At 48.1% G+C, this 70,774-nt stretch overlaps 4 protein-coding genes across 4 annotated transcripts; all 4 read right to left on the bottom strand.

Annotated features, from left to right (window-relative positions):
• Positions 1 to 8,283: 8,283 nt before the first annotated feature.
• Positions 8,284 to 11,661, bottom strand: LOC129380076 (uncharacterized). Its single transcript, XM_050175470.3, has 2 exons — positions 10,735 to 11,661; positions 8,284 to 9,675 (listed from the first exon to the last, which is right to left on the bottom strand). Exons 1-2 carry the CDS (start codon positions 11,026 to 11,028, stop codon positions 8,557 to 8,559), a joined length of 1,413 nt encoding a protein of 470 aa, XP_050031427.1. The 5' UTR covers positions 11,029 to 11,661; the 3' UTR covers positions 8,284 to 8,556.
• A 16,160-nt stretch (positions 11,662 to 27,821) lies between these two features.
• LOC126527604 (uncharacterized) lies at positions 27,822 to 30,887 on the bottom strand. Its single transcript, XM_050175407.3, has 2 exons — positions 30,229 to 30,887; positions 27,822 to 29,169 (listed from the first exon to the last, which is right to left on the bottom strand). The coding sequence occupies exons 1-2, from the start codon at positions 30,520 to 30,522 to the stop codon at positions 28,045 to 28,047; spliced, it is 1,419 nt and encodes a 472-aa protein (XP_050031364.2). The 5' UTR covers positions 30,523 to 30,887; the 3' UTR covers positions 27,822 to 28,044.
• Positions 30,888 to 36,925: 6,038 nt separating this feature from the next.
• LOC129380193 (uncharacterized) lies at positions 36,926 to 41,555 on the bottom strand. The gene is made up of 2 exons (XM_055068854.2): positions 40,006 to 41,555; positions 36,926 to 38,282 (listed from the first exon to the last, which is right to left on the bottom strand). The coding sequence occupies exons 1-2, from the start codon at positions 40,297 to 40,299 to the stop codon at positions 37,161 to 37,163; spliced, it is 1,416 nt and encodes a 471-aa protein (XP_054924829.1). The 5' UTR covers positions 40,300 to 41,555; the 3' UTR covers positions 36,926 to 37,160.
• Positions 41,556 to 41,726: 171 nt separating this feature from the next.
• LOC129383827 (uncharacterized) lies at positions 41,727 to 46,298 on the bottom strand. The gene is made up of 2 exons (XM_055068738.2): positions 45,843 to 46,298; positions 41,727 to 43,055 (listed from the first exon to the last, which is right to left on the bottom strand). Exons 1-2 carry the CDS (start codon positions 46,134 to 46,136, stop codon positions 41,952 to 41,954), a joined length of 1,398 nt encoding a protein of 465 aa, XP_054924713.2. The 5' UTR covers positions 46,137 to 46,298; the 3' UTR covers positions 41,727 to 41,951.
• Between the last annotated feature and the right edge of the window lie 24,476 nt (positions 46,299 to 70,774).

The following is a 70,774-nucleotide window of genomic DNA, read 5'->3' as shown; positions in this document are numbered from 1 at the left end:
GCGCAGCAGTTTCGATCTAGAACCATATATGACAATTCCAGAGACATAGTTTCAGAATGGTGAACCGTTGGTCTTATTTTGGCACCGCTATTTTTTACAAGGTTTGATCGAAACAAGAACCTCATCTTGCCCAAAGCCCGAACTAACTGCGGCAATGTAAACCATTCATTTCATCGCTTTTTCATTGTGGAACTGGGTGCGATTTGTTTTGAACTTAGTGACACGTACTACACTCCTTAATCACGGAATTGAGGTTTATCTTGCGTAAGACGAATCGCAACATAGTTTATTTCTTTTGTGCATGTATTATATGCATCCGTTTGCATTTTCATTGTTAATTAAAATAATTACGACTTGTTACGTTCGATTAGGAGACTTGGATGTGCTGGCTGGTTGCTGGCTTTATGGACATTATATTCGATTTACCTGCGGAATAGTTAAAACATTGTCTCGTTTATGTCTAAGTTGTCTTTGCTATTGCGTTGTGTTTTTACGTCTAAAAAATAGATTAAGTTTTCTGTTTACTCGTTGATTACGAACCTCTTTGTATAAATGCGTTTTTTTCGTGATGCCTTGGCATGTTCTGATAATTGCTGCCATTCTGATTTGTTTGCTACTTAACATATTTTTTTACTGCGGCTACTATTGCTTCGTTACTTCTCTTTCCCTGTCTACCATAGACAATTCGGTCGCTGACTCCGAAACGCGCACCTTTCCTCTATATTCCGTTCTCTAATTAACCACAACCGTTTGTGTATAGTAATAAAATCTTATTCTGAACTTGCCTAGTTCGTATATGTGCATGGCGTTAAAGCTTCAACAGAGACACACGGACGGAGAGCGAGATGGGAAAAACGCCTACTGAAGCCTGTTTAGGCTCCTGGCACTGCCCAGGTGGCGCGTCGGAGTAACAACAACCAACGCCTCTGGCGTGTTATCATAATGTAGTGCAATGCTATAATAGCAAGTCAGCGACATGAATCACGCTCGAACCAAAAAGCTTTAGCCACCAGGTATTCGTATGCGAGAGTGTTTGGCACGCTTTTGTTTTTGCATTATGCTTTATACGTATGGCGCGACTGCATAGAAGGGGAGTCGAACACGTGACCGCGTACACGTCATGTCGTCGTGGGCAATGGAATGCCGTTGGGTCATCGTAGATGTGTGTCAAATATGGCGGCTTTTGCATTGGCATGTGCATCTCCTGAACGTATGATGACATAAATACGAATAATCCGGAAAATGCCAATTGGCCTGACAGCAGCCGGGTCGATCAAATGCGTCGTTGTGTACATTCCATTTACTCTTAGCTTCCGTTCACGGGAGCTCTGGCATACTTTCGTTCGGAGGTTCGTCGGGGCCTCGGCGCGTATTTACTTACCGTCGCAAAATAGCCGCATTTGTACGTCGACACGTTTGCGGAGGGCAAAACGAGAAGCAATTCCCGGACGTTGTTCCAGGCGTTCGCGGCGAAAGCCATTGTTTCCATCAATCCACTTGCGCCACCACTTCCGGCTTCTGCTTACTCGCGGAACTGTTCCGCCCACTTGCTCTTCGCAACAGACGGCGCCCGTTTTTGCTAGAGACGACGCTGGCAGAGGCTGTATAGCAGACGACCTCTCGAAACTGGGATCGTCTGCTACGCTAACGGTCGTCGTCGGCTGATGCTCCTGACTTACGCGGCGGAAATCATCTGCCCACTTTTGATTGGCGGAAATGATTTGCTCGTCTTGCCGCGGCGCGGCTGTAATGTGCCCTGTCACTGCATGCGCCCCCGCTTTGTGAAGTCGCGTATGTAGTGTTGTTCCAAGGGTCTTAAGGGAATTTCGTCACGCTTTCTTCTGCGTGCGTCAAGGCGGCTTCGGGCGCTTTGAATCAACCGCACTTGACGCGTGCACTGTTGCTTTCTTTTTTCCCAGAAGCGAACGCAGGCGCGCGCGCGCGCCACTATGGCGTTGCGTGTGTCGTCTGCTAACCGGTTTCGTCGACCATCCTCCCTCGGCGAGCCGACGACGTTTCGGGCAGGCTGCCTGCTCTTGGCTGCCTCATCGAGTGATTTAGATCAAGGGTTATAATTGTGCTATTTGCTGCAGGGAAATTATTTTAAATGTGTTGCCGTTGATAAAAAAGCCCCAAAGTAAAAAAAAAAAAAAAACGAGCACAATTTACCGTGCACGTTTTTGCACCAATTTGAGAGTTCTCACGATCTCACTAACATATTATTGCTGAGACAAATATAAACACACAGTTACACATAATCGAGCTGTCAAATTATAAACATGTTGCCATGTGTTTAGCAAAAGCTTGGTTTTCCTCCTACAAACTATTCCAACAATAAATTAGTGTCGTTTCATTACTGGGTGGTGAATAAAATCCATAGGAGTGCACATGGTGTGGTTGGAGCCGATCTTAAATGCATTCCAATGTGGGACACTCATTTTTAACGTCAACAGTGACACAAGGCTTCTCGGTAAACTTTCTTAAAACAAAAACGTTTCAACTGCGAACATATCTACATTTTTAAAAGCCATGAACTACGTTTCAGAACTTGCATCGAAATTTATTTCGAACATTTGATAATAACTTAGCAAAGTTCGGTGGAGGCCTAGTTATCACTACTATATACGTTAGTATTCCTCGCATATTAAAATTTCACCTTGTGTTCTCCGAGTGTTCACATGATTGTGAAACATTTCTCAGGGTGCATGAGGCTGCTCAAACTATTGGCCTTAGATCTTAGTTGCTACTGGTCCATCACAAAAGATGGAGACCGCCCACCATACAAATTGTAAACGAAAGCGTGTCGATTTTCCAACCAAAAGTTATTAAGTTACTCGGTCTCCAAATCCAGAAAGATGGAGGTCCCGCTGCGACGATGCAGCACCTCGTCAGGCAAGGACAGGTGCTGCACATGATGCGTAGGGTATCCAACCGAGCCAATGGGCCGAAAGAGGCGGATATGCTTCAACTAAGAAACGGACTAATTATGTCGCGCCTGCGCTATCACCTGCCTTATACCAATCTACGTCAGCAAGATATCAATCGCCTTGATGCGCTCATGCGGAAGGCGACAAAGCTGGCCATCGGCATCCCGTTTAGTGCCAGCACTAAGCTCCTCCTTGACATCGGTTGCCATAACACGGTGGCGGAACGAGTCGGCATTCATCGTCGTCACCAAGAACTGCGTTTGCAGCGCACGTGTCAAGGCACGCACATCCTACATAGCGTCGGTCATCATCCAGAAGCTGCGCCCCTTGTGAACACGTGCCCACTAACCCCGAAACAACGCGAACTCCTAACCATAGCTCCACTGCCACGCCACATGAATCCAGAACGAGGCAAGGAGAGACGACGCCAGCTAGTTGCCTACTTCAAGAGGTACACGGCAAGACACCCTGACGGCATATACTTCTACGCTGATGCGTAGAAGTATACCCCACCTTCCCTGCCTGCCCCTACAAATCTTTACCCTAAACCCCTTGCCGGGTGGCTGGCAGAAGCGCTGCACTGAAGAATGCCGCTAGCGAGGCTCTGGACTGAGGGCCTTTCCACCACACCACCCAACATTAAATAAACCTTTTTTTCTCTCTCTCTCGGATTTTTGCTGTTTTAGATCTCAGGGGGCTGTCATTTAAACCAGTGCCTTTCACAGTTGGCGAAAGCTTCGTAGGGTAGTGGTTAATTTAGAGCGATAGCAATTATAAGTGTAGTCATGATGATGATTTATTGGCAGGCCCTTTGAAATGGGGCGGTGACAAATTGTCATCTAGCCTGCTTGATTTAATCCGGTTTAATCGGGTGTGCTATACGTATTTCAATGCGCAAGCATTGTTTGGCGAGTGTCCCAGCAAGATGTCACACCGTAACTTGAGTGCCTTGTATGTGCACAAAAATGCGTGATTTGCGAATACATTTAATCGTTGATAAAATGTAAATGTGGATGATTGGTAGCTTTATATGCGATAAGAAACAACTAAAGAAATGATCAGAGTGAATACCGATACGATCAAATTTATGCATGCCTATAGAGGAACATAGTGTTCCATAGAAAATGCTTGGGGAAGCCTGTAGTAAGGGTGGGCCAACTGAAATGTGAGGTTGGGCCAACTTAATGTTGGGGACGGGCCAAATGAAATGCTGGGGTGAACAAACTTGAAATATTAGGATGGGCTAACTTGAAATATTGGGGCGGGCCAACTTAATATTTGGGGTTGGACCAACCTAAAATTTAGGGGTGGACCAGCTTAAAATTTAGAGGTGGACCAGCTTAAAATTTAGGGGTGGGCCAACTTGAAATTTGAGGGTGGTGGGCCAACTCGAATCTGGGGGCGGTTAATTCGAAATTTAGAGGTGGGCTAACTTGAAATTTAGGCGTGGCCCAAGAGAAATTCAGGGATGAGTCAACTTCAAATTTGGGGGTGAGCCACCTTGAAATTTGGGGGTGGACAAACCTGAAATTTGGTGTTGGGCTAACCTCAAATTTGGGACATTGCTGTCTGATTTTCGCTGAAAAATTGGCGTCATGTTTGTGGAGTCCTTACACCTTGATCCTGTCTGCGTAGACTTACCACGCAGATTGCCTTTTTTTCGCATGGGCATTTTGTACTTAATTGAACTCCTCCTTGTCTTTTGCTGCATAGGAGTGCAATGCCTAGGCGACAAAGGTCTAAACGCGCCCTGGCTTTAAGCCTTGCATGCCAACAGCGCCCATGTAGCTTGGCCAGCCCTGTTTCGTCTTTAAATATCTCGTGGTGCTTTCTTTTCTACCGTAGCAGTCGAGAAAAATAAAATTCCCAGAAGTAGGCAAGGCTTTATCTTTGTGCGTTTCCGACCAGGCCACTTCGGGAATTTCAGAATGCGAAAACTGCAGCGGGAAATGCAGTTCGTCAACGTACGCAGCTGACATGCATTAGCAGTGCAGTGCTAACTCGCACTTTTATTCGCCTGCGCGTTTGTTGAATTCGTTGATGATGGTGCGCATTTCCATTAACAATCTCACAACTGCTCTTCACGAGGATATCTTTACGGCGGTTATATTCGGCAGTTAGATTCGGCGGTAATATTCGGCAGTGTCACCTGTATTGAGTCGTAGCAAGATCACTGCAACGTGTGTCGGCAACGCGCCGTGTCGAGTCGTTTAAGATATAACTCTGCTCCAACGACGCGTGTTTATTACCGAGGTGAAGAAACAGTATTACGGCAAGGGTAGAATTGAAGGAAACAGCGATCAAGACATCTCATTCGTCAACGAAACGAAGCGGACACTTAACGGGAGCTCCACTTCGTATAACTGGGCATCGTCCCGCTTCTCTGCGGCACCCATTCGGCATGTGTGCCGACTGGTGCGTCCCAAACTCCGGTTACACCGTGTTACGTATACATGCCTGCCCTCATACAAGCAGTGCGCCTTTGCTGCAGCCGTCACCGCTTAAGTAGCGCTCTGGCAGGCGAACAAAGAGGAAAATTGCAACGATGAACTTCAGCCGTCCTTGCTGCAAAGTGTTGTCGTCTGCTACTGCATCCCGATCGCATTTTTGTTGTTGTTGTTGCTGTTGTCCTGAGTGCTTGTGGCGCGTATGTACAGTGGGGGATTGGCCATGAATCGGGTGGTTGAATTGGGTGTACAAAGATAAGGGAATTAACACTTTGAACGTCGCAGCTTAAATAAGCAACGCTTTTGTGAGAGTAAGAAAGCAATGAGAAGAAAACCGTGAATAACAAAGCAACAACTAATAATGGATAAGTAAACATACAAACAGACAAACAAAAAAAGCCGGCAGATCCCACGCCCTGTGGGAATCGATCTTGTGCGAAGCAGTGTTCAGGAAGCCTACCAATACCAAGTTAACGAAACGACCACGACAGCACCAAGACACAGGCGGTTGTTTCATAACCTACATGATGCCCATATCATGACGTTCATGTCATGACCTAGCATTTATGTTCGTCATGCACTGTTGTTATACCATGCCACTTTTGGTACATACCAAGACGTAGGCTGCTGTTTCATGACCTACATGACGCGCATGTCATGACCTAGCATTTGTGTTCGTCACACGCTCTTGTCATACCAGGCCAATTTTGATACATACCAAGTTAACGAAACGACCACGAGAGCACCAGGACGTAGGCGGCTAGGTAGATAGATATATAGTATCAAAGTGGCAAACGTCCGCGAAGAAATGTTTCGCATTTAATAAGTACGTAAGTAAGTAAGTTAAGGGCAGGTAAGGTGAGGTAAGGTAGGTAGGTAGGTAGGTAAATAAGTAAATAAAAGAAAGCTATATGGTGGGGCAATGGGGCAGAGAGAGGTCGCAAACGTGCCGAAAGTGCTCGAAAAGGTTACACGGCAACGCAAAAAGTTTTATTGTGCGCAAATAAACCCATGCTTTCCGGCCGGTTCCAGTAGCCAGTGCCAAAGAGATCGGCGGCAGCCATCTTTTATTCCTTTCCGAACGGGGCAGCCTGCGGCTATTCAGAAAAAAATTCCGTTTTGTTCGGCACATTAATGCATCTTTAACGCGTACACGTCGCTTCGACGCGGTGAGTTTTCGTGTTTTTTTTTTGACGTCGTATGACAAGCAGGTGAAGTGGGTGCTCACGGTACCGCGCGTGCGCAGACCCCTACGTCTGAGTCTGCGCAGTACCGGGGGCCCTAGTTCTTGCGTACGCAAGCCGCTTGCGTCCCCTAAACTAAAACCCTATTAGAGAGTTTTCGTGTGGGTCTGCATTCGCAGACCCAGACGTAGGTTTAAGGGACACAAGCGGCTTGCGTACGCAATAACTAGGGGTGAAGGTACTGCGCATGCGCAGACTCAGACGTAGGGGTCTGCGCATGCGCAGTACCGTGGGCCCTATTTCTTGAGTACGCAAGCCGCTTGCGTCTCCTAAACTAAAGCTCTCCAATAACAGCCTTGCCACTCTTCGCTTGCAGTTCCCATACCAGGGGGGGGGTGGGGGTGAGAAGGCAAGGAAACGCTACTACTATGGACACGACAGCGGTTGTGGGCAGACAGTATAAATTTAAGTTCGACGTACGGTACGGTTCTACTATTTCTGAAAAATACACACCATCCAAATTTGTTGAGCGGACAACTTGTGTATAGGAAGTGCAGACGCAGAGCCGCATTGAAGCGCACCGTAGGGTCTAGGCGACACTACGGCAGCGACCACACGTCAACGCTTCTGGGCCCGCCGCGGTAGCTTTGCGGCTGTGGCATTGCTCGAGGTCTTGGGTTTGATCTCGATTGCAACAGCCGCATTTCGAGAGGCGAAAAAAAAAAGAAAAAAAAAAGAACGTTCGTGCGCTTAGATTTAGGGACACGTTTGTTTCCCTAAGCCAGTTGTGGTTTTGGCAAGTAATTCAAGTATGGTTTGGTGCTTCTGCCAAGATGCGACGTGTCATGTGAGGCAATGAATATGCTCAACCCCCTCAAAGGCTCTGAAGTATGCCGTACAACGACGCCTCAAGCAAACACCTACCCTGCCTGTCCTGTGTACTACGCAAAGAGCAGTATTGCTCGCAAGATAACGTTTAACAAGAACTCACCACTCTCGTCTTGGACTAAACGTTGAAGAAACGAAGCCGTCACCGCCAACATCACCGCAAGTTATCCTCAAAGGAAACATCACAGAAAGCTTCCCTTATATCGATCCACACAATCTTGTCAGTTGTTCGGGCAGACGTGCCAGTAGAATTACGAAGATCACTCACTCTGTTGTCAGGACGCAGGCTCGTCATCAGCAGCTGTAGTTTGGTCTAAAGAGCATCCCAGTCTAGAAGTATCGAAACAAGATATTCCCGGCTCAAGACGTTATCTCCCTCTACGACAATTATATGGCCAGTCGAGCTGATGTATCAGTGGATGATCTGATCTTGTGCGATATTAGAGCTTTGAATACACTGTTCATCGACGGCGGAGTACAAACAGCTTTGTGAAAAATAGGATTCAAGGTCATCAATGAAGGCCTCAGCACTGCGAACGTTAACATTGAGCTTGCATTTCGGATACAGGACAACGCACAGTACTACAGCGTAGTATCAAACACGAACGTCGCCTTGAAAGCAATCGTATTAGGATAAGGCCCCTTTACAGCCACGTCACACCAACTTCATAGAAGTCGCAACTCCACTGCAAACTCATCAACACTGGCTTGGCGCTCCTTGGCCATACCTGGCCCTTCCGCCAATAAACACCACAAATTCATTCAATCGTATTAGGAGCCGCACGGCATTAATAGAGCGAAGAGTATCGACGTGGACGCCATAAGGTCAGAAACCGCTCCAGAAGCACTAATATTTAATAACACAAACTGTATTATCACAATAAATATACTGAATGAACAGCCAGTATATAGAGTCTTAAACCAATAGGTTGACATTTACAAAGGATAGCAAATCTCAAAAAATAAGTTTCGCAGCGATAACTTTGTTTAGGAGAAAGGATATCAAAAGTTCGCTAAGGTAGTCACGCACAAACACACACACACACACACACACACTGCAAGTGGCAAGGAAGATTCAACAGTGCAGTACTCATTCTGCGATGACGAACGTTAGGGTGCTCCTATGATCCCGTGGTCCGTTGCCGTATAGTTGAGGACGATATAGAATTTTATCTTTCCATTTCGGAGGTCACCGCCATACTTAAGCAAGGCAGTGTCTGTGCGAAATTGAAGGTGAAAGTGTGCCAATGAGTCATCGTAGCGCCCGCAGAAACAAAGCCTCGCACTGGAAGTCAAATCTACTTTGTCTCTTACGCCATCCAGCACGCTCACGTGCCAAATAGGCGGCAAACACTTAGAGTCCGCCAGTATCCCGTTAAACTCGATCTGAACAGTGAGGTCGTTCGGAGAGCATTCGCAGTGCTTCCAAACGGCCACCCTAAAGTACGTGTCCCTCATGTGCCACACCGTAATCTCGGCAAACTTTCTTCTGAATCCCCGATACTGAATGATTTCCTCGCAGTTTTCCAGGGTCAGGTCATACATCACGTTCCCAATATCTTCAATCAACGCGAGTGTCGTTGGCAGCGCACTGCATAGATGCCCAGCGCCACCGCGGAAAATGCTACAATGAGCAATTACACGGCCGAAATTAGGCTTCGGGGAAGTTTTCTGCGAGTGTTCCAGGTGGGCCAAGTGCTCCAACTTTCGCAGTATGAGCGCCTTTTCCGAGCGCAACGACAGCTGCGAGGAAGCGCAAGCTTCATCCTCCGGATTTTCCCGAGAGGTCCGCTGGTGCGACTCGTTCGATGAAATCGTGGCGGCGATTTGAGCCATCTCGCCCTTTAAGTTGTGCTCGCATGCTCCGAGCTCGCGAGTTAACCTGGCTTCCTGGGTTCTGACTTGTTCCGTAAGCTCATTCAATTGACTCTGAATCACTGGCAGCAGCTGGTCGTGGTTGAGACATCCCAACATCGCCTTCACATCTTCAAGGGCAGCGTTCACGTCTGCAAGGGTCACTGCTGTATGCTCCGAGGACTCTGTGATCGCGGAAGAAACACCGCCACTGCATCCATCCACGTAGTGCGTCCGCAGGTCTTTGTGCTGGACTCCCTCGCCGCATCGCAAACAGTCCACGGCGTGAAATGTGCATTCGTTCTCGTAGTGCTCCAGCATGCAGTCCATGGTGCCCGTGTACTCGCAGCCGTGCGCTTCGTTCCAGCAGTACACCTTAATAGCAAACAAAAGAAAACAATAATTTTTCAATGGCAGACAATTTTTTTTGCTAAAGGCGCGTTGCACCCATGTCCCTAACATTTAGAACGTACCTTTACATGAATTCCGGTGCGAACCAGTGCATACGCGAGATTCCATGGAGTAGTAAATATGCTGAGATCGCTCAGTAGCATTTGCTGCTGTCTATGCACTAAAGATGCATCAAACATGGACACTAGGTCAACGTGAATCACTTAATTATGCTTCTAAATAGCAACTTATCTGCTCTTACAGAAAAAGCAGGCTTGGCAAGCCAGAATCGAGGAAGAAAGGACGCCATATTCCAACTATTCTTCAGCTCCTAGCTTATCTTTGGCGACAGCGGTATTGTTGTGCAGTGTAGACCGCCATCTTGTTTTCGTTTGCTATAGCTTGCTCCGATAGATGCGCTCACCCACTACGGGCCGAGATAGCTGTTATAGGGTGGTTGGGGGCGCGGCGGGGGTGGGGCAATTTGCGGAATAATGCCTTAAAACAAAAATTTGCAGAAATTGTACTTTTTCAGATACAGCAATAGTTTTTAGAAGAATATCTAATTAAGTTATTTTGTGATGTACGCAACTTTTCTGATGTTTCAGTGCGAATGTCAAGGGAAAAAAGAATGAATAGAAACTGATTGTCAGTCTCCTGATTAATTATCGCCGATTTGCCTTTCAATTTAGCGTAGAAACGACAACCCCGAAACGTCAGTGTGACGTCGCACATTTCAAAGTATTTAGTTTTCTTGCATTTCTCTCTTATCTGTCGCAATAAGAAATGAATAAATAGTTTCAACAGAATATTTCACATGAGCCTACAGCGAGTTTGAGTTAGTTTTGATCGACGCTAAAAAGTAACATTTAGTCAGGGTGAATTTGTGTATTAGCGTTCGGCAATAGTAAAAGGGGCACTCTAATCGTTAGGCTTGCAGATATGCCGCAGCAGAATTATGCGAATGCATAATTGCTTTCAGCTCCCCCCCACCCCCCACCCCACACAAAGGAAAGCAACAGAAATTGTTTCTTAGTTCCTCACCTGCACGGTGTTCGCTTTCCTGGCAGGGAATTCATAACCGACGCACTCCGCTTCTTCGAATGGCTCTCGATCCAATGGACACTGGCCAACGCCCTCTTCGAGACTGGCTGCGTGGCAAGATTGGCAAAGAGCGTGACCGCACGGCAACAGCACCATTCGTTTTGGGATCATGCGGCAGAGGCCGCACACACGTGAACTGGGAAGCTCGTCGACGAACCGCGTCGGTCGCCAGTTGACGCCGGCGACGACGTGGTCGCGAAAACGGTGCACTCGTCCCTGTCCGTGATCTGGCATGGCGTTGTCTTCAGGCTCGAATCCTACGCTCACCAAACAGCGCGGTGGCTTTTTATACCGAGCTTATCGCTACTGAGTGGTCTCATACTTTGGCTAGAGTAGCGTCAACGAGAGATAGAATCAGCTCTGCACGAATTATCGCTTTCAATGACGAACACTTGTCGCACCTTGACCTCCGCAACGCGGCGGGGAACAAGTGCTTCGTCATCGTCGCTGACAGCCGTTCCATATATCTGCCACGGATTCCGCAGCCGCAGGTGCATATACATTGGGCTTGCTCCGTTGTCACGTATACACTCGGCCACAAAATATTGCGGGACACGCGAGAGCGTGGCGAATCGGCCCTCCGCGCTTAATGGCGTCGCACCCCCTGTTGTCGAGACCGACTCCTGTGCGCATGCGCGTTCTTCCGGGTCTGCACGCGTGCATGTTTCCACATTTCCTCCTTGTTCGCCGGCGATAACAGAGTGCAGCCGCGAGGTGGCCCTCTTGCGATTTGGCAGCTTCGACGGGCCAACTTCGTTTATGTAACGGAAATTGAGTGTTCCATTTTTGTCTTGGCTTTCTCCTACAGAGCGCCTTTTCTGCCACGCCTTTACTGCGAGAGCAATTATATGGACGCTCCACGTCGATTTCTGCCGTCGCCGTCGCCGTGATGTTTCGTATGAGTGAAAGCGCGGGAGCCGGGGAGCACGGTTCAATCTCGCGTGCGCGAGCCAGGAACGCCGGATGTTTGCCGTCTCCTGTGGAGCGTGAGACATGGGGGTGAGGTGAGGGAGGAGAGGCGGTCTTCTCTGGCGGCTGCTGCGGCGTCTCGATGTTCTCCTCGCCCGCCGCTCCGTACAGAGTGGAGACAACCGCGGCGTCTGCTAGGGCCTTGGCCACGCGAATCGCGGATGCCGTAGTAGACGCCTTTAGGCTGTTTCACATGGCGCGATTGGGGCGAAAATAAATGGTTCTGCCGCGCACGTCGCTGGGCGATTTTCGCTGACGGCTTTAGCATGCGTTTGCGGCAGCGCGATTTTCGTCGCAGCGATGCGCAAGCTTGCCTCCTGCTCACGAAGTATCCATGCCTGCATCGTGAAATAAGAACAACATGGAAACTAGTCAAATATTTGAATTTTCCTATTATTATTCGATAATAGAATGGGTACACCATTTTTTAACGTTCAAACGCATTGAGACTTTACGACAGCTTGCAGATACGGTGAGTGAGGCGCTACACAACACCGCAAGTTTGAGCGTGCGGCTTGTACGGCGTCGGTGGGGTGGTTCCGTTTAGCACACTCTATTTTTGTTGTTACTATGGAGGCGAAAACTTTTTTCCTGGATGAGTATTTGCTTTTGCAGAAGAACAAGCTACTACGGAGTGTGCATGCACGAGCAGCTGGCGCAGTTTTTAGCGACGAAGAGGTTGACGACGGTGGCGATCAAGTGGGTACGTGCCTTATGTTGAAGGCGGCGTCCTTCTCCCAACCTGGATAGCGTGCAGCTTTTCCTTTCAAACGAATTGTGTAAGTGGAAGAAAAGAAAAATGTTCATGAAGCTCCTAAGCCGCAAGCGTTGGTGGGTACGTCCTATTAAAACATAGCTAAAACCTGGCGCGCGACATTGCTCCACAGAGCTACCAACGCGCGGTAAAAGAGGACGGCGCCTATTTTGACGGCGTTTTGTTTCGTCACACATTGCTCCTCCCACGTCGCGCCGATCGCTGCGACTCGGCGACGGCGCGACCAACTTGTTGGAATCCAGTCGCGGAGAGCCCACGACGTCGCGGCGGTCGTTGAGCGACGGAGTTCGCGGTGTCGCTGATGAAAATCGTGCCATGTGAAACAGCCATTTGGCGGACGCCGTGGGGACGCGTTGCCAGCGCTCGTGTCTTCAAAGCGGTCTGCGACGTGGCCAAAATGCGTGCCCGCGCGGGCCTCATCTTGAAAGCGATCTGCGATGTTTGCAGAGTGCCCGTATAGCGCCGGTAGCTTCGTATGCGCTGTGCTTTCGACGTTTCGTTCGCGTTGAAGCGAGAGATGCACGAAGGTCAATTCGCCTGCTGCTGCTGCCGCGATTCCTAACTCCAGCGTTTTCACAGACAGTTCCCGCTGTCATTGGGCGATGTGTGTTCATGTTTACCTGTGCGCGCGTGACACCTTGCTGGGCAATTTAGTTAAAACACGTTGACGCGCTAGTTGGTTTGAATCCATGATAGAATGTGTAAGCGCGACTGAACAGAAACGTAGAAAGAAGCAGACACACAAAGACAGCGTTGTCTCCGTCTGTCTGTTTCTTTCTGCGTCCTCGTTGAGTCACGCTTACGCATTCTACCATTGTTAATGAAGTTAGTAAACGAACACATATAGAGATAGAATTTGTTGACAGGAAAGATAGACAGGTCGACCTGAGCTAGTGCGCTTTAGTCTGCTACTCTGCACTGGGGAAGAGGGAAGGGGAGTGAAAGTACTGGGATGGGTGATGATGATAAGAAAAGTGGTGAGTGCTTATGTACACGAGACAGTGGCCCTGCTAAAGCCGCTCGTCTAGCTTCGTGTCCCGCAGAAACTTCAACAGCGCTTTAGTTGCCCTCATTGAAGTTGCAGTGTAGGCCATGGGCCGAGCTAGGATAGCGGCCTCCGACAGTGGTTGCCTGCCAGCGCTGGCTAGGGAACTTTCCAGCGTCCTTCGCTCCAGCATGTAGGCTGCGCAATCGCACATTATGTGTTCGAGCGTTTCAGGGTTCTGGCAGTGGGCTCAATCAGGGCTGTTCGACTGGCCAATGAGGTGCGCATAGCGACGGGTGAAAGCAACGCCCAGCCGAATCCAGTTAGTTAGGGAATGCTTACAAGTTTATACGGCCGATAAAGCTACTGTCTTTACTTTGTATAGCTATCTACTAATTTTCTATATCAGTAGGTGCTTCGCATTTCCGGGGGAACTGCGAATTTTTTGCTTCACACCCCCCCTGAAATTTTTTCGTGCTGTCACGCACAGCCGACCGAAACGACCCCCGGCGCCGGAAATCACTCAGGATTTTATGTCTTTTATGCTGACAAAGGCAATTTCACCGCGATCATTGCGAACTCCGGCTGGATTTCGCCGCAACGCCCGTGCACCGGCAGTCACGTGACGCAAGGAGCCCCCCCTGAGCACAAAGTTTCAAGGGCGTTTTGACGGCGAGCGGGCTCGTAGCGGCATCTCGCGGAGGCCGCGGAATCTACGGAGCGCATGGATTTCAATTTCGAAATCTCTATGGGTATAAGGTTCTCAAAATTTTGATGCGAAAGGTGCAGTGACATTTCCAATGTCGCGCTTTAGATTTCCTAGTACGGAACTTTGTGGTTTTACTGTTGTTCTAAACATCTGACGCCAAAGGTGCATTGACTTTTCTAAAATCCTACGTCGGACCATGCAACGAGACAAGCAAAATCAACACCCTGTCAGACAAGTTGGCAAGGCACGCAGCGAGGTCCGATGAGACGAAGCGTTGTGGTGGTTCATTTGTGCCGCCATATCACAGAAAGGAATATAAACACATTTTTCACCTGCGTCAAAGCATTCATATGTCAAGACACTAAAGCCACCAAAGGTAACTACGTTCTTATTTTTTTTTCTACTTTGACTTTTATTCGTGAGGACACATTGAGCCTCTTCACTTTTCTTGTTCTCGCCACCCGCGGGCTGCCAGAGCCAGCCACGCAGCGCATGCGTTTTTCTCGTGTTGCCCCGACCACCGTGCGGCGCACTTCGGTGAGCGTTCGTTTTTCTCTGGCTGAGTGGATTTTCGTCTGGCAGAGTTTCGGACGCTTTCTAGCTAGCAGACGAGAAAAAGAAACAATGGTCGCTCGCCGCCATCACTGTGGGGACTCGACGGATTTCGACGCGTTAGCTCGAGCGCAACCTCTCCGGAAAGTCTTGTGTCGCCGGTGAAGGATGCCGAGCATAAGTGTGCGTAGGGTTCTCTGTAGACCAAGCGTCTCGCGTTTTCTGCGATATTCCTTCGGTAGCCACAATAGGTGCCCAAATGGAAGCAAAAATAACAGCGCGAGAACTAGCTGCAGGGAATCGAAGTGTGGCGGCGAAAGCCGAACTGGAAAAGCGTGAAAGGTGTTTACTTGAGGGCGCCGGTTGTCTTTACGAAATTGCTGCGAATCGCAATTGCGGGGATAAAAATTGTTCAATTCGGCCTAGTGTAACCTACTTCAAGCAGAAAGGCCTGTGCCTGCCGCAAGCAGGCAAAGATGGCGGCTTGGTTATTTTGCCTAAAGGTACTTTTAAAGAAAAAGTGGGCACGCCATTGACAAGAATATCGCCCACCAAAAAGTTCGGACATCACGCGCGAGGAAAGATTTTCTTCGTTTCTGCGAAAACAACAACCTAAAGAACCTGCAAAAGTGCATATGAAAAAGCAAAAATGACTCGCTCGCTGCGTTTTTCTTTAGTGCCAAAACGCACGAACCGGATACCCCTTTAAGGACCTTTGTTAGTGAACGGGGCACTTGTCAACTCGACGTTAGGCGATATTTGTTGAATTGCCACAAGCAAATCGAAGTCGATGATCCTTTTCTAGTAACTAACTCCGACGATATCATTAGTTTTTTTTTTTTTTTTCGTGTCAACCATAAGATTGGTTGTGGCTTTTCTGTTGATATAGAAGAATTATTTTGCTCTATTCGGGACCGCGAATTGTTTGTTCGCACCAAAGCACGCACCGATGCACGTGGTAAATCGGTATTTCAAGATGCAATTGGTCTTAGCTTTGACAGTTTTCTGGCCTTATTGGAAAGCTACTGTTATTTTTTTTTTTGACAACCAATTATACTTAATAAAGAAGGGCATATGTATTGGTTCGTGCCTAGCGCCTCTGCTGTGCGACACATTTCTTTCCGAAATGGATATAACGCTTGACAACTGTTTTAATAACACGTACGTGATAAAAGTTTTTAGATATGTAGACTTTTTTATTCCTCTTGGACGAACTGTGTTGAACCGACAATGATGAAATCGGCGCGGTATTAGGCCTTTTTAAACTTCACGGCAATTACCCATCTTTTACCCATTAGATTTCGGTTGACGACTTCGTGCAGTTTTTAGATTTGAATATGACGTTTTCAAAACATGTTTGTTGGCGCTACTTACCGCGCGCTAAAAAGGAGCTGTTACCATACGATTCCACCCACTAGAATGTTATAAAACGAGGGATTGCAACAGCCTGGCTGGGGTCTGCGCTTGAAAAATCGTGTGATCATAGGATCAAGTTTGTTTTGACGATCAGGTTGAGCGGCTTTTAAAAAAAAGTCCGCTTCCCTCGCTCGGTGTTGATGTCAGTGGAGGAAACTTTGATCCAGAAGCTGAAAGGCAACAAAAAGCCTAAGTAGGGCAATGAATTTGAGCGTAACGCCCAACCCCCTCCCCCGCAAAAAAAAAAAAAAAAAAAAAAGCCACAAGTGGTCCCGTACCTTCACAGGGTTAGCCACAACCTTAGGAAGGTGGCGAACAGGTATGGAGCACCTGTGCTCTTTTCCGCCCCGAACATGCTGGCGCGTCTCTGCCCCCGAATGACGGGTGCTGCTACGAACGGGTGTACAGTAGAGCACGTTAAGTGTTGCGTGCATTGCTCCACTGGAGTGGTTTATCTGATTCCTCTCAGCTGGGACAAGTGCTACATTGGGCAAACTGGGCGATGTGTCAACGACCGAATGAGAGAGCACGCAAATATTTAAAAGAAGGATACGACTGCGCACTTCTCTGCACGTTGCTGGTTTTGTACCGACTGTGAACCACTGTCCTTTTAATGTCGGGATCCTAGGCAGAAGCAAGAAGAAAACCGCACGAGGACTGTTAGAGGCCTACCATATCCAAACCACTGGCCTAGCTCGCGTGAGCAAACCGCTTTTGCGCTTTATGATTAGGAACTGAGATTTCAAAGCATTAAAAAAAGTCATAACGATGCCTTCGGCTGACTGGCGTTCTTTGCGTGTTTTATGCGTTTGCGCATGTGTATGTTTGTGTATATATAGGATGCTCTGCTTTTGGAATAAACAGTTGTAAGTGTAGCGCTCGTCCTTCCTTTCCTTTACTTGTGTCTCTCTGTTTTTTTTTTCTCGAGTTATTGCGCTAAGAATCTTCATGTAAAGCGTCATATTAGGTGCCCAAAGTGGGCATTTGATTGTGGCCAACATGCTTTCCTTTGCATTATTTTTTCACGGTGCCCCCGCCCCGCATAGAAAAAAAGACATTGTTGCAGCGCAGCGAATTGTCGCATGGTGAAGGTTCGATTATGTTACTTCTTCTTTTGCGGAAAGTAATGGGCCACAGGACGCTTCACATGCCGGATATTTTTGTTATATTACTGCTATAGCAAATATATGGACACTCCAGGCGCATTCCTGCCGTCGCCGTAACGTTCTGTATAAAGTCGAAGGGCGATAACATCGTGAACGTGCGCAGCACGCTGTATGTGCGAGTGAAAGTGTGGTGGAGGTGGAGAGGGGGGTCTTAGGATTCGGTTATCTGTGAATCTACGATTGCGCAACATGTTTATTTGCCTTGTATGACACATTATATACAGTGACGTTTTTTTAGATACGTAGATTTATTGGAGACTTACGCATGTTTGAATACCTTGTTCCGAGGTTTTGTGCATACTATTAGATTCGTCGGACGATCTCGCCGCTGCCACCATTTGTTAGAATTGTCGGACGATCTACGAGCTGTAGGCCCATCTCACCGCTGCCATTCAGATGTAAGATTTGGCAGTCGTAGCTGTAGGAAGGAGCTTGACTCTTCGTCGGGACTTAGGAGGGCAGGATTTGTTAACATGTTATTTACATCTTAGACAAGACATACATCGACAGTCTAGCGTGACTCCCAAATGGAGCCCGCAAGACGAGCATACAGCAAACAGCTTACGAACACACAGCTCACGAGTACATTTCGAGCACGACAACGAGCACGCAGCTCACGACGACGTGAGCACGCAGCTCACGTCGTCATCAGAAAGGGCCCAGTGTAGAAGAAATATGCTCAAGTAAAACCCTTGCTTGGGCTAGTTGGTTCATGCTTGAAGTTCATGCTTGGGCCCTTTCTTTCATCCAAAGCTTTCCCACCGATCCTGCCATATTGTGCGTCAACCTGATCGCCGTCTCAGCTTGCCAGTCTCGAGTGGCGCCGGTCCTGTCGTTTGTGTTCTTCTTCCTAAGTCCTGGTCTTCTGCGCCTTGCCTTTACTACTTCAAGCATGAACCAACTAGCCCAAGTAAGAGTTTTACTTGAGCATATTTCTTCTACATTGGGCCCTTTCTTTCATCAAAGCTTTCGCACCGATCCTGCCATATTGTGCGTCAACCTGATCGCCGTCTCAGCTTGCCAGTCTCGAGTGGCGCCGGCACTGTCGTTTGTGTTCTTCTTCCTAAGTCCTGGTCTTCTGCGCCTTGCCTTTACTACTTCAAGCATGAACCAACTAGCCCAAGTAAGAGTTTTACTTGAGCATATTTCTTCTACATTGGGCCCTTTCTTTCATCAAAGCTTTCGCACCGATCCTGCCATATTGTGCGTCAACCTGATCGCCGTCTCAGCTTGCCAGTCTCGAGTGGCGCCGGCACTGTCGTTTGTGTTCTTCTTCCTAAGTCCTGGTCTTCTGCGCCTTGCCTTTACTACTTCAAGCATGAACCAACTAGCCCAAGTAAGAGTTTTACTTGAGCATATTTCTTCTACATTGGGCCCTTTCTTTCATCAAAGCTTTCGCACCGATGCTGCCATTTTGTGCGTCAACCTGATCGCCGTCTCAGCTTGCCAGTCTCGAGTGGCGCCGGCACTGTCGTTTGTGTTCTTCTTCCTAAGTCCTGGTCTTCTGCGCCTTGCCTTTACCACTGCTTTGCTGATTTCGAACGGATCCAGTCCTTATGTTCGTGTGATGTTTTTTACTTATTAACTAGACAAAAAATAAGGAAGCGTTGATATTAGTTATTTCGGGTAGAAATTTTGGGACTACGTGTACATTTTTATGAGAAAATAAATATTTTACTTCTCTTCACATTGCGTAGCGTTCAAGAATTCGTTTGCAGCATCTTTGGCAGTGGCAATGTAGTTATTATTAATCTATTTGATCCCTCGACAAATTCTATAAGGAGGAGGCCGAGCTGCAACGAACCGAGCAGAACAATAATAAAAGACACCAAAAGGTCGTGAACGGCACTGTTATGCTGTCATCGCAGGTACGCAGCGGAGCCAGACATGGAAGCATACTATCGCGTGGCTCACGGCAAAAAAACGAATACGCACCCGATCAAGCTTGCTGGGCAGGAAGTGCTCTATGTTAATGGCCACTATACGACAGTATCGTTTCTGTAGTGTCTCAGGAAACTTCTACAGCAGAACATACTCCACACAAACGCAAACTTGTGTCTCCATGAACATCGATCACAGAGCTCTTGCATGAACATTTTCCTAGTTCGCTGGTTCTTGGCGCAGCCAAAGACGGCACAGTGCGACTCGGAGGAATAAGCTTTGTACATACCACTCAGCAGATGCGGCAAGAACACGTTGAAAGACACAGCAACATTCCAACGCGAGCTGCTAGTGCTGCCATATTCGCCCGTTTACCGCAGTCCCCACCAGAAGGCAGCACCTAGAGGCTATTCTGTAAGTGTCCACCTTGTGGACATGTCCATTTCGTCTGCTGCTGAATTGCTGACTGTGGGCGCCTGTCTCGTTTAGACGCATACGCAAGCCCAGCCAATCAGAACTTCAGCAGCAGACGAAATCGACATGTAAGATTTCGGGCCGGGCATGTAAAAAGCGTTAGCTGGCCCATGCCGTCGTCCGACTCATCCATGCTAAGGACGTTGTCGAAGGGAGAAACTTGCTCTCATCGAGAAAGAGGAGTAGTCGGTTTATTTACGATATCTACATGAAGAGTGGAGAACGTTGCTCCCCACCAGTCCAGCATGACTGAAGTGAAGCACACCGAGGAGCCTAGAGACGTCTGCTTAAAAACCCTCTGTCCTCCCTAGGTCCCTAGACCTTTGTCTTTCGTCCAATCGGAGCATTCAAAGTCGTCGAAGGAACCGCGTTGGGAGGGCGAGAGTTCACACACCCCATCACCTTTGTTAACTGCAAACATAAAAAGGAGGGGGAGTCTCGTAGACAGGGTTGTCATGGTTGACTGAAAATGACGCGTCTTGGTTCCTGGGATTAACGGACTTTACCTGGGATGACACTGCAGTTAGCTGGGGCGTTTGTCAAACGACCGTGGCGGTTAACGGGATCCGTGAGGGATTACCTTAAAACACCCTTTTCCAGCAGTTTGTTCCTTGCTCCAGTTCGTCCGTGAAGGCGACAGTGAACTAACAAAAAATACTCGGTCCGCCAAACGTGCCTCGCCTTGCTGACACAGGTAGCCTGTCTGTGGGTGACGCGTTGTTACTTTCACGGAGAAATTCGTCGCAGCGGTCAGGGCAGGAGAGGCTAGAAGGTCCCTAACCCCGTTGACCGATCGTAACCGCTCCTCCATGACCCGGAAAATCTCTACTGGCCAGTGTGGACAGCCACTGGGGAGGAAGAGAAAGCCTGGTGGCAAGGGGGATGCATTGGCTTGCAGCAACTAGTTGCGAAATGCTGATATACACCTTAAAGAATCTCATGACAGGCAGCAGCAAATCGAACCACGCAACACGGCCCTGCGCAGCAATGAATTATCTTGGATCTCGCTTCAGACCCGTCAGGCTTCAAAGATAACATGAGTGCAGAAACAACAAATACTGCATTTCGCTATGCAAATTTCAAGGAACAAGGTTAGCAATCAACGATGAATGAAATGGTAAATGAAAGGGGATAGTCTTGCTTTAAGATAAAGAAAGATGAGTCAGGATCCCTTAACTCAGAACGAGTTTCAAATTAGTCTGCTCAAGCGGCCGCTGCTTCTTCGGTGAGATATTGTTTTCTGTTTTCTTCAAGAATTAGTGCTGTGTTGAGACTTCGCTGTTGTCCAGAGAGAACGAACATCCCGTGGGATACCTGTGTGCTGGAGATCGCGCACAGTATCGCGTGGTTTTGCTGCGCTCCGCAGCCCATCTACGCCTGCCACGGCGGTGGGCGGCAAAGAACACCGGCACGAGCCATATGTCCGACAGCGCATTCCTAGGCGCATGAGTGCCGCAGAATCGGCGCCGCACTCGGAAGTGCCACACCACGCGCCTAATGTCATCAAGCCGGCGACGCTAGTTTTCAACGCTGCCCTACCTTCCAGCACACCTTCAGTGAATATGGCTGAGACAAGCGAAAGTTAAGCCAAGAAACCACGGGTTGACGACGACAAGACATCTACCTATGAGCTAAGTGAAGATGAAGACATAGACTGCGATGACACGCCGTTCTCCTTGGTATCGTATAAAAAGAAGCGGCCTGAGGGAATTCCAGTTGTTTTTCGACCCTCACAGGAAGGGCGCAACTTCTGGCAAGTGAATCCGAACCGCGCTGCGTCGGAAATTGTCTCCGCGGCAAAGGAAAAAGTACAGTCATTCCGCGTGAACAGAGATGGAAGTTTTGCTGTCAACGTTACTTCAGTCTCATCTGCAAGACATCTTCTGTCGATGAGCGAAGTGGCTGGTTTGGGAGTCAAGCCATTCATTCCGGCATCTTATACCAAGAATGTCGGCAAGATACGCCATGTGCCAGTTGAGTATACAGAAGAACAACTGGTTGACTTCCTGAAGGACTTTGGCGTGACATCTGCCCGTCGTCAGGCACGCTACAATCGCCAAGAAGATGGAGCGGTAGAATCACGCCCTCTGAGATCTGTCATTCTCCATTTCAGAGAAGATAAACCAATGCCGCAACGAGTGCATCTAGGTTTCACGAGTCATCCCGTAGAAGAATATCACGGCCCTGCTCTGAGATGCTACAACTGCCAGAGATTTGGACATCTATCGAAGAACTGCCGCAGTCCACGTCGCTGCAAGATATGCTCAGAAGACCACGACCATTCAGAGTGCAAGTCTGTGTGTCAGCCAAAGTGTGCCAACTGTGGCGGAAACCATACAGCTTCCTTCTCCGGGTGCCCTCAGAGCAGAGCTGCCTCAAGGTTGCGCAGACATGAGTTGAAATACGGAAGACTGCCTCCTCGAAATGCGCCCCCACCCAACCTTGATGCTGTAAGAAGCGCGCCTACAACTGCCAACAAAGAGAAAGAGCAAGTGGTCAATATGAACTATTCTGCAGCTCTAAAGCACTCAGGTCGACAACATTCTGACAGCGAGCGACACGATCCACCTCCAGAGAACACTACTCATCTTGCCCAGGCTTCGAGTGAACTTAGCCGACCTTCTAAACAACGCCCTGTGCCATTGACACAGCAGCCTCACCTAACATCTGAGCGACTACCTCAACATTCGCCTCAACCACATCTGTCATCCCAGCGACCATCTCAGTCAGCTCTTCAGCGACCTGCTTCGAGCACACATGGAGCTTCAGCGCCGTTTGCTGATTACGCGTCTTTACCCGTGGCACAGATGATCCTGCCCGTGCTATTCACAGCTCTGCGTGCAATTCTCAGTGCCATTCCACACGCAAACAACCTTCCAGAGGTAAAAGCACTGCTTTCTATGGAATCGTTGGTGCTTCCACAATCACCAACAGCTCCACTGCAGGCTTACAATGAATAATCGTTATAACAATGTTTTTATATTTCAGTGGAATGCTAATAGCCTTCGAAATAAGTCAGCTGATTTTCGCAAACTACTAGCTCAACATAACTTTCCTGTTTTATGCATACAGGAAGCAGGCGTACGAGATGACTTTCGTCTTTCGAACTATGTTATATATAAATCATCGCGCATTGCTGGTAGTAGTAGAGCGATGTTATGCGTGAGAAAAGACCTGCCGTCCTATTTAATACAGTCGAGCGATTCAAACATACCGGAGTTCGTAGCATGCAAGATATCTTTTAGAAATACAAGCGTCACAGTGATCAGTATTTATCTACAATGTTCTAGCAAAATATCAGTAGACAGCTTGGTGAATGTGTTTGGTATCGCAAACTCACATGTGCTGGTTTGTGGGGACTTCAACGCACATAACGTCATCTGGGGCAGTGAATATAATGATTCCCGTGGAAGCATTATAGAGTCTGCCGCAGAAAAAAGTAATCTGATTGTGTTAAATGACAGCTCTCCAACGTTCTTGCGGGGGTTTCGTTACTCAAGCTGTATAGATGTTACGCTCTGCTCCCAAGACCTTCTTGATGGTGTTGAATGGTCAACGGACATAGAAACGCACGGTAGTGATCATTTTCCGATCCTGGTCAAACATCGCCTCATACGGAGTGAAGGGACCCGCCGCTACTCAAAGTATACTAATTGGCAAAGTTTTCGGCACCATTTAAGTAATTCATTGGGTGAAAATCCGAACTTTCAAAGTTTTGCAAATACATTGTGTGAGTCCTACAAGAACTGCACAAAGCAAGTCATTGTTCCAAATGAATACGCTGCAGTCGACGGCGAATATGAATGCCTAAGAGCAATTAGAAGGCGCGCAGAACGGGCTTACCGCCGCAGTGGAAAGTTGGACGACTACAAAATGGCACAGAAAGTTCAGTCAACTTCGCGCAGACGCTTACAAAAATTAGGTACAAGAAAATGGCGAGAATACTGCGCGTCGTTGTCTCCGTTTACTCCAGTTCCCAGAATATGGTCCGTTGTCCGATCTTTTAGTGGTCCAGTTACCCAAAGCCATCCCTTTCGAGCCCTTGCCGTAGCTCGAAGCACTCCGGAAACATCGGTTGCTGACGAATTTTGTCAACTTATATCCAGACCAGGAATTCCGTTTACTTGCCTACAATTTGCGAGTTCGACAACACTATAGCAGAACAGAAGCTTCGTGCGTGCTTTATGTCACAACATCCACAACTTGATTGTGAGTTTAGTTTAAATGAATTGAAAAGTGCTCTTTCGTCATGCCGTACAAAGACAACCGCAGGCCCAGATGGTGTTACGTATGTGATGTTAAAGAACCTAGGTCCAGTAGGAAGAATGACTCTTTTGGAGATATTTAATGATATCTGGATAAGAGAGACTCTACCGGATTCATGGAGATTAGCTCGGGTAATTCCAGTGCTAAAACCAGGAAAGACTCCACTTTGTCTTGACTCCTACCGACCCGTCAGTCTCACAAGCTGTTTTTCCAAGCTAATGGAGAAGATGGTAGACAGTCGACTGCAATGGTGGTGTGAACACACACATGTGTTTTCCGACCACATGACCGGTTTTCGACAAAATCGTTGTACAATGGATGCAGTATTAGATATTGCCACATACGTCGAACATGAACGAAGCTGCGGAAATGTGACAATAGCAGTATTCTTAGACATTCAAAGAGCATTCGACACTGTAAGTCACATACTTGTCCTTGCTGGTATGTTAGAGCTTGGCCTACACGGTCGAACGCTGCGATGGGTGTCAAACTTCTTGAAAGATAGAAAAATATTTATGGAAACAATAGAAGGAGAAAGTAATTATCACAGCATCACGCAGGGCGTTCCGCAGGGCAGTGTTCTTAGTCCGTTTTTATTCAATTGTGTCATGGCAGCCTTGCCACAAAAGCTCCCGTCTGGTCTACGGTATTCTCTGTACGCAGATGACATCTGCATATGGGCCTCTGGTTCTAATATACAAGACATTCAAACAACGCTGCAAGAGGGCCTTGATAGCATCGACACCTTTTTAAAAGAAAGAGGCATGAGTCTTTCATACGCAAAGACAGCCGTACTTCCTTTCACTAGACGACAGTTGATTAATTTCCAACTTGGGCTTAACGGGCAAGCTTTGATGTTTGTGAAAGAGCATAAATTTCTTGGAGTTATTCTTGACCGCCAACTTACATGGGCTTCACACATCCGCGCAATTGAAAAACAGACCAATGCAGTAATAAACGTACTTCGGCGACTCGCAGGCACAACGTGGGGGGGATCAGTCTCTTCGCTACTACAAGTTCATAACGCACTCATAAAACAAAAAATTGCTTACTCGGCACCTATTCTCCATGGTTTATCGCAAACTTCTGAGGAACGTCTTCAACGTTTACTAGCAAGGGGGCTGCGAGTGTGTCTTGGGGTTCCGCAGGCTACCTCGAGTTCTTTAGTAATTGCTGAAGCTCGTCACCCCCCATTTCCAGTCATACGAACGGTTGAAACATGCCGACATATTTATCGCATCTTAACCCAACACGAGAAGCATCCATTAAACCTCGCGCTCACCGAAAGAAACAAAAGCAAAATTCACGATGTTGTTCGAGAACATAAAACATTATTACCAAGATTTGAATTATACAAAGTGGATGTTAGTTACCCTCCCTGGATGTTAACATACCCTAAAATAGAGTTATCGGTTGACGGGATTATATCTAAGAGAGACATGTTCATAGTAGCCGCACAGCAACTGGCACTCTACCAAATTTACTCATTATATCCCCAGTACATCCACGTTTATACAGATGGTTCGTGTCATAAAAATTCCTCGACTTCAGCATTCGTCATTCCACACTTAGCGCTAGAGCAAACATTTAAATTATCCCGGGAGACATCTTCCACCATGGCAGAACTATTTGCAATCCTGTGTGCTTTGCGTTTCATAACTTTAGAAAAACATTCGCAAAAATGGGTTATCTTTAGCGATTCGCAAGCCGCTCTCACATTACTACAGAGCAATAAGAAAAATTCTTTGAACACTTCGATATTGTATGAGACGCTCAAAGAATTTACAAAAGCAAGCGCAATGAACCACGTAATTGCATTTCAGTGGATTCCTGGGCACTGCAATATTCCTGGTAATACTGCAGCGGACGCAGCTGCGAATCGAGCGCACAATAACGCAGAGACAACCAATCTTCCCCTATTGCGTAGTGAAGTCCGCCTGATCCTGAGACAGATTTCTTGTCGTCTCAGCAAAACTACCTGGTTTGACCAGCAAACTAAGAACTCGGAGTTGTACTCAATAGACCCATATATAAACTTATCAATGCCGGAAACTCTAAGAGACAACAGAAAATTTGAAACTTTGGTACACCGGCTGCGTCTTGGTACTGCATTTACGAGACACTTCTTGTACAGAATAAAACGTGTCTCTAGTCCGCAGTGTTCTTGTGGCCATCCAGACGAAGATGTGCATCATCTTCTCGTGTGCTCGAAATACGATACACAAAGAGCGGTACTGCAAGCTAATTTGTTTATATTAGACAGAAGACCATTCACTCTGAAAAAGATACTTGGCCCATGGCCAACTGCGGGCCTTCAAAAAAGAGCGCTTCTTGCTCTGAAAAAGTTTTTAGAGGAGACCAACATTTTGGGAAAATATTAAGTATTGGATGATCCGAATACGCTAAATGAGTCACATAAACGTTGTTCGTGGTGCATAGTTGGTTTATGTGGTGATCGCAACTTTTACGCAATACGTATAATTCTGTCCTGTACTTGGAGTGTATTACAAGTGTTGTTGTGTGTTTTGGCTGTTCAAAACATCGGACTTCATATATGCGTACGTGGACTGAACTCATGCACAGAACTTTGCGACTCATGTACTGTTGGACTGTATATTTTTTACCGATCCGGTGTTCTACTGAGTGTTATATTTAGTGTCGCTATCTCCCTTTTTGCGCAAATTTGTTTCGTCTGCCAAGTGACAAGGAGTAGCCGGTGCCACCACATAAAGGCGCCAACCTCTCCTAACATTCACTTCAATAAAAAAAAAAAAAAAGTTCTCCTATTGGAAGGTGAGGCTCCTTTGGAGCAAGCGGCCATTTTTGCGTGACATTGCGATTAAACCACGTAAGAGGGCAGCGGTCGGTCTCTAAGACGAATCTCGCTACGTACAAGTAACACGGCAACTTCTGGGCTGCCCAAACCAAACATGTACATTCCTTCTCTGAAGATCTATAGGGTTCCTCTCTTGCAGTTAGTTTACGGCTGGCATAGAGAATAGGATGTTCCTCATTATCATCGCCGGCCTAATTACCCCCGCCCATTCCCCTGTCGCTTGCATCGATCTCAGCTATGAATTCCTTTGTATTGTCTCGCGCGAAGCGGAGGACTAGAAACTAATAACGTTTTGAAACCTTGGAAAGCGTTCTCTTTGTCCTTATCCCAGTGCACGCTACTCGATGCTCCCTGTCGGAGGGCGTCCGGCAGAGGACTTGGTGTTTGCGAATATTTCGGCATGTACACTTGCCAGCACCCAATAAGTCTCAAAATATGAACGAATATCTGTTTTCGTGCGCGGCTGTGAAAAATGTCGAATCGTAGCTGTTTTCAGCTCAGCCGGCCGTCTCGTGTCCTGGCCGACAACATGGCCCGGATAAGTAACCTGCGAGAAGCCAAACCTGCATTTTCCCGCCTTCGTCGTTAAGTCTGCTTCCCTCAAGTGCGATAACACCTGCTTGAGGTGCGATACTGCTGTTTCCAGCTGTCATAAAAAATGGCGACATCATAAAGATATGGCAATGCGAACTCCTGCCTGTAAGTATTTTAGGACAATATCCATCAACTTAGAGAAGCTAAGGTGTGCGTTCTTGAGGCCCAAGCTAAGAACGAGAGGCTGAAAGTGCCTACAGGTGAGATAAATGCGGCATAGTGGCTGGCACTTTCTGAAACGGGAACTTGCGAGTATCCCCGCACGAGATCTAGAGTCGAAATGTATTTAGCAGCGCTGACTCTTTTGATTCGTTCCTGAATGTTGGGTATCGGGTACAGCTGATCTCTATTGATGGCATTTATGCCATCAATAGAGATTGAATCAATAGGCTTTTCTATAGAAATTGCATCAATAGGCATTTATAAGGTCAGAAACCAATCGTGGAGCACAAGAGGAGCACAATAATAAGGAATGAAAACTGTATTAGCACAATAAACAAACAATACAGCAGCTAGTAAATACATTAAACAATAGACTGACAGTTACAAAGGATAGCAAATCTAAAAAAAAATAATTTCGCAGTGCTAATTTTACTTAGGAGAAAGCACATCAAAAGTTCGCTAAGCTCATCTTACACACTTTGCAAGTGGCAATGATTCTGCAGTGCAGTACACATTCTGCGATGACGAACGTTCGGGTAGTCCTGTGATCCCACCATCCATTTCTGTATTGTTGAGCAAGATATGGAACTTTATCTTTCCGCCTCGGATGAAATCTGAATATTTCCGGACTGCAATGTCTGTACTAAATTCGAGGTGAAAGTGTACCATCGAGTCAAGAGAGCGCCTGCAGGAACAAGGCGTGACCCTGGAAGTCAGCAAACGTCCGTTGAGTCCTTCGTGATCCACCAAGCTCACGCTCCAAATAGGCGGCAAACACTTGGAGTCCACCAGCATCCCGCTAAACTCGATCTTCAGGTGTAGAAAGTCAAGACTCCTCCAGACGGCAAGCGTAAAGTACGCGTCCCTCATGTGCCACACCGTAATCTCGGCAAACTTTCTCGCCTCTGTCTGCGACCGAATCATTTTGTCACAGTTTTCCAGGGTTAGGACATAAACCACGCTCCCAATTTCCCTAATCCGTGTGGCTGTCGTTGGCAGCGCACTGATCAAATGCCGAACGTCATTGTACAAGGTCTCACAGTGAGCAATGACACGGCTGGAATCAGGTTTCGGGGAAGTTTGCCACAAGTGTTCCAGGTCGGCTATGTGTTCCAACTTTCGAAGTATCAGCGCCTTTTCCGAGCGCAACGACAGCGACGTCGGCGTGCTGTCTTCCTCCCCCAGAGTTTGCTGAGACGTCCGCTGGTGCTGCAACCCGAGCTCGCGAGTGATCCCAGCTAACCTGGCTTCCTGGTTCCTGGCTTGTTCTGTAAGCTCATTCAACTGACTCTGAATCACTGGCAGCAGCTGGTCGTGGTTGAGACATGCCAACCTCACCTTCACGTCTTCAAGGGCGGCGTTCACGGCTGGAAGGGTCAGTGCTGTATGCTCCGAGGACTCTGTGATCGCGGAAGGAACACGGGCAGGGCATCCGGCCGCGTAGTGCGTTGGCAGGTCTTTGTGCTGGACTCCCTCGCCGCATCGCAAACAGTCCACGGTGTGAAATGTGCACTCGTTCTCGTAGTGCTCCAGCATGCGGTCCATGGTGCCCGTGTACTCGCAGCCGTGAGCTTCGTTCCAGCAGTACACCTTAATAGAAAATAACCAATTAACACAGATTGCTATTTTTTTGCCCACAAAATATGTTTACTAAAGGCGCGTTGCAGCGCTGTACGGTACCTTTAGAACGTACCTTTACATGCAGTCCGGTGTGAACCAACGCATACGCGAGATTCTACGGGGTATGCTCAATATCAACCAGCAGTACTCGTCACTGCCTAACATTAAAGGTGCGTGAAACGTGAACACTAGGTCAAGATGAATCACTTAATTATGCTTCTAAATAGCAACTTATCTACTGTTGCAGAAAGAGCAGGCTTGGTAAGCCAGAATGGATGAAAAAAATATGCCATACTTCAACTCATCTGCGGGGACAGCAGCATTCTTGTGCAGTGGAGACCGCCATCTTCCTTTCTTTTGCTAGCTTGCACCTCATATAAATGCGGTCAACCTTTACGGGGCTAGACAGCTGTTATATGTCGGTAGGGGGGAGGGGGGAGTGTCGCTTCAGGAATAATGTCTTAGTACAATTTCTGCAAATTTATATTTTTTTTCATAAGCATCACTGTTGCTTAAAATAATGACTAGTAATTTTGTAATGTATGCAAATTCCTTTCTGATGCTTTGTGCGAACTTCAAAGAGAAGAAGCATACTGTTTGAGTAGAAAGTGATTATCACTGAATTATGACTCTAGTGATTTATTATCACCGATGTCTCTTTGAATTTAGCGCAGAAACGGTAATCCCAAAATGTCAATGGGACGTCGCATATTTCAAAGTATTGCCTCTTTGTATTTCTCTCTTATCTGTGGCACTGAGAAATGAGTGAATATTGAGTTCCAACAGAATATTTCACATGGGCCTACAGTGAGTTTGTGTTGTTCTATTGCTTCAGTTTTGATAGACGTTAAAAAGGAACATTTAATCAGGGTTAATTAGTATATTAGTGCTCGGCAATAGTAAAAAGGGCACTCTTATGGTTCGGCGTACACATATGCCGTAGTGCAATTACGCAATACTGATTCATGGTTGCCCTCCCGCCCGCTCCTCTTTAAACAAAGTGACAGAAATTGTTTCTTTCCTCCTCACCCTCACGGCGTTTGCTTTCCTGGCAGGGAATTCATAACCGACGCACTCCGCTTCTTCAAATGGCTCTTGATCTAACGGACACCGCCCAACGCCCGCTGCGAGACTGGCTGCGTGGCAAGATTGGCACAGAGCGTGACCGCACGGCAACAGCACCGTCCGTTTTGGGATCATGCGACAGAGGCTGCACACACGTGAACTGGGAACATCGTCGAGGAACCGCGTCGGTCGCCAGTTGACGCCGGAGACGACGTGGTCGCGAAAACGGTGCACCCGTCCTCGTCCGTGATCCGGCATGGCGGTGTCTTCAGGCACGAATCCTACGCCCACTCGAGAGCGCGGTGGCTTTTTTTTACCGAGCTTATCGCTACTGAGAGGTCACATATACTTCGGCTATAGTAACGTCAACGAGAGATAAAATGAGCCCTGCACCCACAATCGCGTTCAATGCCGAACACTTGTCGCACCTTGAGCTTCGCAACGCGGCGAGTGCTTCGTTATCGTCGGCGACAGCCGTTCCATATGTCTACCGCCGATTCCGCAGCAGCAGGTGGAATGCATAGGGCTTGTTCCACTGTTACGTACACTGGGGCACAAGACATTGCGGCGCACGCGAGCGCGTGGCGAAATAGTGTTCCTCTATAGACCGCCTTTTCATGGGCGCCGCCATATTGCTACGCAGTGGCGCCATCTTTGGGCCGTCGGCATGCTGGCTTGGGCGAGCGCTTCGTCAGGTATAGACCATAGACCATGGCAGATATAGACCATTTTCATGCTTAGAAGCAGAGTTCCCAGAAGACTTCCGGCTAAGCCCTCAGGAGCAAACCAAGCTACGATATTCTATAAAGCTACAGGACCCCCCAGCTGGCACGAGTTTTGCTGCAGATTTGGAGTGTTTGACAAGTGAGTTATATTGTTAAAGGGCCCCTGAAACGGTTCGGACAAATTTTGTAGACGCGTAGGGTACAGCTTAAGTAGAACATTCGCACCACAATTTAAGTGAAGCGTTACGACAGTGAGGAAGAGGGCAGTGAGGAACGCAAGAGGACTAAAATCACGCCTTTCAGACTTTCGTCAGTATATATATACTAATTTGTTCCCAATCATTGTCATATGTGAGCCTAATGTGTCAAAACCAGTCAGATTATCGGGATACGAAGCTGTTATATCCGCAACAACTGATGCATGCAGCAAAGTCATCGTTTTTATTCGTCGAGAACTGACCTATGTTCGCCAGCCGATTCCGCCTCATGATAAGAATCAATACGTTTGCCTAACAATTAAAAAGGGCAAACTCATGTTTACACTTGTAGGCGTTTATATATCGCCTTCAAGTATTTTTGATCCCAAACGATTAACGAACATCTTGTCTGTGTGCCCTGCCCCATATGTCATCATCGGAGATTTTAATGCGCACCATATAGCATGGGGAAGCGCAAGGACAAATGCAAGAGGGCAACGACTTGCAAACTTCGCCTGCAACCACGGCCTTTCACTCCTGAATGACGGCAGCCCAACGTTTATACGAGGCGTGAATTATGGCAGCTGTCTTGACCTAGCTTTCGTCTCCAGCACTTTCACAAGATATGTTAAATGGTTTTCGGATATTGAGACACACGGGAGTGATCATATTCCTACATACCTTGTCATCAAAGGGATGTCCAGTCCCATCCCACGGAACACCATTCGATTAATTGATTGGACCAATTTTACTTCCACCACGGAAGATGCTTGTCGAGAGGGCTTGTCCTCTGGATTAGAGGAAGCAATCAAGTCTGCAATGCTACACGCCGCGCGCACGGCCACGGTTTCGTTGAAGCACACGGAATTGGATATAGAGTTGGAGCGACTTCGTGCACTCCGTCGTCGTGCGGAGCGGCGTTACCGGCGTACAAAATCCATCGAAGACCTTAGGACAGCCAGACGACTACAAAAGAAACTTGAACGTCACATGGATAGATTGGCATCTCGACGTTGGACAAGATTTTGCCAGTCACTAGACCCCCGAAAGCCACTTTCCCACATCTGGAGAATAATACGTGGTCTACGTTCCCTCCCTCAACAACGCTTCCCATTCAAAGCGCTGGCGCTCTTCCAGGGGCGGCTAGAGGCTGATGTTGCAGAGGACTTTTGTGCAAGGATCGCTGGCCAAGCAACCGGTCCAGGCTTTCCAGCCCCCAGTCGCATCCCAGTTTCACGTGACGGCCGCATCGATCTTCCTTTCATAATGGAGGAACTAGAAGCGGCTCTTGCTCTATGCAGGCGTTCTTCATCCGCGGGACCTGATGGAATATCCTACTGCGCCTTGAACAACCGAGTGATGGCGCACGGAGAGAACTGTTACATCTCTACAAGTTATCTTGGCAGGATGGCATGGTTCCCCAAGAATGGAAGATAAGCCGCTTGGTCCCTCTCCTGAAGCAAGGCAAGTCCCCACTTGAGCTCACCTCATACCGCCCAATAGCGCTGGCCAGCCGTGTGGGAAAGATAATAGAAAAGATGATCCTTGCCCGCTTGGAGTGGTACCTGGAACACTACCACATGTTACCGAATTGCATGGCTGGTTTTCGTCGAGATCGCTCTTCAGTAGACAGTGTTGTTGATCTCGCTACGTACGTCCAGCTTCAAAAGTCACGCAAAAGATTATCTGCGGCTTTGTTCTTGGATGTCAAGGGGGCATACGATAACGTATCTCACGAGGCTATCCTCGATGCTCTTGAGATGGTTGGCCTAGGTGGTCGAGTTTTCCAATGGATCTCTCATTACCTTTTTATGAGATCGTTCTTTGTCTGTACCGGTGATGGTAAAACCGCACTACACTACACGTACCGAGGTGTTCCTCAAGGCGGTGTACTAAGCCCTACCCTATTCAACCTCACACTCATTGGTCTCGTTGATCATCTGCCAGCAGCGATCAAGATATCAGTGTACGCCGACGACATATGTATATGGACCTCAGGTGTGACACATCCTCAGATACGTTCAAGACTTCAAAAAGCTGCTACTCTACAGCTATATACCTCCGCTACCGAGGTCTTGAAATCTCGTCAGATAAATGTGCACTGATGGCGTTCACTCGCAAACCAATGACACCCTACGCCATCTCAATAAATGGCCAGATAATTTTTTATGAGAAGACTCACAAATTTCTTGGCATAATCATTGATAGAGATCTCTCATGGAGCCCGCACGTGACCTACTTGAAACAGCGTCTGACAGCAATCTCCCAACTTTTCAAGTTTCTGGGAGGAAAGACTTGGGGAATGTCAGTGCATGCAATGTTGGAATTGTACAGGGCTCTTTTTCTGGGCTTCTTGAGATACAGTTTGCCTGTACTGACCAACACCTGCCAGACAAATCTTCGTGCTCTACAGGCTGTTCAAGCTCGGGCTCTACTTGGTTTGCCAAAATGCACATCGACAGCAGCGACTATTGCGATTGCTCGGGACCAACCTATACAAACACACATTGCGGTAGAAGTGTTGAGAGTGCACATTAGGCACGTTGCCCGTGCCTGTTCCCACCATCTGGCAACACTACCGTCAGAAAGGCCGCAGGCATCATATTGTACCACGATTTCGGAGTACTACACCTGCCTTCCATCAGGCTTCACCCCCGCAACTAAGCCATCGATTCCTCCATGGTGTTTGGCTCGACCCGCAGTGCACCTCACCGTACCAGGAATCAGGAAAAAATCTGAGCTTTAATCACCTGCTCTTAAACAACTAACCCTGCTCCTTTTGCACGAGAGGTACGCCGAACACGTACATATTTATACTGATGGATCGGCAACTCTCCAGTGTTCCTCTGGAGCCGTGGTCTTCCCAGCGAGAGCCACCACCATCAGTTTCAAGACATGTCACCCAACGACACCGATGGCCGCGGAACTTGCATTCGAAATACGTGCACACCGGCCTCGAATCTCTGCTTAAAACAAAGAGGAAAAGGACCGCGGCTTCAGACGGGACGCCAGACGAAGTAGTGGACGCGACAGGCGGTGTCTGGATGACGTGGAAACACGCCGCCCAAATTTCCGAGCACTGAAGCAGCGCCATTACGCAATTATTCGCGTGTTCTGCTCCTCACTTATAATTTCTGAAGGGTCGCGGGTTCGATCCCCAGGGGTCACCGGTGGGCGCGATTGGCTTTTCCTAGGCAGTGTGACGCATGAGAATCTGATCAGAAGGAGTCAACCAGTCGAGGATGGCGGAATGGAAAGGCGAGGCACAGCAGATCGAGATTCAAGCGATTGCGGCAAACCTTAACGATGATCAATGGTCCATATGGACTTTGGACAAATGGACCAATGCACTTTTAGACTCGGAGCGTTGAACAGAACTGGTGGCTTTTTAAAAATAAATTTAATGAATTGGTGCAAAAATACATACCCCTGCCATTTGTCCGGTGTAACCATCGGGCGGCGTCGTTTAATGCATCCCTAAAACGCACCTTGAACAGGAAGAAGCGGCTGTTTCCCCACACAAAAAAAGAGAAAGAAAAAAAAAGAAACAACGGAACACAACTGACAGCTGGCGTGCGTATCAGCAGGTTGCTTCACTGTTTAAAAACGCAGTCAAACAAGCTAAACGCGTTTTCTTTTACAATACACTTCCGTCTCTGCTGACTGAAAATACGAAAAAATTTTTGAAAACAGTCAAGGGTTCCGAATGTAACACAATATCGTTAACTGATGTAGATGGTGCTGTTGTTCCGCAAGAAGAATGTTGTTCTGCACTCAATGAACTGTTTTCTAAATCATTTTTGAATAACGTGTTGCCCTGTGCTTCTCTACCTGATGTTGTTAAGATGGATTTTCCTCAGATGGAGCCCTTGTTAATTGATTACGATGGTGTCGTGAACTTGATACGTAAGTTAAAGATTTCGTCATCGTCAGGAATAGATTATATTAATTCTAAGCTTTTGAAAAATACCGAAGTGTGCTCATCCATAATTTTGTGCAACATCTTTTCGCAATCTATTCTGTCGTGCTCATTACCAAAGGATATTAAAGTCGGCAAGGCGGTTTCATTATTTAAGTCTGGCGACGTGAATTCACCTTTAAATTACAGGCCGACTTCTCTAACAAGTGTGTCATGCAAAATTCTACAGCATATAATATAGCTCCAATCTCGTCAACTTGCTAGAAAGAAATTAATGTTTTTTTTCATCTCGTCAGCATGGGTTCCGTAAATCGTTTTCCTGTGATACTGAACTTATCTCATTCACACATGAAATCGGTGCCGCGTTGGATAATGGATTTCACACTGACGCCATCTTGTTCGACTTTTCTAAAGCATTTGATCTCGTCTCTCACGAATTACTTTGTCTAAAAGCAAATACACTCAAAATTCACCGCAATATTATCTCGCGGATTGAACACTTCTTATCCAATAGAACACAATTTGCCTCACCTAACAATTTTGACTCTTCGCGTTGTCCTGTCTGTTCCGGTGTGCCGGATGGTTCTGTTCTCGGACCGTTGCTTTTTCTGATTTATATTAATGATTTGCCTAACTGTGTAGCGTCCTCCATAAGGTTATTTGCTGACGATTGTGTCATTTACAGAGTGATATCATCAAATTCTGACACTCTAGAACTACAATCTGATCTAGACAAAGTAACTAACTGGTGCGACACTTGGAAAATGCGACTTAACAGCCAAAAGTGCAAACTAATGAGGATTTCCCGGAAGACTGCTCCGTCTAACCTATCCAGCTATCACTTGAAAAACTCTGTCCTCGAAGAAGTCAGTTCCTATAAATACTTAGGCGTCCACATTGCATCTGATTTTTCCTGGCAAACACACATAAACCACATCGCAAACAACGCTAACCGTACGCTTGGTTACTTCCGTCACAATTTCTCTATGGCACCCGCTAACTTAAAGGTACTTCTATACAAAACACTAATACGTCCTAAGCTTGAATATGCCTCTTCTGTATGGATCCCTGGTTTGGATTACTTAACAAATGCAATAGAGTCAATACAACATCGTAGCGGACGTTTCATTCTTACTAACTATTCTCGGACATCAAGCGTAACATCTATGAAGGCTACTTTAAACCTCCCTCTCCTCTCATCCTGTAGGAAGTCAGCACGCTTATCACTGCTGCACAAAATTTATTGCTAGAATTCGGAATTAAAAGTGAACTTTTGTCCGAACCTGGATACATATAATCGCGTACTGACCATCGCCATAAATTGGGCGATCCACACTGTCGCACGAACGTATTTTTTTTTATTCATTTATGCCTAAAACAACCAATGAATCGAATCATCTACCGGCCTCAATTGTTAACGTAACCGATACATCTGCTTTTACAACTATTGAAGAATACTTTTGTTAATCCGCACTTTCAAATGTTTTTTATTATTATACCCTGTTATCTGCACATGCTCTGTATTTTGTTCCACTCTCTTCTGTAACGCCTTCGGGCCTTGAAGGTACAATGCATAAATAAATAAATAAATGAATGAATGAATGAATGAATAAATAAATAAATAAATAAATGCGATGCATTAACATTGGCCGCTTATTTCGGACACGGGACAACGCGTGGTACTACAGCGTAGTATAAAACACGAACGTCGCCTTGAAATCGATCGCTTTAACAGCCGCACGGCAATAATCGAGAGAAAAGTATCGGGGTGAACGTCGTAAGGTCAGAAACCACTCGAGGAACACAACGTTTCGCAACAAAAAATAAAAAAAAAACTGTATTAGCACAAGAAATAAACAAAATGAACGGCCAGTAGAGTAAGAAAAACAATAGGTTGCCAGTTACAAAGGATAGCAAATTAAAAAAAAAGGAATGTCGCAGAGCTCGCTTTATTTACTAGAAAGAAGATCGAAAATTCGCTAAGCTCATGTGACACATTTTCTGAAGTGGCGAGGAGGATTCTCCTGTGCAGTGCACATTCTGCGATGGCGAACGTTAGGGTGCCCCTGCGATCTTACTGCCCGAATTTGAAGGGCTGAGCGAGATAAGGAACTTTATTTTTCCGTCTCGGAAGTAGCCGCCATTCTTCAGCGAGGCAACGTCCATATGAAATTTGACGTGCAAGTGTAGCCGTGAGGGATTGTCGCGCTCGCAGGAACAATGCTGGGCAACGGGAGCCAGCAGAAATGGAGGGGATTTTTCTGGGTGCACCGCGTGCATGCTCCAGACAGGCGGCCAACAATTTGAGTCCACCAGCGTCCCGTTAAACTCGATCTCCACAATGAGGGTAGGTGCTGCAGGAAAGCCGTACTTCCAAGCGGCAATGGTAAAGTACGTGTCGTTCATGTACCGCACCGTCATCTCGGTCAACTTTTCATTCGTTCCCTGCAACTGAATGATTTCCTCACAGTTTTCCAGGATCAGCACATGACTCGCCCCCACATTTTTTTCAATCCACTCGGGTGTCGACAGCGCACTGTTCAAATGCCGAACGCCATCTTTCAAAGTCTCCAAACGGGCAACGACACGCCTGGAATCAGGCTTCGGGGAAGTTTGCCGCGAGTGTTCCAGGTGGACTAAGTGTTCACACTTTGGACGTATCTCATCTTCTTGTTCCGAGCTGAACGACAGCGACCTCGACGTGCTGGCTTCTTCCAATGAATTTTGCTGAGACGTCCGCTTGTGCGACACGGTCGAGGAAATCGTGACGGTGATTTGTTCCATCTCGGCCTTTAAATTCTGCTCGCACGCTCCGAGCTCCCGAGTGAACCTTGCTTCCTGGTTTCTGACTTCTTCTTTAAGCTCATTCAACTGACTCTGAATCACTGGCAGCAGCTGGTCGTGGTTGAGGCATCCCAGCATCGCCTTCACGTCTTCAAGGGCAGCGTTCACGTCTTCGAGTGTCACTGCTGTAGGTTGCGAGGACTCTGCGATCGCAGTAGAAACACCGGCACTGCATCCGGCCGCGTAGTGCGTTGGCAGGTCTTTGTGCTGGACTCCCTCGCCGCATCGCGAACAGTCCACGGTGTGAAACGTGCATTCGTTCTCGTAGTGCTCCAGCATGCGGTCCACGGTGCCCGTGTACTCGCAGCCGTGTGCTTCGTTCCAGCAGTACACCTTAATAGAAAAAAAATATATATATATAAATAGTCCACATGAAACTTTGGCCGACAAACTATTTTTAATTAAGGCGCCGTCTATACCTGTCCCTAACATTTAGAACACATCTTTACATGAATTGCGGTGTGAACCAGCGTTATCGCCAGATTCTTTGGGGAAGCAAATATGCTCAAAATCAACAAGCATTATCTGTCGCAGTCTAAACATTAAAGATGCATCAAACACTTAGTGAATCACTTAGTTATGCTTCTAAATAGCAACACAGCTACTCCCACAGAAGAATGAGCCTTGGTAAGCGAGAATCGAGGAAAAATGCGCCCACAGTTGAACTATTCTTCCAGCTCCAAACTTACCTACGAGTACAGCAGCATTCTTGTGCAGTGGAGACCGCCATATGCTTTTTGCATGCTAGCTTGCTACTTAAATAAATGCGGTCACCCACTACGGGCCAAGGTAGCTGTTATGGGGTGGTTGCGAGAGAGTGTGTGGGGGGGGGGGGGAGTAGTTGAGGAATAATGCCTAAATGTAAAATTTTGCTGAAATGGTCGTTTTTGAGAAGCAATACCATCTTCTAGAACAATAACTAGTGAATTTATTTTGTAGTGGTACCCAACCTCGTTTTCTGAAGTTTCAGTGCAAATTTCAATGGAAAGAAGAATAATGTTTGCATAGAAAGTGATTAACTATCACTGAATTATCACTGAATTTTCACTGAAGTGATTAATCATTACCAGTTTCCCTTTGAATTTAACGCAGAAACGACAAGCCCAAAAGTCAGTGTGACGTCGCACATATCAATGTATTGCCTTTTTGTTATTTCTCTCTTATTTGTGACACTAAGAAATAAGTGAATACGAGTTCCAACAGAATATTTCGCATGAGCCTACAGTCAGTTTGTGACGATGAGCGGAACGAGAACAAGGTGAAAGCAGAAGCCAACGTAATAGGTGGGAACTAGAAAGAAAATACAGAGGATGATACCTTATCCGTAAGTTTGAGACATTGCAACCAACAGACATAAACGTTTCAAAGGGAGCTTTAGAATACATCCGGGGTGCTAAACTTGAAGCTATAGGCAACAATTAGTTTGGTTTCTTAGCGCTTTTTCTCCCTTTCCTTCCTTCCTTGCTGTTTTTTTTTTTCTTTTTCAGCCGGCGTGTCAGACGCCGTTGACACGCCGGCTAACACGCGGCCGTTGACACGTGATTGGCAGACGACGGGGCGCCTGGCCTTGTGCACAGCACTCCATCATTCTCAATTCCACACGCCACCACACCTGTGCTCGTTGCCGCACCCGCCCGCCTTACGCCCTCTCCCCCTTATTTGAACCCCATCTACATATACGGTGGCGGGAAAAGCATAGGTGGCCTTGAAGAAGACGAGTCCACTTGTCGAAACGTTGGCTCCTGCTTTTACCTTGTTCTCGTTTTGATCGTCTTGAATTTCCATCTCTCGCCTTCCCCTCTTTTCCCTACAGTCAATTTGTGTTGCTCTATTGTGTTAGTTTTGATAGACGCTAAAGACGAACATTTGGTTAGGGTGAATTTGCGTATTACTGTTCGGCAATGGTAAAAGGGGCACTCTAATCGTTAGGCGTGCACATATGTCGCAGCGGTATTATGGGAATACGAATGCATAATTGCCTTCCGCCGCCCCCCCCCCCCCCCCCCCCCCCCGTACAAAAGAAAGAATTGACAGAAATTGTTTCTTTCCTCCTCACCTTCACGGCGTTCGCTTTTCTGGTAGGGAATTCACAACACCCGCATTCCCCTTCTTCGAATGCCTTTCGATCCAACGGACACTGGCCAACGTCCCCTTCGAGACTGGCTGCGTGACAAGATTGGCACAGAGCGTGCCAGCACGGCAACAGCACCATCCGCTTCGGTATCATGCGGCAGAGGCCGCACACACGTGAAGGGGGAACCTCGTCGACGAACCGCGTCGGTCGCCTGTTGACGCCGGCGACGACGTGGCCGCGAAAACTGTGCACCCGTCCTCGTCCGTGTTTCGGCATGGCGGCGTCTTCCGGCGCGAATCCTACGCTCGCACAAGAGCGTGGTGGCTTGTTTTACCGAGCTTATCGCTACTCAGTGGTGTCAGACACTTTGCCTAGATCAGCGTCAACGAGAGATAGAATGAGCCCTGCACGCGCTATCGCGTAGAATGGCGAACTCTTATCGCACTTTTCGCCTCCGCAACGCGGCGAGAAACAATAGCGTCGTTACGGTCGGTGACAGCAGTCAGTTACATCTCCCGCCGATTCCGCAGCAGCGGCACGCGGTGCCCTGTCTACCGGACCCCTAGCGCCATCTGACGAATAGCTGCTCAAATGCGGTAGGATTACTGATGGCGTCACCAGCCGGCGCTGTGTATTTGTCACTCTGCCAAACGGAAGTGATGGCGCGAAACAGCGTGCTGATATTAATTTTAGCCGGGTTTCGGGAATTACAAGATCTGGACAGCTTTTTCCGTGGAAAGAGTTTGGGGAAAGGATGTCGTCTATTTGAAGCGAAGCACGTGAGGGAACTGCTGAACTCGCACTGATCGGAAGTGACTGCTAGGTGCATTCCGCAAACGAAAAGCACCACACAAGCGAGATGCGTGAAGGTCGGCGTAAGTTACTTCGTTATTTACGATGTGGACGCATGAAGTTGTGGGCGACATTGGTTCTTGCAGATCGGCGACTGCAGACAAATCTTAGCGGCGAGCTGCGATTGACGTGCTGGCATCGCAGGGAAGTGCCAGTTTTGTTAAGACTACTCTGAGAAAATATTTTCGCCCAAATTACTGAAAATTCGAGACTTGTTATGTTGTTGCAATTTTTCGGTGCGTGCAAAGGAGGTTCCAATAAACCACGTCCTCAAATATTTTGGTGATCTCAACTGCACCTGAGTCGATATGCTGGGCGCAGGAGGGTGTACGCCAGCTGAGCCAGGTGCTTACTCCGTGGCCAGGTGCAACCCCTCCTCGTAGCTCTCAGCAAGCCCTGGCGCTGTTTGAATGGGAGAGAGGATTGGGAAAGAGTTCTACAGCTTTACTTCGGTACAGTGTGGAAACAAATTACTTTTTCTGCATACACTGGTAAGCACTATAGGTGTCCCGTTGCTGCCATCGTTGGTGTAAAAGCAAGGAATTCAGTGTTAACGCATTTGGCCTAACGCCGGAACATAAAACAGTCTGCTGTCGGACAAGCGCGATCCAGCGTTGACGCCGTTCTACTTCATACGATCGGCTCGGGGACCTCTAAAACTGTTCCTTGCGATGCATTAACATTTGCCGTGTATTTCGGACGCAGGACAATGCGTGGTACTACAGCGTAATATCAAATACGAACGTCGACTTGAAATCAATGGCTTTAACAGCCGCACGGCAATAGTCGAGAGAAAGGTATCGAGGTGGCCGCCATAAGTTCAGAAACCAATCGAGGAGCACAAGAGGAGCGCAATATTTAGGAACACAATCTGTATTAGCACAAGAAATAAACAAAATGTACAGCCAGTACAGTCAGAAAACAATAGGTTGACAGTTACAAAGGATAGCAAATTTTAAAGATGGAATTTCGCAGAGCTGACTTTAATTAAGAGAAAGGAGATAAAAAATGTGACACAATTCGGGAAGTAGCAAGGAGGACTCTCCAGTGCAGTACACATTCTGCGATGACGAACGTTAGGGTGCTCCTTTGACACCATTGTCCTCTTCGGTATTGTTGAGGAAGATTTCGAACTCTATCTTTCCGTCTCGGAGGTAGCCGTCATTTTTCATCAAGGCAGTGTCTATACGAAATTGGAGGTGGAAGTGTTCCAATGAGGGATCATCGCGCTTGCAGTAACAACGTTTCACACAGTAAGCCAACGAGCGTTCATTCAATGTTACTTTATCCACCGCTTGCACGTGCCAGAAGGGCGGCCAACACACAGAGTCCACCAGCATCCCGTTAAACTCGGTCTCCACAGCCAATTCAGATGGAGAACCATTGTAGAACCAGACGGCAATAGTACAGTACGTGTCCCTCATGTGCCACACCGTAATCTCGGCAAGCGTTTTATTCCCTCGCTGCAACTGAAGGATTTCCTCGCAGTTTTCTAGGGCGAGCAGATAAGTCGCCCACGAAATTTCTTCAATCCGCGCGGTTGTCGACAATGCACTGGTCAAATGGCGAACGCCACCGTACAAAGTCTCGCAATGAGCAATGACCGGGCTGAAATCAGGCTTCGGGGAAGTTTTCCGCGAGTGTTCCATGTGGACTAAGTGTTCCAACTTTCTTAGTATCAGATCCTGTTCCGAGCGCAATGACAGCGACCTCGACGTGCTGACTTCCTCCAATGTATTTTGCTGAGAAATCAGCTGGTGGGACACGGTGGATGAAATCGTGGCGGCAATTCGTTCCATCTCGGCCTTTAAGTTGTGCTCGCATGCTCCTAGCTCGCGAGAAATCTCGGCAAACCTGGCTTCCTGGTTTCTGGCTTGCTCCGTAAGCTCATTCAACTGACTCTGAATCACTGGCAGCAGCTGGTCGTGGTTGAGACATCCCAACATCGCCTTCATGTCTGCAAGGGTCAGTGCTGTATGCTCCGAGGACTCTGTGATCGCTGAAGAAACACCGGCCCTGCATCCGTTCACGTAGTGCCTTGGTAGTTCTCTGTGCTGGACTCTCTCGCCGCATCGCCAACATTCCGTTGTGTGAAATGTGCATTCGTTCTCGTAGTGCTCCAGCATGCGGTCCATGGTGCCCGTGTACTCGCAGCCGTGAGCTTCGTTCCAGCAGTACACCTTTAGAGGAAATAAAATATATAAATCACACACATTACCATATTTTAACCGACAAAATATTTTTACTGAAGGCGCGTTTCGTCGCTGTCCCGAACTTTTAGAATGTACGTTTACATGAATTTCTGTGTGAACCAGCGTATACGCGAGTTCCTTTGGGTCAAGCAAATATGCTGAAAATGAACCACCGGTATCTGTCGCTGTCTGAACAATGAAGATGCACCAAACACGATTACTGGATCAAAGTGATTCACCTAATCATGCTTCTAAATAGCAAGACAGCTACTCTCACACAAGAGTGAGCCTTGGTAAGCGAGAATCGAGGAAAAATACGCCCATTCTTCAACTATTTTTCCAGCTCCGATGTCATCTACGGGGGCAGCAGCATTCTTGTGCAGTGGAGACCGCCATTTCCTTTTCGCTTGCTCGCTTGTTACTCAAATAAATGCGGTCACCCACTACGGGCCAAGATAGCTGTCAGAAGGAGGTTGCGGGCGAGGGGTGGGAGTTGCGGTTGAGGAATAATGTCTTAAAGTAAATATTTGCAGAAATGGTAGTTCTTCAGAAGCAACACCAAATTTTAGATGAATAACTAGTGAATTTATTTTGTGGTGTACCCAACTTCGTTTTCTTATGTCTCAGTGCTAATTTCAGGGCAAACAAGAATGATGTTTGAAAAGAAAGTGATTAACTATCACTGAATTATCACTGAATTGTCATTGAAGTGATTAATTATCACTAGTTTCCCTTTGAGTTTAGCGCAGAAACGGCAACCCCGAAACGCTAGTCTGACGTCACACATTTCAAAGTATTGCAGGGTGTCTACCAACCGGGAAAACCGGGAATTCTCAGGGATTTTGAATTGTTTGGAAATACTCAGGTAAAACGCAGGGAATTTGTGCTTCTATCAGGGAAAATGAGCGGTAACTTTATTGAAAGGGAACGAAAGTCGCGGTAATGCTGGCTCGAGTAACGGTGAGGAATAACAACGAATCATCTTTGACGCTGTGTCAACTGAAGGAAGTTGCGGCGTACAGTCATCAGCCGACTTTCCGGACGCCCGATAATTCGAACGGCTTCCCGGCACCACCACGTAACCCATAGAATCAGAGTATATGAGCGTCTGGAATTTCGGACGCAAGAGCCCTTCGTCGTCCGATTTTCCGGACCGTTTGCCGATACCGCAGATCCCTAACGGCATTACTCAAAGGCACTACCGCTGCCAGTTTGATTATCTCGCCGCCTCGAACGGGCGCTGGCACGAAGACCCGTTGGCAGCCGTAGGCCTAGCTGCTTTGATGTTCGCTATTACGCTTGTTGCCGTTCTGCGCCGTGTTGTTCATTGAACGAGGTCACCGCTGTCAGCGATGACACCGACTCCGGTTTTGTTATCCTCGCGATTGGCTGCTAAGCTTGGAAAGCAGGGCGCGTTGCATCGTGCCGGTTTTCGAAAGTCAGCTTCGCCTCAATATGGAACCGTTAAGCGGTGAAGCATAACTAGCGTAGGAAGGGACAATTGCCACGGGGCACAGTATGTATTGCTTAAATATACACGCGTGCACCCGCCGTCTCCTGCCAGAGTACATACGCCTAACAAGTGTAATGAAAAGCCTTCAGAGCTTTTTCGGACGTGCCTGTGGCGATTTCAGACCTTAAGGGCAGTAATAGACATTGCATTCATTTTTTTTCCAACTGGCCGATTTTTCGGACGTTTTCAAGGCCCATAGAGAGGGCGAAAAATCGGATGTTGACTATACAACTGACCAAGAGGATGCATCAAATGGTTCGTGGGGCGAACGCACGGGGGAAGGAACACTAGAAAATAAAGGACCTAGGCACTGAGGAATGAACACGAAAGGAAGCGCGCCGCCGCTGCTTTGAAGGAGCTTAAGCCTAAATAACGAAGTTTCGGCTGACGCCGAAATACAGGTGTCCCTCATCCGAACCAAAATAAACTCTTTGAAGCTGTGAAATACAACACTCAGGCGTTGTGTCCAGGCCGAGAGTATGTCAAAAGTATCGGGACAGTTGAGGTTGAGAGAGAATCTCACTTGTGACAAAGTTTGGGCCTCGAAGCAATGAGCTTGCTATCAGTTGATAGAAATAGCTCATGTTCGAAAATATTTCGTTCTGTATGCGTCCTTTGTATTCGTATTTCAGAATGTTCGACTGGATCTGCGATTGGTGTTACCATATTTTTTTTCGAAGACGTTTTATTCACTGTGCATTTTACTAACTCCTCCCTTCTGTTCCCTTTTTGAATAAAATAAACGGTGCTCGTTACTATTCAAACTGCATTAAGTCATTTCTTTTTCACGTGCTTACAAGAAAGTGACAGCATTGGGTGACGTGGTGCCAGGCAATCTTGACATAAAACGAAGTTCTCTGTCACTTCGGGAATTTTGCAAGGTGACTTAGGGAAAACCTGGAAAACTCGGGGAATTTGGAAACGTAAACTTGGTAGACACCCTGGTATTGCCTTTTTGTATTTTTTTCTTATGTGTGACACTAAGAAATAAGTAAATACCGAGTTCCAACAGAATATTTCACATGAGCCTACAGTGAGTTTGTGTTGTTCTATTGTGTTAGTTGGGATAGACGCTAAAAGTACGATTTAGTCAGGGCGAACTTGTGTATTGCTGTGTGCGATAGTAAAAGGGGCACTCTAATTGTTAGGCGTGCAGATATGCCGCAGCGGAATTATGCGAATACTAATGCTTAATTGCTTACCCCCCCCCCCCCCAAGGAAAAAGAAATTAAAGTGAAAGAAATTGTTTCTTTGCTCCTTACCTTCACGGTGTTCGCTGTTCTGCTAGGGAATTCACAACCCACGCATTCCGCTTTATCGAATTGCATTTGATCCAATGGACACTGCTCAAAGCCCCCTTCGAGGCTGGCTGCGTGGCAAGATTGGCACAGAGCATGACCGCAGGGCAACAGCACCGTCCGTTTTGGTATCATGCGGCAGAGGCCGCACACACGTGAAGGCGGAACCTCGTCGACGAACCGCGTCGGTCGCCAGTTGACGCCGGCGACCACGTGGTCTCGAAAACGGTGCACCCGTCCCTGTCCACGATCCGGCATGGCGTCGTCTTCAGGCACGAATCCTATACTCGCACAAGAGCGCGTTGGCTTTCTCTACCGAGCTTATCGCTACTGAGGGGTCTCGTACACTTTGGCTAGAGTAGCGTCAACGAGAGAGAGAATCAGCTCTGCACGCACTGTCGCTTTCAATGACGAACTCTATATCGCACCTTGGCCTCCGCAACGCGGCGAGGAACACTTGCTTCGTTATCGTCGGCGACTGCCGTTCCATACATCTACCGCCGTTTCCGCATGCGCTGGTGCATATGCATTGGGCTTGTTCTGTTGTCACGTGCCCTCGGCCGCAACATACATTGCAGGGCGCGCGAACGCGTGGAGAAACGGCCCTGCGCGCCTTCTGGCGTCGCAACCGTGTCGTCGAGACCGACTTCTGCGCGCATGCGCGTCCCTTCGTGACGGCAAGCGTGCAGGATTCCGCGCTTTCTCCTTGCGCGCGGGCGATAACGGGGTGCATGCGCGACTTCGTTGTATTAGAGTTGTCGGACGATCCCACGGCTGGCATACAGTTGTAGGAGTTGTCGGACAATCTCGCCGCTGCCACCATTTGTAAGCGTTGAAGGTCGTAGAGAGGAACTTGGGAGGAACTTGGTGAACAGGGTTTATTTACATATTAACATTTTAAACAAGAGATAAATTCGACAGTCTATGCGTGGCTCCCAAATTGAGCACGCAAGACGAGTATACAGCACACAGCTCACGAGTGCATTTACGAGCACAGAACACGGCGACGAGCACCGAGCACGACGACGAGCACACACTAGCAGCCGATAATCGCTGCTTATAAGCACTCCGCTCGACGTCAGTGTTCGACGTTACTGTAGATGACGCGCCCTTTTGGAGGAGGCGGGCTCTCACACGTGCTGCACGGGTTTCAGCGCTCTCTCCGGGGCAGACGACCTTTGCAGCGCAGTCATCGTGGTATCCATTGTCTGGCGTCCCCGTAGTCAGATGGTTACGCCCGTCCCCCGCCGGCGCCGCTAAATTCCAGAGCGGACCTGGCACAGGGGTCTCTGTCGCGGTCCGTTGTCTGGTGTCTCGAAAATCGCATGGGGAGGTTCCGCCAATTACTTCCCCTCAAGAACTGCCCTGAGCTGACTTTTTCCTGTATATGCCACGTGTGTCAGCAGACTGTGACGAATCCTGGGGCCCCCGTACCGCAAAGCAACCTTTTGCCAGGGAGGCTCCCCCTGCCGCAGACAGACCATGACGACTAGGCAAATTAACCAACAATGCACGGGGCGCCAAACATGGCCAGCCCTGCTGTCGCCACCGGTCCTCCAAACGCGGGGCATGGTCGGTTAGCGTTGTCGTCCTCGCTCGTTCTCTGAAGGGCGCCGCCACCGCGGGTCGGTCGAAGACGTGCAGCGGGCTGAAATAGGTGGCACGTTGCCACCTCGTCAGGCCATTCCTACCAGTTGACGTAACGGAAATCAACGGTCCCATTTTCGTTGGCTGTGTCGTTCTGTAGAGCGCCTTTTCTGCCGCTCTTTTTTGCTATAGAGATCGGCCCGTAGCTTTCGTAAAAGAGAGAAAGAAATAACGAAGATTGACTATGAGAAGGCGCAGCGCAGAAAAAGAAAGAAAAAATTGGAGGACGCTCAAGCTTCGCCATCAAGAGTGGAACGCGACAGCGTTCCCGTCGACCCGCCAAGGGGTGTAAGAACTTGCGCTACGGCGCAGCGATTACTTACGAGGCGCCCCGCATCGGACTTTGCACCCACCAATCACGCGGTGAGTGTCGAGCAACGCAGCGTTCGGCGCGGCAACGAAACCTGCGCCTGAGCAAGCGGAACGAACCGAAGAACACGGTATCTCGGAGGGGGAAACGATCTACGCGAGCCAAACATGACAGCCGGGCCGCGACGCGCCTTTGCATCGGTCCCCGCACAGCCCCAATGAGCGCGTGGCGCACCACTTGTCGGGGCAGCCCCGTGCATTGCGAGGAGGGGGTCTTCTGTGTTTGCCGCAAGATGGCTCTGCGTGTGCGGAAAGCGCAGAAGTGTCGCATACACGTACTTCGCTACGCGTTTAACTGCGACTTCTGTAATTTACATGCTCATAATTACCGATATACACAGCAGTATAGCTTTCTACGGCACGTTTGTAAGGCAACACCGCATTCACTAGAAGCGTTTTTGTCCCACTTTGAACGATCGAACTCATGTCTGAGTAGTAACGTCTCCGTTTCACACTCCGGAGACCCTGGTTCGATTCCCACCCAACCCAATCTTGCAAGTTGTTTCATTTATGAATTGCCTTCCGGGATGTTTCGCTCGCGGCCAACGCCGCCGAAGCCGACGACACCGGCTTTTGTGCGACACGAGCTCCTTAACGCTGTCGCGTTGAAACAGATGACTCGTTGCGTTCGCGACCGTGGGCGATCCGTCCGCACCAAGAGTACACGAAAAATTCAAAGGATGCTTAAGCTTCGCCTTTAAGACTGCACTGCGATAGCATTCAAAGCTCCCTCACCTCTCCTCACGCTTCCCGGCAACTGCAGCATATGCAATCCTAATGTCTACGTGGAGAGAGAGAGAGAGAGAGAGAGAGAGAGAGAGGGAGAGAGAGAGAGAGAGAGAGGGGAAACATTCATTTGAAATGAGATTGGGTGACTTCCTCGTAGGGTGGAGCCCTTAGCTCAGGGCCCCGTTGGCTCGCGCCACTCCGCGTGCCTGCCGGATCAGCCTTCGCTGCTCTTGCGCGTCTTAGCTGGTCAACGCAGTCTCCCAGGAGAAGGCGAAGGAATAGAGGAGTAACCCGGAGGGTGTAGGCACTCCAAGGTGGCCCTTGCTCCACAATAGGGACAGTATGAGGGATATTGTGTGGGCTGGAACAGGGGAAGATAAGAGAGGCAGGGAAATGAATTTAGTTGGAAGCTGTCGCCGCGTGACGGTACCTCCTCAGTTAAGGGAATCATGTGGTGGAGGGAATTGTCTCCTGGTATCTCTGTAATATTGTAGTTTCAGTGCAGGTCAGTGGTTCTGTAGGTGCGTCGTCTGGGTTGGACAGCTCTTCCAATGGCGCGCGGTTAGCAAGCTCTCGGGCTACCGCATTAGCCCGTTCATTACCATGGAGAGAGGCGTGTCCAGGTGTCCAGACGATAGGCACCCTGTGTAACGCAGTGGGGTGTAATGATGTAAGGATGCGGTGTGTGTAGGGTGTCAACAGCCCTTGTGCCAATGTCCTGCAGGCGGTCTGTGAATCAGTGACGACTGTGATGGGTCCATCCGGTGTCGGAATGGTTAAAGCGTGTGCGATGCCTGGGGCGATAGCAGCCTGTTCCGCCGTGCCACTGTCCACTGTGTTGGGCGTGGCCGAAGCCCTCAGAATGTCTGTACTATCTAGTAGGACTAAACATAGGACACGTTTCTGTGGGTAGCGGGCCACGTCAGTGTATAGGACCGGTGTATTCGATGTGTTATCGCCAAAGAGTCGAGCCAGGGCTTGTGCTCTTGCCTTTCTTCGGCCTTTATGACGGCCAGGGTGCATATTCTAGGGAATTGGGGCACGTGAATTTTGTTGATAAAGGGCAGGAAGTGTGCGGTTTTCTTGTTGTGGTTTTCTTGGTGTTCCGTTTCCTAGCCGCAATAGAATGTGGCACCCTTGCATTTTTCGTTGCAGACGTTGCAATTGGCTTTTAAGATGACCTTCGACTAGTTAGCGGATAGTTCTGTGCACACCCAGTCGTCGTAGGAGCTGCGTAGACGCATTTTGGTGTAGTCCCACAGCTGGCTTTAGTGCCGAAGGGAGGAGGGTGTCCATCTGGTGCATCTTAGTCTGAGTCAGATTATGGTAGGGGAGGTGGTAGGTTAATCGGCTAAATATGAGGGCTTGCACAATTAGGAGCACGTCTTTTTCTTGGTGTCCTTGTCGGCGGTTTGCAATGCGCTTTATCACGGGAATTACTTGGGTAAGTTGTTGGCAGAGCATGTGTAGGGTATGTGTGGCCTTCCCGTTGTGTTTCTCTGTGTCTGCCTTCGCTAACATCGCCGATGAGCAGTACCAAGACCTATCGCTGCGAGCACTCATCGAGCGTCTGCGCTCTACACCTACCGACGTATCCGTTCGCCGATATGTCCTCCAGGGCGGCATTCTGTATCCTAGGTAACTTGCTCCCTGACGGCTCTGATCTTGTCGTGCCAAAACATCTACGACAGACTGCTCTTTGAGATGCATGACGCACGCACTGCAGGACATCTTGGGGTAACCCGCACATACGACCACGTCCGCCGCCGCTTCTATTGGCCCGCTCTCGCTCGCTCCGTCCGACGCTATGTTGCTGTCTGTGATCCGTGCCAGCGTCGCAAAACACCTCAGGTGCTACCTGCCGGTCATCTCCAGCCGATCACCGCCCCTGTGGAACCGTTCTTTCGTGTTGGATTATGCCTACTCGGTCTCTTTCCCACGTCATCCTCCAGGAACAAATGGGTAGCCGTCGCAACTGATTACGGCACCCGATACGCTATCACACGAGCTCTCCCTACCAGTTCCGCCACTGACGTTGCGGACTTTCTCTTGGGTGACATTATCTTACTTAATGGCGCCCTTTGGCAGCTGCGTACTGACAGTGGTCAAAACTTCCTCTCGAAAGTTATCGCCAACATTGTGCGTTCCTGTTCCATTCAACACAAGCTGACTACATCATACCATCCTCATACCAATGGCCTGACAGAGCAGTTAAACCGTGCTCTTACCGATATGCTGTGCAAGTACGTTTCCAAGGACCACCGCGACTGGGACATTGCCCTTCCTTACGTCACATTTGCGTACAATTCCACCTGATTTTCTCCATTTTATCTACTCTACGGTCGCGAACCTACCTTGTCCCTAGACACGGCACTTCCTCCTGCTGCGATCTCAACAAGCGAGTACGCGCGCGACGCCATCGCCCTCGCCGACCATGCACGCCAGCTTGGCCGTGCTCGACTGACGGCATCACAAACCACTCAGCAGGGTTAGTACAACGCGCGCCATTGTGACGTACAGTTTTGCCTGGTGCGCTCGTGCTCCTGTGGTCGCCCTCTCGTCACGTCGGACTTTCAGAGAAGCTCCTTTCGCGATACACAGGGCCCTACCGCGTGCTGCGCCAGGTGACGCCTGTGACGTACGAACGTACGAAATTGCTCCTGTGGGTTCAACCTCGTCCTCTCCTCTGGCATCTAGTGATGTCGTGCATGTTCGTAGGCTCAAGGCCTACTACACTGCTTACGAGTCTGACCTTTAGTCGTTCCGGGACGGCGATTTTGCCGCTGGGGGTAGTGTTACGGAACAGTATTTGCGATCACGAAGAGGCGAGCAGTGTGCAGACGACGACGACGACGACGATTAGAGGCTAGCGTGGGCTGTTGCCTCTTGGCCAAGTGCGGCGTATTTTCTTGTAAATATATACTTGTATATAGCTTTTCGTGTGCGTGTTTCTACGTAACAATATCATCAACTTCTGACACTCTAAAACTACAATATCATCTAGACAAGGTAACTAACCGGTGCGACACTAGGAAAATGCGACTTAACAGGCAAAAGTGCAAACTAATGCGGATTTCCCGCAAGACTGCTTCGTCTAACCTATCCAACTATCACTTGAAGAACTCTGTACTCGAAGGAGTCAGTTCCTATAAATACTAAGGCGTCCACATAACATCAAATTTTTCCTGGCAAACACACACAAACCACATCACTAACAATGCTAACCGTACGCTTGGTTATCTCCGTCGCAATTTCTCTATGGCACTCGCTAACTTAAAGCTACTTCTATACGAAACACTAATACGTCGTAAGCTTAAATATGCTTCTTCTGTATGGCACCCTGGCTTGGATTACTTAACAAATGAAATAGTCTATACAACATCGTAGCCCACATTTCATTGTTGCTAACTATTCTCGGACATCAAGCGTAACATCTAGGAAGGCTACTTTCCACCTCCCTCTCCTCTCATGCCGACGGAAGTTAGCACGCTTACCATTGCTGCACAAAATTTATTATTACAATCCGGAATTAAAAAGTGAACTTTTGTCCGAACCTGCATACATATCATCACGTACTGACCATCGCCATGAATTGAGCGTTCCACACTGTCGCACGAACCTATTTTTTTTCTTCATTTATTCCTAAAACTACCAACGAATGGAATCATCTGCCGGCCTCAATTGTTAACATAACCGATACATCTGCTTTTAGAACTACTATTGAAGAATACTTTTGTTAATCCGAACTTTCTAATTTTTTATTGTCAATATTATACCCTGTTATCTGAACGTGCTCTGCATTTTGTTGCACTCCCTTCTGTGACGCCTTCGGGCCTTGAAGGATCTCTAAATAAATAAATAAATAAATAAATAAATAAATAAATAAATAAATAAATGCGATGTATTGACATTGGCCGTGTATTTCGGACACGGAACAACGTGTGGTACTACAGCGTAGTATCAAACAGGAACGTCGCCTTGAAATCAATTGCTTTAACAGCCGCACGGCAATAACCGAGAGAAAAATATCGTGGTGAACGTCATAAGGTCAGAAACCACTCTAGGAGCACAAGATTTCGGAACTAAAACTGTATTAGCACAAGAAATAGCAAAATGAACGGCCAGTAAAGTCAGAAAACAATAGGTTGACAGTTACAAAGGATAGCAAATTTAAAAAAAGAAATTTCGCAGAGCTCACTTTATTAGGAGAAAGGATATCGCAAATTCGTTAAGCTCATGTGTCATATTTTGTGAAGTGGCGAGGAGGATTCTCCGGTGCAGTGCACATTCTGCGATGACGAACGTTATACAGTGCTTCTCTGACGCTACCGTACATCTCTCTATCGCTGAGCAAGATACGGAACCCTATCTGTCCGTCTCGGAGGTAGCCGTCATTTTCCAGCGAGGCAATGTCAATATGGAATTGGAGGTGGAAGTGTACCAATGAGGGATCCCAGCGACTGCACAAACAAGGCTTGACACCGGAAGTGAACGAACGTCCAATGGATGTTACTTTACTCGCCGCGCACACTCTCCAGAAAGGCGGCCAACACTTGGAGTCCTGCAGCGTCCCGTTAAACTCGATCTTCACAACGAGGGCAGATGAAGAAGCAGCGCCGTGCTTCGAAACGGTAACCGTAAAGTACGTGTCCCTCATGTGCCACACCGTAATCTCAGCGAACGTTTTCACGTATCCATGCCACTGAATGATTTCCTCACAGTTTTCTAGGGTCAGCAGATATTCCACGCACTCAATTTCCTTCATTGACGCGGCTGTCGACAGCGCACTGGTCAAATGCCGAACGCTACCGTGCCAAAGCTCACAATGGGCAATGGCACGGTTGGAATTAGTCTTCGGGGAAGTTTTCCGCGAGTGTTCCAGGTGGGCTAAGTGTTCCAGCTTTCGGCGTATCTCATGTTGTTCCGAGCGCAGCGACAGCGACCTCGACGTGCTGGCTTCTTCCAATGGATTTTGCTGAGCTGTCCGCTGGTGCGACACGGTGGATGAAATCTTGGCGGCGATTTGAGCCATCTCGTCCTTTAATTTGTGCTCGCATGCTCTGAGCTCGCGAGTGATCTCGGCGAACCTGGCTTCCTGGTTTCTGGCTTGCTCCGTAAGCTCATTCAACTGACTCTGAATAACTGGCAGCAGCTGGTCGTGGTTGAGGCATCCGAACATCGCCTTCACGTCTGCAAGGGCGGCGTTCAGGTGTGCAAGGGTCAGCGCTGTGTGCTCCGAGGACTCTCTGATCGCGGCAGAAGGACCGGCACTGCATCCGGTTCCGTATGTATAGTGCATCGCCAGGTCTATGTGCCGGACTCCCTCGCCGCATCGCTCACATTCCACGGTGTGAAATCTGCACTCGTTCTCGTAGTGTTGCAGCATGCGGTCGATGGTGCCCTTGTACTTGCAGCCGTGCGCTTCGTTCCAGCAGTGTGCCTTAAGAGGAAATAAAATTAATAAAACACTCATTACAATTTTTGCCCAACAAATAATTTTTAATAAAGGCGCCTTCTATTTCTGTCCCTAACTTTCACAACGTGCCTTTACATGAATTACGGTGCGAAGCAGTGTGTACGCCAGATTCTGTGGGGAAGCAAGTATGCTCAAATCGCCCAGCAGCACTTGCCGCTGTCTATGTACTAAAGATGCATCAAACATGGATATTAGGTGAAGGTCAATCATTGAATTATGCTTCTAAATAGCAAGACAGCTACTTGCACACAAAAGCAGGCTTGGTAAGCCAGAATCGAGGAAGAAAGGACGCCATATTCCAACTATTCTTAAGTTCCTAGCTTATCTTGGGCGACAGCGGCATTTTTGTTCAGTGTAGACCGCCATCTTCTTTTCGTTTGCTATCTAGCTTGCTCGTGATATGAATGCGCCCACCCACTACGGGCCGAAATTGCTTTTATAGGATGGTTGGGAGGCGGGGGGGGGGGGGGGGGGCGGGAGGGGTTGGAAGTTGCGGCTCAGGAATAATGTCCTAAAATAAAAATTTGCAGAAATGGTAGTTTTTCAGAAGTTAACGTATTTTTTAGAAGAGTATCTAGTGAATTTATGTTCTGTGCCCAGCTTCATTTTCTGATGTCTCAGTGCGAATTTCAAGGGAAAGATGAACAATATTTGAATAGAAGTGATTTACTATCACTAAGTTATCCCTGAATTGTCATGGAAGTTATTAATTATCGCCAGTTTCCCATTGAATTTACCGCAGAAACGACAAGCCCAAAAGTCAGTGTGACGTCGCACATTTCAAGGTGTTGCCATTTTTGTATTGCTCACTTCTCTGCGACACTAAGAAATAAGTAAATACCGAGTTACAACGGAATATTTCACATGAGCCTACAGTGAGTCTGTGTTCTATGGCGTTAGTTTTGATAGACACTAGAAAGTAACATTTTGTCAGGGTGAATTAGTACATTACATTTAGGCAGTAGTAAAAGGGGCGCTCTAATCTTTAGGCGTGCAGATATGTGTTAGCGTAATTGTGCATATACTAATGCATAATTTGCTACTCCCCCCCTGAAAAAGTGACAGAAATTGTTTTTCTCCTCACCTTCACGGTGATTGCTTTCCTGTCATGGAATTGATAAGCGATGCACTGCGCTTCTTGGAATGACCGTAGATCCAACGGACACAGGCTTAAGTACTCGTGGTGACTGCCCGCGTAGCAAGATTGGCACAGATTGTGACCGCACGGCAACACCACCATCCGTTTGGGGATTATGCGGCAGAGGCTGCACACGCGTGAGCTGGGAACATCGTCGACGAACCGCGTCGGTCGCCAGTTGACGCCGGCGACGACGTGGCCGTCAAAACGGTGCACCCGTCCTCGTCGGTGATCCGGCATGGCGTCGTCTTCAGACACGAATCCTACGCTCGCACAAGAGCGCGGTGGCTTCTTATACCGAGCTTATAACGCGGCGGGTGTTTCGTTATCGTCGGCGACAGCCGTTCCATACATCTACCGCCGATTTCACATCCGCTGGTGCATATACACTGAGCTTGTTCCGTTGTCACATACACTAACGCGTGGCGAAATATGGCGAAACGGCCCTCCTTGCCTTCTGGCGGCGCACGCTCTGTCGTCGAGAGCGACTGCTGCGCGCGTCCGCGTCGGCGCGGAGTAGGCCAATCCCGCGCGCCGTTAACCGAACGAACGTGCCCAACGACGATCTCCGATCGCTGCCCCGATGTTTCATTCTCGTCTTGGTTGTCTCCTTCTACAGAGCTCCTTTTCTGCCACGCTTTCTTGCTAAAGGAAAAAGTAAAAAGGAAGAAAGAACGAAGATTGGCCACGAGAAGGCGCAGCGCAAAAAAAAAGAAAGAAAAACAGATGACTTGTTGCGTTCGCGACCGGGCGCCATGCGTCCTCGCCCGTGACTCGAGAAAAAATTTGAACGATGCTTAAGCTGCGCTTTAACAGTGGAATGCGATAGCATTCAAACATCCTTGAATGCTCCTCACCTTTCCGGCAACTGGAGCATATGTAATCCTAATGTTAACCTGGAAACGCGTGCCGTGTGTGTGTGTGTGTGTGTGTGTGTGTGTGTGTGTGTGTGTGTGTGTGTGTGTGTGTGTGGTTGTGTGTGTGTGCATGTAGTGACTTTTGAAGGAGAGGAAGGGAGAAGTGCATGAACAGCGAGCTTTGCGGCGGAACCATCGCCTCTTGAGCGGTTCGCGATGCGGCGGAGGCGAACGCCAGCTGGAGTTAAAGGGACACTAAAGGTTAGTATGAAGTCAAGTTAAAGTGATAAAGCAATGCTCTAGAACGTCTAAGGCGTCAACGTAATCGGGAACAGAGCTTTAGTGACCGAGAAATTGACGTAAATACATGACAACATTTCAGAACCCCCAGCGACATTCCGGCACTATAGCCCGATGACGAAGGCATTCCTCATCACAATTTTTGTCACTGGTACTCAACTACTCGTATTAAAAAGATAATTTCATAAGATTATAAGACGAAAACAGATGCCACTGGTCTACTTCTATTCGGTTCTAAGAAAAAAATAACATTTTGACGTTACGCTTCAGTAGTATGGGTGATCGAAAGGTTTCGTTTACGTTCGACTCTGCGCGCTTTGGAGTTTTAGTTATCGCGTCGTGCTGCGGTGGTCCTGCTGGCTCGCGAAACTTGCATTTGGAACAAGCAGCGAGGATGTCAGGCCCATGTTATGTCGTGGGATGCGCCATCTGTCCGCGGAACTTGGCCAACGGCAGTCGCAGCGGCGAAGCGAACGTTAGTTATCACTATGTGCCAAGGAGTGAACCTCTCCGTTCGACATCCAAATGCTTTTTGGTCTGCGCCCTAGGCAACTGAACCATACGTTGTCTGAATAAACTCTTTGACTCTTTGAAGTGGCGAAGTGGTTAAGCGCGCTGGGAAACTTCCGAAAAACCACGTAGTGTGCTCGCTGCACTTTCGCCCAGAGTACTACGAGTTCAACGCCGACTTACTGAAGTCGTGTGGAGTGTCTTTGAAAGCAGGCCGCCGTCGTAATAGTACGCAACGACGCTGGCAGCGCGAGCCCTCAGCAGCAGGTCACGTTCGTTAGTGCCTAAATCGCTGAAGTCGAGCCCAGCATCGCGAGCCAATGTGTCGTTGTCGGGGTCGTCCTTTGCTACGAGGGTCGAAGTTGGCGTCATTAAATAGAGAGCCAACGTATTGTCGCGCGCTTTCACTTCCGCTAGCCCCATAGTTTCGCTTTCGCGATGCCGTCGGCTCCATGTGGGCTCTGTTTCTGGCCGCGCGTTTGCGTTTTGTGCAGAAAAGCCGTAGCGCCGTCTGCGGGCGCCGTTTTACTCACCGACGATGCAACGTCACCATATGAGACCATGACGTCACCACTCCATCGGAGGGCGGGCGATATGAACTGCGCTAGAGTTACGCGGACGCTTCAGAACCCATTTTCTCTTAAAATAAGTCTCTTCTTCGCACGAAACAAACGTTTCGACGTTTCTGGGATGGTATTTCAAGAGTCCGCGTTGACTTAATATTTGTGTCCCTTTTAATGCAAGACACCGGCGCGCGCAAAGTTGCGGACGCCGCGACCGGTCTGTGAACGCCGCGGCCGGTTTGTGTTTGTGAAGGGGTTCGTTTGAGTTTTAGCGTAACAGAATTACTTTTTGTGGTATTGTGAAATTACAATCCGAGAGCTATCATGTCTGTAGGTTGTGTGCAAGTCGTAGTTTACGATTTTCCTGCGTGTTTTAGCTTTTGAAATTGAATTATTTCAGTCAATGCCTTGCATCATATAGAAGCGCTGGGTATACGTGTTTGTAAAATCTTTTTGCCGATGCGACACCGAACGCCGGATCTCCCGCGACACGGGCTCCTTAACGCTATCGCGTTAAAAGCATCCGCAGCAAGCAGCCAGCGCCAGCTCACGATTCGCATAGTTGGGCCCCTCGAAGCCGCCACAGCGCCAGTCGTGGCAGGGCTACCTCGCGGCTGCTCTCGGATACCGCCGGCGCGCAAGGAGGAAGCGCGCAAAACATGCACGCTTGCAGTCACGGGTGGACGCGTATGCGCGTAACAATGGTTCGACGGCATAACGCGCGCCAGGCAGTTTCGGCACGCGCTCGCGTGTCCCGTAATATTTTGTACGCGAGTGTACGTCATCGCGCTACTGGAGATTGCTGAACAATTGAGACAGGACGAGATAACGGCTGCTTTCTTATCGTCAGCGAGCACATTGCACGCCGCGAAAAAAGCTTCCACATGTAAACTGATATCGGTGAAAGGAGAAGGCAGATACACGAATGGCATAGTTAAACCAACAATACAGACATCTGTATGATAGCAGAGTAACAATGTTTAGTAGTTTAGCGTAACGGGTGAAGCACTGAAAGCAATATCAAGGTTTTAGCGTAGCGCTTCAACTACTCGGTCGGTGTTCTTACTACACGCGGTCACGATGTATTGTCGCCACGCAGCACGCAAGGACATTCCGGCTGTGCAGGAGGAACAGCGACCTGGCAGCTACCAGGCTTCTCACTATGCTCGAATGACGATGCGCACCGCCAGGTGGCGTGGCAGGTGCCGCACCTCCATTGTGCACTACAGATGAGACCGACGATAAACCATCGACGTCAGTCAGCGACAAGTTATTATCAGTGAGCGCCTGTTTAATCCATTACATACTATACTAGCTTATATAAGTAATCTATAACCCCAATATGGTAGAAAAATGTTTCAAATGTTTTTTTATAAAATACCGCATTGACGTAAAAACCCATGCGGATCATACGAACCGTGGGTATTGGCGGTCGGGTCGATAATTTGATGCAGATACAAGCTTGTGTTAGTGCTTAAAGGGACACTAAAGGTTACTATTAAGTCAACGTAAACTGTTGAAATACCATCCCAGAAACCTCGAAACGCTTGTTTCGTGCCAAGGAGAGACTTATTTTAAGAGAAAATGCGTTCTGAAGCGTCCGCGTACCTCTAGCGCAGTTCAAATCGCCCGCCCTCCGATCGAGGAGTACTGACATCATGGTCTCATAGTGACGTTGCGCCATCGGTGAGTACTACGGCGTCCGCAGACGGCGCTACGGCTTTTCTGCGCAAAACGCAAACGCGCGGCCAGAAACAGAGCTGAGACAGAGCCGACAGCAGAGCGAAAGCGGGAGTATGGTGGCTAGCGGAAGGAGAAACGCTCTTGCATTGCACAGGGGGCACTGCGAGAAAGGTGCTAAAAAGCGCCCTCTGTCCTAAAATGGGTCGTACCAAGCTCGGTCGTCTACTTTGGAAAGCACTTTACAATATGGACCCTCCACTTTGGGTTGTGTTGTAGCACGGCCTGCTGCGTATATCGGGCGCCGAAGATTTTTTCAGGGGTGGCACGCTGCGTAAAGGCAAGAAATTATGCAGTGCCGAATACGTGCACGCCGTTCAAGAATTAGGCGGCGAAGTTTTAGCACGGTGTCAATCGCAAGTGAAGCGAGTTGCGTACGAAGTGGAACTAGAGGTAAGGTTTGCACGCTACCTGCTAGATTCAGGCGCACAAACGCGAGGAAATGCGTGCTATACATGAATCCACAGCAGCGATAAGCAGACAAAATGTGTACGGAACTGCTCGAGCACACGACGGTACGCGCCGCGATGTACGAACTGCTCGAGTGCACGATCGTACGCGCCGCGACGAAAGCGGTCTTTCGACATGCCGCCAAACGGCGGGCCTCCTGCAATCTTTGTTGACTGCATGCAGCTAAGCTGATGCAATGGATATGAGCTCGCACGTACGTGCGAATCGCGCTGTTGCGCGGGCTTGTGCGCTGCTCGCTTGATGTAGCTTTTAATGACAGCGCTCGAACATCGATGTGCTGCATGCAATCAATACTGCCTTGCTGCGCTGCCTCAACGTGCTGGCTTGAGATCAAGGATGAGCGCATTTAACTCTTTTAACCTATGCTACTTGTAGTGTAGTAGTGAATTGTCATCGAATGAGCCCGACCATTTGTGTTCATTTGCACACACTTCACCACTTCGCATCGGTCGAATTGTTAATTGTTGCTGTGGCCGGGTCTCGAATCGTGAATTACCAGCCATGCCTGCTGCTATGTCGGTTTGCTGTCGGGACTGTTGGTGCAAAAGACCGAAATTTCGAACGCAGATAATCAAGCAAGCTTCAAGACAGGCGAAGCAGTCAGCATGGCATGAAGTTTCGCTTACTCAGCGCGACGAACTGCAGCTATGCAGCGCGCCCGACGCTCCACTTCGTGAGGCCTTGAAGGAAAACGGTAGAATCTGATGTTGGGATTCAGGCCTTCTTGTTCATGGCAGCCCACGACGCAGAAGTAATGACGGTGACGCCTTTTCGAGGCTGGGCTAGGTCTCTCTGGATCGGCGTCACCGATTCCTTCTGCTCCGAGCATTACGTCCCACGGCACACGGAGAGTCCGTTTTCGTTAAACTATAGGCTGCGGCGAGCTCGCAGCGTGGTCGGCGTGGTCTGTGAGAAGTGACGAACCTTTTCGCACTCGCAACAGGGCATAAAAAGTGCGAATCGACGCAAAACTCGGCCTAGAAACGTGCTTCGCCACAGCCAGGTCTCAATACGACCCAAGCTGGTACGACCCAGATGTCGTTTCCCGCACAGCCACCAGGCGCCGCTACTATACCTCAAACTCTAAAGCCCCTCAATTTTTCAAAAGTAGCGCCATTCTTAGATCTTTCCGCCACCCCGCTCACCCTGGCGCGTCCTCCTCCACGCCTCCTGTCGCCCCAGCCTCCTCCGCTCCCCCATTGGCCAATCTGTGTCACGTGGAAGAAAGCGCCGCGCTTTTGTATATTTTTTCTTTCGAGCGCGGAGCAGGCGCCGCGCTTTTGTATATTTTTTTCTTTTCAGCGCGCGCCGACCTCCATTGTTGGGCCTGCGCGACGAAACTACGGCAGGCGGACTGACGGAGTGCGTTAGCGTAATATAATGTGTAGGGCCGAGAACTTAATTGTGATGCCATGCTGCTGCGCCTTCGGTTGCCGCAACAGACACAGCGAGGGCAAAAAGCTTTTTGCTTTGCGGTCCGGCGGGCGCAACGCAAGAAGTGTGGATTCGCAGGATCGGGCTGGCTTACTTCGAGGAAGTGGAAAAGAACGCACGGCTTAGTGAAGTAAAGGCCACGGCTACTCACAACCTCTTATTTCGAGCCTAGTTCACGCCTTCCGCTTCGAAATAGTATGTGTTCATGCTCTGCGCGGTTTTTAGCGCGTTGTTTGACTTTTTTATTCGAATGTGCTCTCTTTGCTTCATGTAGTTTCGTCTTGCGGTGAAATGCACGCATCTGCAGCTGGCCTGTGACATAAAATCGACTTTATTCAGGGTGTGTTTTGAGTTCAACCAGAAGTTAGCACATTCTCGACGCTTTTGCAAGGCTCAATATGACTTACGATGCAGTCTTTTAGCTTCGAATGTACGCCCGCGTGTATTGATTTGGTTTGTGGTGATTAACGTTTTTAACGTTCCGAAGCGACTAAAGCTAGGATGCAGGTCGTAGTGGATGGCTCCGGATAACTTTATCTAACTTACCTGGGGATGTTTAACGTGCGCTTTGATCGTAGAGTCGTACGTGGGCCGGTAAATTCCTCGTTGGCGGTTCATAATACTCGCGCGGGTGCGCTAGCGCTGCTTTAGAAGTTGGCGCCTCGGCGCGATTGTATTTATTCAATAAATTTTATTTACTAGTTGTAACCCCTTGTCATTGTTTCGTATTATAGACGGTGCCTCCAGGGCACCAAAGCGGCAATGGGAACACCAAAGCTACAACCGGGGCTGGATGGGGCTCGCCGAAGCCTGTGCATGCCAAAGGGGTATAAGATCGCGGACAGCCAATTTTGTATGCGAACGCTCCCTGCGACGCCTGCATTATTGTAATGTCACGTGCTCTTCGGAGGCCTCCGCTAGCCATTACACGTGCCCTCTTGGAGCAGTACTTGTAAAAAAAAAACAATATATCGTCACGATTACCAAAGAACCAAAGAACGATTACCAATGAAAAAAACGGCTCTATTGCCAGGCGTTGCTGACCGCACACAGCCATTCCGGCTGTGTGCGGTCAGCAATCTCTCACGCGCCGGCCGAACAAAAGTATCCTGCAGGTACGTAAATGAACCTACGAAACCACGTACACATATTTTCACACTGTCAACACCTGAAACTTTGGTAATTATGCGTGTGTTTGAGTACACCGCGTGCTTGCGTCATGTTTCGGCAACACGAAATCTCAACGTGGCGCGCTTTACGCCTTAAATACGCCTTGAATAATGGTCCTTTTCTCTATTTCTTCCGCAATTCCAACACGAAATTCTAAAGGTCAGCTACCGACTGGCGAAGAAAGATCTCGATTGAAAAAACTGCCCCGCAGGGCTCGAATGAACTTTTCTGCGGATTTCCTCCCGTAGCGTGTTAGCCGTCGTCTGCTACGGCAGGCCCACCACCGGCGGCGCCACCGTCGAGGCCTCGCCGAGCGGAGGAGGAGGGAAGTGAATGGCGCTACTTTGGGAGATTGAGGGGCTTTATCAAACTCCAGTGCAAGACGCCCATAAGCTGGTACTTCATTCTATGACGCAAACTTCGACGCTCGTCGCAATGGACCCTGACACCGACAGATTGGCTCGCGATGGTGGGCTCAACTTCAGCGATTTGAGCACTGACGAGCGCGACCTGCTGCTGAGGGCTCGCGCTGCCGGCGTCGTTGCGTAATACTACAGCGGCCTCGACACCGGCTCTGCAGAGCGGGAAAGCAACGAGAACTTCCCACGACATCACATGGACGTGGTATTCCCGCTGCTTGTTCCAAATGAAAGTTTCGCGAGCCAGCAGAACCCTCACAGCACGACCCGATAACCAAACTACTGAAACTCCAAAGCGTGCGCGGCGCAGAGTCGAGCGCGCAGAGTCGAACGAAAACGAAACCTTTCTAACACCCATATTACTGAAGGGTAACGTCAAAATGTTATTTTATCTTGGAATCGAATAGACGTAGACAAGTAGCATTTCTTTCCGTCTTATAAACGAATGAAATGATATTTTTAATAGGAGTAGTTGAGTATTAGTAACACAAATTATTAGGAGTGCTTTCGTCATCGGGCTAGTACCGGAATGTCGCTGGGGGGTCTCAAATCGTGTCATGCATTTACCTCAATTTCTCGGTTACTAAAGCTCTGTTCGCGATTATATTTACGCCTTAGACGTTCTGGAACATTGATCTACCACTTCAACTTGAGTTTCTGGTAACCTTTAGTGTCCCTTTAAAGGGGCCCTGGACCACTTTTTATCGATGTGGAGAAAGGCATTTCAAGGAAAGGTAGGCTATTTCGGAACCACTTCGCCGCAAAACGTGCTTCAATGCGTTCAGCAGAAGCGGAGTCCTCGGTAATCAAACACGGCCTCAGCTGTGCTCCCCTTCCTCCCCCGTTGCCTCGCACTGCGAAGGCTACGGCGGAGACGTCACCGTGGCGCGCAGTTCAAGTTTCCGATTCGGTGCCTATGCCGCTCTAAACGTGAACCAAACGCCGCTTTCCTCAGAGAGCCGCAGTGCGCTTAGCGATAGAGTTTCCCAGGAAGCTCTATGCGCTTAGCTTAGCCACTGGACTCGTGGCGGCACCTCGCGGCGGCCGCGGTGTAGCCGAGCGCCGCCACCAATAGCAGCCGCGTATTGGGGTGTGCTTTATGACGAGATCGAGCTCCCAGAAAAGAGCGAGGATCATGGGGTTTTTGAAACGAGAGCGTTTGAGAGAAAGGTGACTTCGCGCTCCGCTTGCAAGCTCCACGGACCGCGTAGGACAGCAGAACTTGGCTGAGATGTTCACAACAGCGTGCGCTACCCGCGGACTATGTTATTTCACCAAGCCCGAGGGGTGGTTCAGGGCCCCTTTAAAGCGATGACATTTCAGGTCACGGAAATATACTGCGGAGATAACTTTGCGACAAGGGCCAGCGGCACAGTGTTTATTCAACAGAACTGTAGCGTCGTCTGCTTCACAGCAGTTGGAAAGTTGTCCAGTTAGCCTAGCTTTCTTTCTGCGATATCTGTATACCTACAGAAGTTTTTTTTTTTTTTTGTGGCTTGAAGTGCTCTATGAAAAGATACTAGAGGATATCTAGTGCGCTATAGTTTATTTTGTGCATGTTTTTGCATATTTTTGCCTCGCGCTAGCGTCATAGATTGTGCTGCATTTGTAAACGACTTTGTCGTCTCGATCGTCGACTGGTCTTAGGACACCGCGATTGATATGAGTAGAACAAACCTGTTTTCCAAGTTTTGCAAGCAGTCGTAGGGAGAGCTCTAACTCTTGGGTGTTTACGTCAGACTTCGACATCCTTGAAGCAAGGATGAGCAGCGTTCTGCTCTGACAGCGGACACACTCAACCACATAACCAACTATTGTAGGCCAGTCCAGTGTGCACGAAATAAAGGCATTACATCTTATTTCGCGTCTGCAAGGAATTACGGGCGCTTCATTCTTTTCTCCCTCGCAGTCCGTATTCAACACGCAATAATTTGGGTATTCATGTAAGACAACAGTGAAGGGGGCACCGGCTTTGTCAGCAACGATGGAACGTGGTTGTCGCGAAGCTAAGTGTGAGCATCGGAAAATTTATAGGTGTTGAGGCACCCACACATTGTGGGAATGAAAAAATAAATAAATGAAAGATCAAGTTAGGCATTGATGCGTCGGCGGCCTTGCTTCATTGCACGCTACTCACATAGTGCTCTCCCTTTTCGCGGTCACATGTACTCGAATGAGGCTCGTTCACGCCTATGAATAACAGAGTGCTCGAAAACCGTCAAGTTCCGTGCAGTCTTGCTTATTTCCCGTAAAGAGGCAATCACTGCACAAGTTACGAACTCGACAGGCGCACCCGAACGCTTTCTGCTTACCTTTCTTCCACATCGAAACGCAGTTTTGTGTATACGACTTTATCTCCGAGGTTTCCACCCGGAAATAGAACCGAGAACCGAGTAGAAGCTTGGTGGGCACAAAGTCCTTTCTGTTTAAGGCCTCTATCATACAGTGCCGGTTCTCAAGTGCCTCTGGAAACTTGTACAGCGGAATGTACTCCACTCAAACACAAACTTGTGGTCTACAACATCGAAAGGACTTACCGTCACAGAAGAAGGCCGTGCAAGCGCTATTGCGCTTTTTACGATCTACCGGCTTGTGTGAACGACTTTAACTGGAACGCCTTTTGTGTGTGTGCCTCCATGTGTGCTTGTTTTTTTTTCCTTCTTTTTTTAGCGTTTTCCTCTGCCATCTTTCTAATCCCTATCCCCCATCCCCAGTGTAGGGTAGCAAACCGGAGACTCATCTCTGGTTAACCTCCCTGCCTTTCCTCTTCAATCTCTCCTTTCTGTGTATCATCGAAAATCGATCGCAGGGCTCTTGCATGAGCAGCTTGCTCGTTCGCTGGTTGTTGGCGCAGCCAAATGACGGCACAGTGCGACTCGGAGGAATAACCTTTGTACATAACGCTCAGCAAATGCGGTAAAAACACCTCTAAGGCAAGCAGCTAAGCTGATGCGGCGAGAACACGTCGAAAGATGATGATGACTATGATGTGTTGTGTTTTATGGCGAAATGACCGTTTGACGAAAGAGTGCCATGACAAGTGGTAATGCTAACGATGTATTGTGGATGGCGTGCACAAGGAATATCTCATGGTGGATGGGACATGGCTGTGAAAGGGCTTAAAACCTGTCGCATTAAGTGGCGTAGAATATACGTAGGTGCTAAAGTAATGACCCTGACTAGGTAGTGATGTGGGCTATGGCAATGGGCTTTCATTAACACATGATGCAATAAAGGATAGCAGTGACACCAGAGTTTCAAGAGAGCCCTTCAAGGCAGGGCGGTTAGTCATGTGCTAAAAGTTGCCTGGCCAAATGATTTTCAGGGTGTCGGTTTCAGCTAAGAGATCTAAGACTATTTGCAAATTAAAAAGCGGTTCATCGCTAAGAGAACATGCTGGTGAAGAGGTATATTTTCGGTGATATCAGAAGGGAAATACTTTATCCTCTCTGTTTCTATTGCAGGCCACTGAATAAGAAGATGTAGCACTGTCAGACTATTGCCGCACTTACTACAAGTTGCCGGATCGCCCCTAGTCGAGATATAAGGGTGAGTACTGTATGCGTGGCCTATCCTCAATCGGCAAAGAAGTACTTCCTTGTACCGTGCTGTTTTCGTAAATGTCCAGTTATCCAGTTATGGTTTTATTCTGTGAAGCTTATTCATTGCTTGTACCACTCGCCTTGCCAATGAGTCCTCAATTTACGTCGTAGAAAATGCTTTAGGTCTGTGGCAAGGATGGGGATATTTCCATCTGTGTCGCTAAAAGTTACTGACGGAGCGCTTTCGTCAACAGCTTCGTTACCTCTTATACCTGTGTGACCAGGTACCCAGCATATGAAGATCACTTGATTTGACATATATATTGGGCGCAAGAGACTGTACAGCTCACTAAAAATTGAGTACCTATATTTTTTTGGGCTAAGTATGGCTGTGACTACACTTAAAGAATCTGTAAACACAATAGCCCTAGCAAGGTTTGTGAGCCTTTTGTTTTGAATAGCCGTGAGTATAGCGCAGGTTTGCGCTGTAAAGATACTTGTGTGTGGATTTGGTGCCCCGGATACTGAAAATGAAAGTCCCAGAGCAGCGTAGGAAACTCCATTACGGGACTTGGAAGCGCCTGTATAGTATTCTGTACAGGAGTATTTCTCCTGAAGTTCACGGAAATGGAATTGTATATTTGCTTCTGGCGCCCGCTTAAATATTTCTACGAAAGAGCTGTCGCATTCAATGGTCTGCCATTCCCACGGTGAGGGCAGGCGAGTGGGAGGCGAGTTAGGACATTCTCTGGGACTAATACACCTGTTTCTTCAGCCAGTGCTATCAAAAGAAGGTTCAACAGAGCCCTAATAGGTGGGCAACACGTCGAAAGACACAACGTGCCAGCACTAACTGGAAGTGCTTTCATTTCCGCCCGTCTACTGCAGTCTCCATCAGAAGGCATCACGTGGGGTCTATTCTATAAGTGTCCACCTTGTGGACATGTGCACTTCGTCTGCCGCAGAACTGTTGACTGACTGTGGAGCGCCTGTCTCTTTTAGATAGGAGCCAACCAGTCAACCATAACTTCAGGAGCAGATGAAATTGACCTGTTGTCGGGGTTGGGACAAGGCATATAAAAGGGGGTAGCTGGCCCATGCCGTCTTCCGACTCATCCACGCTAAGGGCTTTGTTGAAGGGAGGAACTTGTTGTCATCGAGAACGACTAGTAGTGGGTTTATTTAAGATATCTACATGAAGAATGGCGAACGTTACATCCCATTAGTCCAGCATGACGGAAGTGAAGTACACCGAGAATGCTACGAACGTCCGCTTAAGAACGCTCTGACCTCCCTAGATCCCTAGGCCAGGGAAACGGCGTTCCGACCTTCCTCCAGTCGGAGCGTCCAAAGTCGTCGTGGAACCCGCGTTGAGGGCGAGAGTTCAGGCACTCAGTCCCGCACCTTCGTTCACTGCACACACAGAAAGGAGGGGGGAGCCTCGTAGACAGGGTCTGTCACGCTTGGTTCTAGCTGGCGCGTATTGGTTCCCGGCATGACCCTGCAGCTAGCTGGAGCGTTTGTCAAACGATTGCGGCGGTTACCGGGGTCCGTGAGGTAAAGCCTTAGAACACACTTTTCCATTGGTTTCTTGCTCCCATTGGTCCGTGTAGGCGACAGTGAACCAACAAACAATACTCGGTCCGCCAAACCTGCCTTGCCTTGCTGGCGCCGGTAGTCTGTCCGAGGGAGTCGCATTTGTTGGCCTCGCGAAGCTATTCGTCGCAGTGGTGCGGGAGAGGCTAGAAGGTCACTAACCCCGCTGGACTATTGTAACAATATCCACTAGGCGGACACTTACGTTATAGCCCATAACACTTCTTTGCCCCATGATTTACGAATTTTCGAGAATTTTCACTCAATCCAACGTATTAATAGTCTAAATAATAGTCTAAAGCAGTTGGTAAAATTAATCCTTCCCTACTACATGCAGTAAAGTTCATGTAGGCTTCATAGGTAATGAATGGAGAGCATACTTGCGTTTGCATGTACATGAATCGGCGAACTAGATTTGGAATCGGACAGCAAGATCAAATCTAGTGCGTCTCAAGTAGAGACAAAACGCCTTAGTTATATATAGGTTAGTCGCAAATAAAAATAAGTAAATTGTTTTATAAGTACCAATAAAAAAATCATTATTTAAATAAAAATAAATAAATAAATGAAAAAGAACACTATCGTTCTGCTTTGGGGGAACGAAGTTTTTGAGAATGCGAAGTCAGAGGTAAGTTTGGTTATGTTTTGATGACAAAACAATAAATTAATAATCGACCCTTGGAAGTAATGATTTGGCTATTACACCATTTACGTTTCCTCCGATAAGATTAGTGTTGCGGTTCTTTGCTGCGTTATTTGAGGAATATAGTATAAAAAGCAATATCTTTGCAAAGAAAAACATTCGTCCCTCGTCAAACTATATTTACAATAGTTTCGCAAGGAACGAACTTATTGCGTAGGGATAGGGTTGTTTTTGGTGTGATCATTACAGTCTTTCGAACTACGGGACACAAATTATACCGAGGATAAGAAAAAGCGTTCCATAAGAGGGGAGGGCAGGGAAGCTATCTGGAGTATCTCCTACTCTGATATCGTATCTGCTGAAGCAGCGGCAGATGCCTCACAGCAAACATCGATCCGGGAGAGGCTTAACGCTTGCGATACATACGGGATGTTTAATTGTATTGTTAACATAATCTTTACAAATTACCTATGATCGGTTGCACAATTCCACTGTTTGAGTTAGTACCAGAGGCAGACATTATTTTTATAGCTATTAAACTACATCTTTTACACCACAAATTCCTATTTACGAAGTGTAGCCGGTGAATTGTACGGCTGTATTCACTAGAAACGAATTGTAAGTATGACATCAGTTTTGAGATTCGCGTTCCGAAAGTTTGCAACGACATGCAACGCTGCTGCAGCAACATTCTAGCCTCAATGCGTATAAGGCGTTTTTGTGTTGTGTGCGTGTGATTTTTGTTCAAGCTCTGGCGTTTTGCGCGCCGAAACCACGATATGATTGCGAGGCACCCGTAGTGGGGGACTGCGGATTAAATTTGACCACCGGGGGTTTTTTGAACGTGCGCATAATCGTGCACGGTACACGGTTGTTTTCGCATTTCTCTCCCATCGAAATACGGCCGCTGGGGCCGCGATTTGTGTTTCGTTAAAAAAAAAAACGAAGTGGAACAACAGTGCATTTTCACCCCAATTTTGACTGCGCTTGTCTCAAAACTGGTGCTTATCTCGAAGTTTCGTCGGAAGCGGACGAGCCTGGTGAAATCGCTGGATTTATTGCGTGTGTTGCAGTGTATCTGCTCAACTTATTAGTTGAATACTCATTCAATTCAATTATGTTGTTAGTGATGTGTGCCCATTGGTTTTCCGTTCAAGTAATGCATACATATCCGAGTACTTCAGCGCAATAAGTAGATTTGTGCCGACCTGCACAGGCGAATAAAAAAAAAAGTATTTCTGTCAACATTAAAATAAAACATGCTAGTAGTATAATGCCACGTTCTTCCTCTACAGCGTTGCCTTCTTTGGGTGCTAGAAATACGAGCACACGGGCCTCGAATCTCTGTTTAAAACAGTGAGGAAAGGAACCGCGGCTTCAGACGGGACGCCAGACGAAGTAGTGGACAGGACAGGTGGTGTCTGGATTACGCGGAAACTCAATCATTCGTGTGTCCTACTCCTCATTTATAATTTCTGATTGGTCGCGGGTTCGATCCCCAGGGGCACCGTTGGGGCGACTGGCTCTTCCTAGGCAGTGTGACGCATCAGAAGCTGATCACAAGGACGCAACCATTCGAGGGCGGCGGAATGGAAAGGCGAGGCACAGCAAACCGAGATTCATGCGATTGCGGCAAACCTTAACGAGGACAAATGGACGAATGGACTTTTACACTCGGAGCGTTGAACCGAACTGGTCGCTTTTTAAAAATAAATTTAATGAATTGGTACAAAAACACATACACCTGCGAGTTGTCCGGTGTAACCATCGAGCAGCGTGGTTTAATGCATCCCTAAAACGCACCTTGAACAGGAAGAAGCGGCTGTTTCGCCAAACTAAAAAGAAAAAAAAAGACCGGTACACAACTGATAGCTGGCGTGCGTATCAGCAGGTTGCTTCACTGTTTAAAAACTCAGTCAAAGAAGCTAAACGCGTTTTCTTTTACAATACGCTTCCATCTCTGCTGACTGAAAATACTAAAAAATTTTGGAAAATTGTCAAGCGTTTCGAATGTAAGATAACATCGTTAACTGATGTAGATGGTGCTGTTGTTCCGCAAGAAGAATGTTCTTCTGTACTCAATTAAGTGTTTTCTAAGTCATTATTGAATAACGTGTTGCCTTGTGCTTCTCTACCTGAAGTTGTTGAGATGAATTTTTCTCACATGGAACACTTGTTAATTGATTATGATGTTGTCGTGAACTTGATTCGTAAGTTAAAGATTTCGTCATCGCCAGGAATAGACGATATTAATTCTAAGTTTTTGAATAATACCGAAGTGTACTCATCCAT

This window comes from Dermacentor andersoni, chromosome 9, assembly GCF_023375885.2.
Source record: "Dermacentor andersoni chromosome 9, qqDerAnde1_hic_scaffold, whole genome shotgun sequence".
Classification (NCBI taxonomy): domain Eukaryota; kingdom Metazoa; phylum Arthropoda; class Arachnida; order Ixodida; family Ixodidae; genus Dermacentor; species Dermacentor andersoni.
The sequence above is the reverse complement of the archived record's forward strand: the minus strand, read 5'-3'. Positions and strand labels throughout refer to the sequence as shown.

What these genes read in the sequence shown, in the direction of transcription:
- LOC129380076 (XM_050175470.3), bottom strand. Translation starts at nt 11,028, where the DNA reads ATGCCAGATCACGGACAGGGACGAGTGCACCGTTTTCGCGACCACGTC. An exon ending in GGAAAGCGAACACCGTGCAG is followed by an intron (nt 9,676 to 10,734) that starts GTGAGGAACTAA and finishes TTTGCTATTAAG; the next exon opens with GTGTACTGCTGGAACGAAGC.
- LOC126527604 (XM_050175407.3), bottom strand. Translation starts at nt 30,522, where the DNA reads ATGCCGGATCACGGACGAGGACGGGTGCACCGTTTTCGCGACCACGTC. An exon ending in GGAAAGCAAACGCCGTGAGG is followed by an intron (nt 29,170 to 30,228) that starts GTGAGGAGGAAA and finishes TTTTCTATTAAG; the next exon opens with GTGTACTGCTGGAACGAAGC.
- LOC129383827 (XM_055068738.2), bottom strand. Translation starts at nt 46,136, where the DNA reads ATGCCGGATCGTGGACAGGGACGGGTGCACCGTTTTCGAGACCACGTG. An exon ending in GAACAGCGAACACCGTGAAG is followed by an intron (nt 43,056 to 45,842) that starts GTAAGGAGCAAA and finishes TTTCCTCTAAAG; the next exon opens with GTGTACTGCTGGAACGAAGC.
- LOC129380193 (XM_055068854.2), bottom strand. Translation starts at nt 40,299, where the DNA reads ATGCCGAAACACGGACGAGGACGGGTGCACAGTTTTCGCGGCCACGTC. An exon ending in GAAAAGCGAACGCCGTGAAG is followed by an intron (nt 38,283 to 40,005) that starts GTGAGGAGGAAA and finishes TTTTCTATTAAG; the next exon opens with GTGTACTGCTGGAACGAAGC.